The sequence below is a fragment of the Helianthus annuus genome, chromosome 15 (genome assembly GCF_002127325.2).
Source record: "Helianthus annuus cultivar XRQ/B chromosome 15, HanXRQr2.0-SUNRISE, whole genome shotgun sequence".
Taxonomy (NCBI): domain Eukaryota; kingdom Viridiplantae; phylum Streptophyta; class Magnoliopsida; order Asterales; family Asteraceae; genus Helianthus; species Helianthus annuus.
In genome coordinates this window covers 48321347-48393435 of record NC_035447.2, presented here as the reverse complement: position 1 = coordinate 48393435, position 72089 = coordinate 48321347, and the positions used below count along the sequence as shown (strand labels likewise).

Here is a 72089-nt window from a genome sequence, read left to right as displayed (position 1 = left end):
CAAGGGAGGTAGAGGAGTGGCTTGCCGACATATGAGGAGAACCGCACCCGAAGGGAGGAGTTCTACAAAGCCTTATCTAACCAAGACTAGTAGCTTCTTGGAAATTTTGCTAAATTAAAATAAAACATAGGGCTAGAACTCCATAAGTTTAATATTTATGTAATTTTTATCTTTATGTAATGTCTCTCTATGATTTGCAATGCTATGATGGTTTTTAAGATCGATGGTTGTTTTGAGAATAAAACACACTCATTGTGGTAATGGATGAAAAAGGGAACGAGAAAAATGGAACCATGCACGAAGAACAGAGCAACCCGACAAAAATCTCCATCACAGAAGGCTCAACACGGGCCGTGCCCAACCAACACGACCCCGTGCTGAGCCCCTGCAGAAAATCACCCAGTTCAGGTAACTGGACACGGGCCGTGTTCAGCGGACACGCCCCCGTGTCCAGGCTTCTGTTTCAATTCTGTAATTTTTGTTACTGGCACTTGACCACGGGGCCGTGCCCGGTGAACACGGGGCCGTGTCCAGGATGCCAGTAACATAAATCTTTGCTTTTTAACCCACTTTTATACATTCTAATCAACCAAAAACATTATTTTTGGACACATTGAGGACAATGTGTAATTTAAGTGTGGGGGGGGATGCTAAAACCTTGAAATTTTGCAAAATCCTAAACACAAGCCTTACACAAAACTCTATTGGAACCGCTAAACACCCCAAATTTTTTCAAAAACTTTTTCATTTTTTTATTTACTTGTCTTAATTTAAGTTGGGAATAACAAGTTCTAAAAAGGTTATATTTTTACAAGTTTACAACCGATAGCGTCGTGATAAAAAAAGGAACCAACATAAGAAAATTATGAAACGGTATAACAAGTCTAGTTTAAAATTCGATTATATATGCTTGGTCACATTAAAAACCCATTCCCACAAAAGTGAGTTTTGAGCCTTTATTGAGCATAAAAATACACATATTTAGATTAAATGCTCATTTTTCGTTTCTTGTGTGAATAGCCGCTCGGTCCTTACAAAACTAGAACTTGCCACGACGATACATTCCCGATCCTTACCAACTTAAACCCAAGTAAGTAAATGATGGAGGCATTAGGACTAACCATTTTTTCTTTCAAAACCATTATTTTTCATTTTTTTTACCTATCCAAAATCCCCCTAGATAGCCCCTTTGAGCCTAAACCTTTCATTTCATTACCCCAAAACCCTTTTTACCCACCAAAAACCTTTCTATTTATTTTTTTTAGTAACAAGTTCGCTTTTTCGTAAACTCACCTTTTTATGTGACGATTGAAAAAAAAAAATATTGATGATGAAGTCAAAAACAAACAAAAGCTACAAAAGCTTGTTTGAAGAAATACTTCAAAATAAAAAGTCACTAAAAATAAGGTACTTCACGAAAACCGACGCTTGTTACGATTTTCGCCCTTTTTACTAACCACTAACCAACCACCCACCTTTAAACCCAAGCCTTCACCCAAAAAGTCCTCTTGATATTTACAAAGGTAAAAAGTTAAAAAGGATGAGGATTGATTGCTTGGCAAGCCTATGGAAGACGTAAGTTCCGTGCCGCTCTCGAGTGATTCACTAAAATATACACATTCGGCCGAGTGTTGAGTGATCTCCCGTGAGGTATGTGAACTTGTATATAAATGGAATTTTAATAAGGCATGCTATGCCGAAATAAGTAGTTCATCTTATGAAACGTTCAAAATAAATCATAACGAATAGGATTGTAAATAAATAAAAATAAAACCTATAAAAACCTTGGATTCCCGACACTCTAGGACAAGCTAAAAAACTTCTCTTCTACCTATTCCATTTGGGAGTGTAAGCCACATTTAAAGAGTTTTGCTTGAGGACAAGCAAAAGTTCAAGTGTGGGGGTATTTGATGTGTGTAAAATGCAACATATAAATCACATCAATTAAGGCATAAAACTAACCCTTTTTAAGTACTAATGTTGGAAAAAGAGTGTTTTTGTCTTCCTTTTGTATTTTCAGGATGAAATGAGCTCAAAATCACAAAAGAAGCAAAAAGACAGCTAATTCTACCATAAATACAAGAAAAGGAACAAAAGTGGACTGCCCGGACCCTCAACGGCATCTCCCAAGGCAAAGGGGAAGAAACAGAGTTTGAACACGCCCCGTGTCCAGCGAACACGGGGGCGTGCCCAGGAAGCAGCAGAAAAGATAAACCAGTAGAAGCTTCCATTGCCCACCACGGGGCCGTGTCCAGCGAGCACGGGGGCGTGGTGAAAGTACAGCAGGCGCATTAATTGTAATTCGCAATTACAATTAATGAGGAAAGAGAGTGTCAGGCGGGCACGGGGCCGTGTCCAGCGGGCACGGGGCCGTGTCCAGCGGACACGGGGCCGTGTCCAGCCTTCTGTTCAGCCTATAAATAGAGGAGCTTGGCTTCATTCTCTCTCATCCCTTGGCACACCACCTCTCTCACACTTCATCCACCACCCACCACCACCATAACACCATCATCCACCACCATCATCCATTGTCCATCGTAGAGTGTGTGAGTCGTCTCGGGATCCAAGATTGATCGTAAGAGTTCTTGACAATCAAGGCCATGTTTGCCTAAGTCTCTTACATCACTTGGTGAAGACAAGTGTTTAGTATAATACTTTTTATTTTTAATCTTTTGCACTTTTTATTTGGTTTTGTATTAATGACTTTAATAACTAGTTACTTATGTTGAAGGTGATCTTTCCTTATCGTTTGTCCGTGGTGTCTTGGCATTATTTTACTGTCTATATAAAATAAAAGATTTTCACCATTCATATCTCCACGGTCTATATGGAGGTATGTTGGCTACCTGGTCGGGGGTTAAGGGAACGGTTTGGTAAGGGTCTTGCCCTTGTTCAGCGTTTAGAGGTCCTGCTTGGGACCTGGGTCAAATTTAGTAGGATCTCCTTCAATGCCCATAGGTATTGGATGGCGGGGATCCAAACTCTTTGACCCCCTCATAAGTTAACTACTATTAATACTATAACCCGGCTATTTAGGACTGTATCCCTGCTGACTCAGACTACTTAGCCGAGGGTAACGTCACCGCCAAAAGCGGGGCCTACCATAATTTGCATTAATAACTTAATTCATTATCTTTCAATAATCCGACCCTTTAGGATTGTATCCTTGCTGACTCAAACTACTGGGTTGAGGGTAACGTCGCCTTCAAAAGAGGGGCCTACTACAATAACTAAGATAATCTCTTAAACAAGTGCAAAAGTGCGAAAATAATCAAAGGTTATACTAATACACGTGTCGGATCCAAGTGATTCATCTTGTCTATCTGTTTTTATTTTATTTTATTTTTCAGCATTTAGTTAGTTTTTATTTTTCTTAGTTTAAAACATTTTTCTAACTTTTTGATTTGATTAGACGTTGAGGATAAACCGGTACTAAAAGCTCTTGTGTCCTTGGACGACCTCGGTATCTTACCAACACTATACTACGTCCACGATGGGTGCACTTGCCCATATGTGTGTTTAGTGTTAGTGAATATCGTGTTTTATAAATTTAAAACTTGGCTAAAAGTGTAAAAAGGGCTTAAATATACATCTAAAAACATATATACACTGACACGCATCAGATTTACTCCCCCTAAAATACAAAAAGTACGAGAAATTAAGAAAACACAAACAAATATTTACAAAAATGATTTTCTGATGTTGGATTAACTCATGTTTTACCTCGATGCTTTTTACCAAAACTAATTTTAATCAGAAATGATTTATCGAATTTTGGAAAAAAATCAGTAGGCATGTTGGTAATCGGTGTGGACCAAAACAACATTGACGAGTTTCACATTGGAACAATCACGTGTGAGGTGATATTCAAGATCAATGTGTCTGGCCAAAGAGTGTTGTACGAGATGTTAGTAATTCGCAAAACAGCTTAAATATCGACAAAGATAGGAGAGATAGAAATTTAAAGCCGTAATCCTGCATCTTCTTTGTGCATTGGCAGGAATCTGAGTGCTCTCCTAAACTGGATATCCACCCAGTGTGGATTTCAAAGGTCGATTTTGCAGCTACTTCAATGAACCGAGAATTCTCTTTACAGCAACAAGATGATAAACCTTTGGGTTTGGCTGGTAAGTCGCAAATGGAGCATGTGGGAAAGCTTGTACACATCATCATGGGACGGTCCATGCATTACGTCATCCACATGCTTTTACACCAGCAAAGGTCTTCGTCTTTCTCCTTTAGAAGTAGTGTGCGGTTGTTCAACCCATGCCAAGGTATCCGCACACCCGGTTGGTTTGATCAATAAACACATTTTCTTCAATCACACCGTGGAGAAATGCACACTGCACGTTCATCTTGTGGACTTTGAACTTCTTGTGGAAGAAAAATCCATGAATCTTCGAAAAGCTTCAGACGTGCTACAGGCGCGTACATTTCATTTGAATCTATCCTCTTGACCCGATCAAAACCTTCAATAATCAAATTTTGCCACATTTTTCAACTTGTCGAATTTTTCAACTTCATTCAACCGCATTCTTTCACCATCATTCCTTCATCGGAATTTTTGTCTTCTTTTCTTTTTCCCTTCTCTCCATCAATGGCAACAATATTCTCCTAGATGTAACAATATTTCGGAGCCTTACGTCGCCGATCTTGTGCATGGACGCTCCACTATCAACAATCCTAAGACTATCAATAGTTCCTCCTGGAACATCCTGCACACTCATTCAGAGATTAGTTGGAGAGGGGGACCCAAGCCTTCACAGACTTGGGTCGTCCGTCATCATCGAGAATTGTGACATCCATTTCCCGATGATTCGGAATTCATGTAGCTCCCCCTGAAACAGTTACTGGTTTTGGTTTCCAAATCTGTTTTTGTTTTTCATTTTTAACTTCTAACTTAACAGACTGTGTTTGGATAACCTCTGGTTTTAAATCCTTTTCAACTTCTTTTCTTTGTTTCTTTTTCTGTTTCATTTCTCGTTGTTTAACAAGACGAGGGTCCTGTTTTGGTGAAATAGATCTTTTATGGTAACAGTGAACACGGGGGGCATCAACTTTTGCCTTTCCCTTGGTGAGATATGGACAGTTTATGACAATGTGCCCATACTCACCGCATTCAAAACATGATCTCCGCTCAACAAACCTCGGAGTATCATAACTGTAGGAGCTTGACGATGAACTTCGTGATCTTGAGGTACTTGGTCCTACATCACAACAGTTTGTGTGCTATGTATAGTTGTTTTGACTGTTTCTTTTCAAAATTTTCTTTTGCATAACAAACTCTGTGTTGGATTTGTTTTCAAAAGATTCAATTTTATCCATCCCTCGGGATTTCGTGAAGTTCACCTTCTGAACCTTCTTCTTATTTTGGCTTTGTTTGCCTTTTCATTTTCCTTGGTGAACGTGACTTTGCTTTCGTTGATTGTTTTGCGGTTGCAATTTTTTATTCCCGTATTTCTTTCTAACTTCGGATTTTGGGATATGAGCACACTGAGTTACTACAACTCCTGGGCTCGACTTTCCCAAAAACTTCCTAGTAGAATCTTCAAAAACTTTATCAATCAAGGATTCATTGACATTCTTGATTGGAAAATCCTTATCTGAATATATTTTATCAGATCCAATCAAAGTGTAAAGCAAATTCACGCTTTCACAACTCTCAGACTCTTGCGCAGACATGGACTCAACCAGGACAGTCTTAGCAGGTTTTGTGGGAGGATCACATAGAATATGATTCTCAAGAGGTATGTCCTCTGCATCAGACTGTGCTGAGTTAGTATCTTCTGACTCATCATCTGAAGAATCAGCATCCTCAACAATGATTGGAGGATCCTGATTTTGTTCAGCAGTTGATACTTTTGTATCTGCTGACACATCCGAATCTGATGATACTTCCTTCTTGTAACCAAGTCCCGCTGCGAATTCCTCAACATCTAAATGAACAGATGGCTCAAATTGGGGTTTATCCTCCTCATCAGGCGTGGTGGTGTAATTGTGTCTTACAGGTGGAGGACACTTCTTATAGCCAATGCACGTGACATCATTCTTCTTCTTCTGTATGTCAATGATGTGATCCAGCACATATCTAGAGTTTGAGTAACTATCTAACCTAAGCTGGATCGCCTCATTTTCACACTTGACACAAGCCAACTCTTTTTGTGCTTCCTCGAGCCTAGTGATGTAATTGTTTATCGCAGTTAGTTTTCTTGAAACCATTTTTGTTAGCTCGGACTTATCTTCCTTTAATGTGTCAATTATCTTTTTAAATTCATTTTCATGATTTTTGTGAAACATATTGGCCTCTGTGCATTTTGAAAGATCCACGATCAAACTTTGATTGTGGATAAATGTCACGTCGTACTTGCTTTGCAAATCGTCATATTTGCTTTGCAAATCCGACAATTTGCTTTGCAAATCAGACAATTTAGCATTTAACTCAACACAATTATCACACCTATTAGAACTTGGTTTATCGACACATACCTGACTGGATTCGCTTTCAGATATTGACTCATTTGCCTCAGAATCAACAACCTCCCTCGACGATTCATATTCAGATCCATCCTCGCTTGAACTTGAACTTGTAACATCTTCAACTGAACTACTGCCATGTTCAGAACTGTCATCATTTCCCGATGACTCACCATCGCTAACATTCTTGACAATTTCAGCATAAAACGCCGTTCTTGTTTGACCACTGTTCTCCAACTGAACTGTCGGATCACAATCGACAGTAGACTTATCCCGTAGATTGACTTTTGATGGTGGAGGGTTATTTGACAGTGTGGGAGACTGAAGCCAAGATGGCACTGAACCCTTACTGGTATACATATTATCCCCAACTGGTTGTGGTGTTCCATACATATCGTTGCTTGAGACAAAAACCGTTTGTAGCTGAGCATGTTGAGCAGGTCTTGTAGCTGAGGCACCTGCTTGTGGTTCACCATACATATTTCTTGTAACAGTGCTAGTACCTCCACAATTTCCATAATACATCTTAGGATCAGATTTCCCACCATACATATCTGTTGCCTGATATGAAGATTTAGATCCTAAAGTGCTTGACCCCCAAAGGTGTGTACTCATGATGAATTATAAGTAACCAAATTAAAAAGGCAACTGTGAACCAAGAATGATGCTCAAGTATGATGCTACTGTGAAAGGACTAAGGACTAGGGACCACGAAAAATACAAGACCACGAATATCAAATGTTTTGTTGATTAATCTTCACGGAAAATCAGCCCAAAAAAAAAAATATCTCCATGAAAAATGAAGTCCAATTTACTGAAAAGGCTCAACGAAGAACCTATAAATTTTGTGAGGTTTAAATGGCCCAGGCCCAAATCACAACCTAGTCCACAAGATAATCTGGCCCACTAATGAGAATGAGATATTCGTTCCTTGTTTTGTGAAGCAAGTCCACGAACTAACATGGCCCACTAATGAATTTTGAGGAAGTTTTGTGAGGTAAGTTTTTGTGAAGCCCAAAAATCAAATAATTTGCCTGAGCCCGATTGTTTTGAAGTCCACTAACCAAGTCTTTCAACAGATCATTTTAAAATTAAAAAAATGCCCACGAAGAATAAAGGCTATATCTAATACCCACGAATAAATGATGTTTTCAAAATGATTTGTGGGACTTTCCTGGGAATGAGACAAACAAGAATGAGACAAAAACCATTTTTTTTTTTGTGAATGTCTTTTATGAGAGTGTGGATTTTTAGTTGACTTTAGTAGATGACAAACCAACAGAAAAGACAAAAGTTGGAAGTTTTTTGAGAATTGACAGGCTGTGAATTTCATAAGAAAGTAGATGAATAATATTTCCTTTTAAATAAGAATCTGTTTCCTGAATATGGAAAGGTAAAAGCAGGTTTTCCAGATCTGTTTGTCACTTCCGGTGACTTTTCCGGTGACTTTGTTCGCTGGAAAAAATGGTGATATAAGATTTTATCCTTAAAACTTAACATAAATCACGTTTTTGATTATCTCCACCATTTTTTAACAACTTTCAGCCAAAACATCAACAAATAACATCAAATTTTCGAGTTTTAATCCAGATTTTTATGAACCAGATCTGGGTTTCCAAGAAGAGCTCAAAACCCACTCGAAAATCACACTGGAAACTCGGTTTTCAACAAGAAATCGAGCCTTACGCTCTGATACCACTTGTAGGTCCCGATATGGATCGTCGGACTAAGATGATTTCTTGTTTCGGGTGCCGTAACGAGTGCGGAATCCTCGTTGCGACACAAACAGAACGAGAGAGTAAGCACAATAACAAGATTCAACAATTAACGGGTTCGTATATTAGATCGAGAAGAGTTTTGTTACAAGATGATACAAGAACAAGCACAAAGACAATCTCTCTCTCTCTCTACACTCTCTCTAAGCTCCTACCGGCTCTTTGGTGTGTTACTATCTTCTGTCTTCAGTCTGCATATATATAGGACCCATACGACGAAACATGCAGTCGACGAAACATCTCGACGGAACATCAAGGAGCCGACGAAAGTCTCTCTAGCTGACGACGAAAGCCCACTCCCGATCATTCATGAGTTTCGTCGACATTCATGCAAAGATTTCAAGACATGTGACATCATCATGACATCATTTTGTTGATGTCATGGTGATGTGGTGTCGGGAAACAGTTCGCGGCGCTTCGTGCTTCGCGTGTCGAACTCTGGGGCGCACGACGGAGGAATGTCGCGACGTCGGGCTTGAGCCGAACCTAACCGAGCCGAACCAAACCGAGTCGGACCGAACCGAGTCGCGTTCACATAATATGTATCAACAATAAGCCTAAAGGGATGTGCCTAGGGTGTGGGAATGAGCCCATTTGTATATACATATGTATGTATGTATGTATATGTGTGTGTGTTGGAGGACCGTCGCCACAGGCTTGAGGAGGACGATGAAGACGAGATGGACATTGACGGAGCTTAGTGGAATCCCGGGTGTGCACCCGTCCCCCCGAATGTTTCGGTTAGAAGTGTAAAATTTCCAATTTTTGGTCCGAAAATTTTAAAATTATAAGGGATCGCCCCCCCAATTATTTTGCCTAAATATTTATACAATATATAAATTGGGTCCCATTACTTCCCCCCCCCCCTCCCCCGGAACTTTTAGTCAAGCTCTGCCACTGGAGACGAGCCTGAGAGGGGCGGTGTAGCCGGCCCTAGCCGGAGCTCGCCGGCCTGGGGACGAGCCCCACACCATGGCCTTAGCAAGTGTAACGAATTGTCATGTCCTAACTCAACATTTAATATTGTCTCAAGTGTTTACTTATCCAATCACATCATTTATCCTTTTTCTTTATTATAGCCAGAACTTAGATTTGGTCTCATTTTCTTAGAAGTTATGCATATTGTCTCAACTGTTTACTTATCCAATCACATCATTATCCTTTTTTTTATTATAGCCAGAACTTAGAAATATTGTTACGTTTTAATAAAAAGGGTTACTGGATTTTAATAATTCTAAGTTTCACCAGTTGGCCGATAATAATCCCAACTTTAAAAATTCCCTCCAATAATCCCAACTTTTAAAACTTTGGCCGCCATTGATCCTTTTCAAACATATAAGAATTTGGTCTCCTCAATAGATTCAATTATACCTAAAGACTCCTTATTTGATTTAAGTGCACCTATGTTAGAAAAGGATCAATGGCGGCCAAACTTTTACAAGTTGGGATTATTGGAGGGGATTTTTAAAGTTGAGATTATTATCGGCCAACTGGTGAAACTTAGGATTATTAAAATCCAATAACCCTAATAAAAACTACTAATTGTACCCCGGGCTTCGCTGCGGGTGTGGCGTTGTAAACATAATGAACAATGCACGTTAAGGAAGACAAAGGGATAAACACGTAACGATGGTATAGACATAATAAAGCTATAGGTTGTTACATATACAAAGCCAATTAGTGAACCATTATGGTGGATAACAGTAAAGCCATTGAAGCAGCAAGTGTAATCTTAGTAATCTTAAATAAGTGAATACTAAGATTAAGGATGTTGATGCAATGTGTTTAGATGGATAGGCAGAACCCAAGGTAATCAAAACATATTTTATATTAACTAAAACTATTTCCAATTTTAATTTACAAACAATGCAAATTGAAGCAGCAACAACAGAGGCAATTGAATGTTTGGGTCTTTTAATTTCTTCTAAGTTGATATTGCCTCTTCCAATTTAGACAACACCTTCAACTTGAAGCATCAACCTATTAATCCTTCTGAATCCTTTCATCTCCAAGTTCGTCTTGTTCTCTTCAACACAAATCCTAATCCTCTAATCCTCTAATCAACTTGAACAAAGAAATAGTGACCACATATGAATCAAATAACATAATTGCCTCAAAGATCAAACTGAATCAAGGGTCAAGACTTACACAAAATACAAACCCACATCTTTCATGTTTACAAGTTGTAGCAAAGCCAGCAAGAATATACGAATATACCCTTAGGCCAAAAGCATAAGACCTTTCATGCTGGTTATTCATATTACAACATAAAGGCTCGGATGCAACCTATAGCGTTTGCTACGCCTATAAACGAAGTAGAAAATTTTAACAAATCATCTTTATAGTCAATTAGCCATTCTGGCAACCTTTAGCAGAATATTATATTATTTTATATAATACCACAAAAAGGCAAACATGAAAGATCTTATGCTCAACCAAACCATGGGAGAAGCATAACGTCAACCCCTATGATCCACTCATTACCTATAATATAATTTAAAATGTTTTAAAAAAACAGATAGGACTAAAGAGTAGAAAAGGAGTACAAAAAGTTATAGAAGTAATTGCCATAAGATGAAAGGGATGAATGTTTATTTTATTGTACTTTATAACTTACTGTAAATTAATATTTTAGTTTTTAACCTTTCATTTAGTGATTTTTCTAATTTTTGTGAACTAAATTACTGTAAATTAATATTTTAGTTTTTAACCATTCATTTATTGTTTTTTCTAGTTTTATATCTTATTTAATTTTTAATATTATTAAATAAGATTATATGTTTATTTACGTTTGGATTTATTAATTTTATTTGATCTTTCACTAATTTTTTTTTGTATCCGTCAACAAATTATATAATTTAGGAATATTTATAAATATCTCCATTTGGTTTTATCAATTTTTTTTTTGTATAGATTTTTTCCATCTTTTAACGACTATCGGATTTTAAGTTCTAATATTCCGGCCCCTTCTATTTAAGTGTTTAAGTTTTATATATATTTAAAAAAACTATTTTATAGGACTGGTAGGGGTCAGTATTTTATCTCGCCCAGAGTCCAAATTTTCTTTAAAATTTTCGGAGACAGCCTGTAATTGTTCAATGGAAACAAAAAAACGAATGTAAAAATAAATATATATTTGTGGCTGTTGCTACAAAATATTCGCGAATCAAGTAGATCCGGATTCCGGAATTAAGCACTAACATAGTAACTTATCAAAGTGACTTGGATCCAGTGTAGAAGCTGTCAACACGCAGAAACCCGTTAGGGTGTCCATTGGGCTTTCAAAGCCCAATTTTAAAGACGAAACCCCAATCATCTAAAACTCTTTTAAAGTCCAAAATGTCATGCAGGCCCAATTCAATTTTTGCAGCAACTTGTTGAGAACTTCTGAATTCCTATTACGTTAATCGAACTTTATCAACGCTCAACAAGACAAGAACCAACATTGAGTTTTAATTCAAATGTCATGCAAGGCCCAATTCAGCACTCAGATTCTTACAATGCATTCCAGTTGCGGATTTCTTTCTGATCGGCATACACCAAAAGTCTAAAAATTGTGTTGGGATTATAGTTTTTGGATGTGGATTGGTGATTCATGGTATGACAGTGAAGTTAGGTTTGACGTTGGGTGTGGGTTAAAATCAATGCTTTGGTTGCAATGTATGTGAAGTTTCGATTTATTAAGGATGCTGTTAAGCTGCTTGGTAAAATTCCTCAAAGAAAGTCACATGGATTTTCTTGATTTCCGGGTTCTCAGAAGACATATTTCTTTGTAGATGTCTGTTACTTGAAATGGCTTCTTTGATCACATTCTTCGACCTAACAATTCGGTTTTAGGTTCTTGTAAAGGCAACCAAGAGTCGATTGCACATGTTTATTTAGTTTCCTACTATGATAATGTTTATGTAGTGTCACATGCATAAGTTATGAAATTACGGCTCTAAGGGTTTTTGCTTATTTTGACTTGATTTGGGAAATACTATTAGAACAAAGTTGGAGTTAAAGAAACTTAAATCTGATTATTTGGGATTATACTTTGTTAAAGATGATTATAGTATATGATAAGGATGATGGTGATCATTTTCTTCTTATATGCACGTAATAAAAAGGATATAATTATTGAAACGTGATCACTTGGCAGGTTTATTGAGGAATTTGGGTAGAATAAAAAGGTATTTTTTCTCCCTTTGAGCTTCTGCATGAGATTACTAGCATGTTCTGTAATTTAGTATAGTTGCAGGATATTCTGTAATAAGACACTATGAATTGAAAGTTTTGGATTTACTGTGTGGACTGGAATCTATGTCAAATTGATGTTCAGGTTGGAAGGAAATTGCGGCATTGATTGAGACCGGAGCTTATGCTCACGAAGTTCGTCGGATTTTGAGGGCTGTTAGGCTGACAATTGCATTGAGGAGGAATTTGAAAGCTTCGGTGATTTCTTCGTTCCTCGGTTTCGCTCTTGCACCTGGATCGGAAGCGCACCAACGGCTATCTTCATATCTCCCAAAGGTTAGCTTTTCTTGTTTAATTTATTCTGTTATGAGCTTATAGGAAAACTGCACATGGGATGGGATTCCAAGTGTTAAGAATTACCTTACCTACGTGTGCTATGAAGACTTGAACTTCAGAGTGTACGCTGATGCATATGTGTAATGAAACTACGATCGAACTTCTAGCCAAAAAAAAACTGAGAAACGTATGAAGTTTAATTTAATGGAGCTACGGATAAACCTTTAGCCAAAAGATCAAACAAATGGATCGATCAGAAGAAACTATTAACATATGCACATTTAGAAATTCAGAGTTTCCGTAGGCATATTACCTTGTGATCTGTGAACATTGAGAGAGCTGTTAGTGCTTTGCTGCATGTATGGAAATCAGGGTTTTTGGAAGTAAGGGTCGGAGTGGGAGTTCCATGATGGAAAAGAAAGCCTTTGTCAATAGATTAGGATATGACGATGTATAATATTCACGGGTTTTTCGAAACCTTGATTTGAGTTCGGATCACGCCATTCTTTTTATAAAGAGTGTATGGTAGGTATTGATATCTTTTAACATTCTGTGAAGGATGATCAAAATGATATGGAAGTTGATACTGCATCGTCTGCTACTCAAACAACTGTGAAGCATTCCCCAGAGCTGGAGATCTACTGTTATTTGCTTGTGCTCATTTTCCTGATTGATTGACCAGAAAAAATATAATGAGGTCAGACTGTTTATTTCTTTATTTTATGCTTATTGTTGGCTATGGAACATTGCCCCTTTTTAAAGAACTTTTACACTTCATGTAGGCTAAGGCTTGTTCCTCAGCAAGCATCGCCCGTTTAAAGAATTTGAACAGGAGAACAGTTGATGTTCTGGCTTCCCGGCTCTACTTCTTTTACTCTCTTAGTTATGAACTCACTGACGAACTATCTGACATCAGGGGGTGTGTGCCGTGCTGTGCTTATTTAATGTTTATTGATGACTCAGTGAAAGAAATAGGACATGATCAGTTATTGTATGTTTGTTTGTTCACAGCAATCTTCTTGCTTTGCACCGGGTTGCTACGTTGCGTCATGATGAGTTGGGGCAGGTTTGTTTCTTGTATCTTGCGACTTTTAGGAATGCTTTTGGTTATTGTTGTTGTTGTTGTTTATTTTTGGATTTTTGGGACTGTGGTTTGCAGGAAACGCTTCTCAACCTGCTACTTCGCAATTATCTTCATTACAATTTGTATGATCAAGCTGAAAAGCTCAGGTCTAAGGCACCACGCTTTGAAGCTCATTCAAATCAGCAGGTGTTCTTTACAATGATACTCTTATAATTACTTTTTTTTGAATTTTTTAATGTGTTGTACCATTTACTATTCTTGATGAACCATGTGAGGTTAAATTGTGTTCTCTTTATTATTTGTTTCAGTTTTGCCGGTACTTGTTTTACCTTGGGAAGATTAGGACAATTCAGCTGGAGTACACTGATGCAAAAGAATCCCTTCTTCAAGCTGCTCGTAAAGCCCCTGTAGCCGCTCTTGGTTTTAGAGTTCAATGCAATAAGTGGGCTGTGATTGTGCGCTTACTTCTTGGAGAGATCCCGGAGCGAACCGTTTTTATGCAAAAAGGAATGGAGAAGGCCTTGAGACCATACTTTGAGCTCACAAACGTGAGTCTCTTTTCTCAACTTAAAATTATTGCATTAGATGTATCTTTTGATTTCTAGATTCTGCAACTTAAATTTGTTATAGGCCTGAAATTTTATTAATTGGTCAAATGTGGCTACCGGCTAAATGGGTTGGTGGGCTGACTAATGCGTCAAAAGGGGATTAAGTTGGAATGATCATTTTTTTTTTGTTCGGGATAGGGCATGTTAGGTTGACACAAACATTTTTTTGCAAGCAGTTTCATATATACCTTGAAAACTTGCATATTATTTACCCAACCTAAATAACTATTTATTACCCTACCCCCCCCCCCCCCCCCCAAAAAAAAAAAATTAAAACCCTTAGAATTTTATATTTACCCATTTCATCAAATACAAAGTATAATATGCCCTTACACTTCATGCTCTCAAACTAAATCTTCACATAAGATTAGGCTATAGGTTTAGGATCCTGTAAAAAAGATGAAATTTGTGAGAAGGATAAGATTGAACATGATGAGGACACATGCCATTATTTAATTTATTAAGATAAGGGCAATTAAGTAATTTAATAAAAAAACTAATTAAAGATAAAATTCAAAAACCCACATGCAAGTTTCCCCCGTCTTTTTTAAACGTAAATAACTTTTTATACGTAAGTTTTTTTTTTAAATTTACACCATAATAACGAGTGTTTTTTTTTATCTTTAATATGAGTATTATATTGCTATACTTATATAGAGAAAAAATTTACGTTTCGATCAGATTTTTAAGCATATGGTGTTTTGTCTATGCTGTTTTAATTGTATAGTGATTCAAGGCGTTGTGTTTTATAATAAAACACCATGAATGTATATAAGACACCATAATATTGCAAATACCATTGAATTCAGCAAATTACCATTTTCAATGTTATGGTGTCTTATATAATACATTCATGGTGTTTTATAAGGCACCATAACATTGCAAATACCATTGAATGTATTTGCAATTTTATGGAATCTTATATACGTTTATTGTGTTTTACTGTAAAACACAATGCCTTGAATCACTATACAATTAACACAACATAGACAAAACACACCATGGACTAAAATATCCGATCGGAACGTAATTTTTTCTCTATATAAATATAGCAATATGGTACTCATACTAAAGAGAAAAAAACTCGTTATTATGGTGTAATTTTTTTTTAAAAAAAGTTACGTATAAAAAGTTATTGACGTTTGAAAAAGAAGGGGGAACTTGCATGTGGGTTTTTGAATTTAAAAATGTTAAATTTACCATTATACCCTTAATATAGAAAATTAATTATTTTAATGGCAAACACCATTTACAATTTTGCCATTATAATCTCAACCATTAGATTATAGATCAAAGGGTGTAGATTCTTTCCTACACTTCTCACAAAACACACCCTTTTTACAATAACCTTACCCTTGGGGTATATGTCATAATTATGTAAATGGGTATAATTTGATATTATGTTTTTTTGTTGGGTAAATATGTCATATCATTCAAGGTTTTGAGAGGGATATTTGAAGTTATCTCTTATTTTTTTTGTTGGGTACAATTTTCATTCAACATCGTTTTGAAACTTAATGGGTAAGAGGCTTGCTGCTTGATTCAAAGGTGTCCTACTAGTGAACCAAACACACTTAATGCTGACTGATCAGAGGCATCCTCTCAATGGACTCATTAAGAGGCTACTAAACAACTCCTAAGTAAAACGATTTAGCGGTTGTTTGCAATAAAAATAGACCATGTGCCCCTTACAACCCATTTTCCTCAGCTAGTGTATGGTAACACACAGCCTGAATCAAACCAGTTGACAAGCATTTCTTTTATCAAAGAACATACATGGAAATTAACTTAAAATCGTGAACTCAAGCACACTTTCTTGATTTTCAGGCTGTTAGAATTGGAGATCTAGAGTTGTTCAAAAACGTAGCAGAGAAATTCGCCACCACTTTCAGCTCAGACCGGACCAACAACTTGATCGTGAGACTACGCCACAACGTCATAAGAACCGGGCTCCGCAACATCAGCATCTCATACTCCCGTATCTCTCTTACTGACGTGGCAAAGAAGCTGAGACTGGACTCACCAAACCCTGTGGCAGATGCCGAGAGCATCGTCTCAAAAGCAATCCGTGATGGTGCAATAGACGCGACACTAGATCATGCAAACGGTTGGATGGTGTCTAAAGAAACCGGTGACATTTATTCCACAAACGAGCCTCAACAAGCCTTCAATTCTAGGATCGCTTTCTGTCTAAATATGCATAATGAGGCAGTTCGTGCCCTTCGGTTCCCTCCCAACTCACATAAGGAAAAGGAGAGTGCTGAAAAGAGGAGAGAGAGACAACAACAAGAGCAAGAGCTTGCAAAACATATCGCTGAGGAAGATGATGATGATTTTTGATTGTTGCAATCATTAAGGTAATCGCTTCATCTTATTATCAAATTAATCACTGTTTGTTTCAATATGTTAAAATTACAATCTTGGATTTATAAAAAAGATCAGCCTGTTTTGTTGTGGATTTATAAAAAAGATCAGCCTGTTTTGTTGTGGATTCTTTAGGACTATGAATGTTAAAATGTTCTGGGATTTCATGTGTTTTTTTTTTCTAATTATGGCTATGACAACACCTAATTCTGGATAGATGATATCTTAGTTTTAAAAAGCGCCTAAGGCACACAAGGCGACCTTAGGTGCAACCGGCATCGCTTTTGGTAGGTAAATCAAGTGGTGTACGTAAAGCCCAGGTGACACGTGCTTTACAGTAAAAAAATCGGTATAAGGCGCATGTTTGAGGGGCGCTTTTCTTGTCGCGTCATCTTTTGAGCATTAGTTGTTGTACATTGGGCTTTTTAGGATGTACATGTTGGAAATTTATATATTAAATCATATGTAAAGCTTATTTATAGCTAAGTTTTGGGTGGGGATGTTAAACAGCTATGGAAAATATGGAAAACTTATATAGGCACCTTGTGCCTTGTGTGCGAAAAGCGGTGTGCTTTTGTATAGGCCTCGGTTTTAGACCATGTTATTTGAAATGATGATTCCTACTATACTACTTGCTTTAATCGAGCGTGGATGTGTGCTTTAGTGCTTTCATTTTGGTATAATCTGGAATACTATGCTATACTGTATAATGTTACAATGTGCATCGTGCTATACGTCATTTTCTAGTGATAGGTGTTTATACGTTATTTAACTTCTTAAAATTTGATAAATCAATTTATCATCGGTAAAGTATATACAACAAATGTAAAAGAAAAGCCCTTTTGTGGTTGTTGCTATAAAACCCCACAATCTTGTATATATCCAGACTTAAGCATGAATGTGTAGATGGTGACTCCAGTCGAAGTCATCTTGGCTGTGCTGTAGCGTCGCTGTTCATCTCCTTGATCCGAATTAGAAACTGTCAACTTACAAAACTCGGTAGAATGTCCATGGGGTTGAAGCATGCAAACAATCACATATACGACCATCGTAAGTATGTTAGTGTGTTTGGATACAAGTCGAAACATCACAACCCTTATGTTTGAACTATGTTGGTCTTGGCAACAGTACCGATTGGTTAGGGTTTAACTTAAGGGAAGGAATCGAAAACCGCTAAGAATAATATAAACAAGAGAGACGAGATTTTTTATATTTATTAATATGGGGTCTTAGTTATGTTTACCAAATTAGTGTTTGCATGCCTATTGATTTTAGAGTTAATGTTTAACAAAATGATGTTGTGTATAGGGGTGTTCTTCGGGTTTTAATCGGGTTTCAGGTTATTTAGATTTCTTGTTACTGGAATCCTATTCGTAATCTGACCCAAATAAGATTCAGGTTAATCGGTTTCGGGTATTCGGGTTGGGTTAATCGGTATACAAATTTTTAAATACAAGTTGCAATGCGTAATTTACAATCCAACTTAACATTATTATTATCAAGTGAAAAACACAAATCCAACTTAACATTATTATTATTAAGTGAAAAACACAAAATATCAAATAAAAATACCTCTAATATGATATTTTATTCAAACCCATGCACTATTAAAGATATATATTAACTAAATAAACGTCACTACAATAAGCACAAAACCAAACCGTATCAACCAATCGCATACACTAAAAAGAAAACGTCAAATCCTATCAACCAAACTGAATCTTTTTAGTCGCTCAAACAACCTAGGAAACAAAACATTATGTTCAAAACAAAAACAAAACATATGAGAAGAAATATAGACTTTTATAGTTATTATGTATGTATAAAATATAATTGATATTTTTTTATGTAATTCGGGTTAATCGGGTCAACCCGATTAACATTTTTTAACCCAATTACCGACCCGAATACTACCTTTGGGTTTCGGGTTCCATCTTGCTCGGGTTCGGGTTAATCTTGTAACACCATAATCGGGTTCGGGTTGGTTTTATTCGGGACAGTTTTCGAATTTCCGTAAAAAAAACACCCCTAATTGTGTATTGGTTTAAGAATTAAACAAATGTTTATATACTTGTTTTGTTAATTTGTTAATGGTAGAGGGGCTATCCTTGCTTATATGTAAATAATATAGATCTTTAGTATCAGTGGTAAAGCTTGAATAAAAAAATCAGGAGGGGCCAGACTCTCAAGATAAATTACACTACGAAGTGAAAAATCAAACCTCCCTGCCCCCATGGAACTCCAACCTTGTTTGGTATCAATAGAAAAGTCAACTGTGATTATCACTCTTACTCTTCAATCTAATAATCTTACAATAGGTTACAATTTAATAACGCTTTGAGCATGTGTTTTTTTTTTAGTTTTTGAAGCATTCAGTAATAAAAACTAAAGAAAAAAAATACAAGCTTATTCGACTTCTATCCAGCTGGTTTCCACTTTCCCCTTCAGTTGGGGCTTCTGTTTCCTCGGTTTGAATATTTTTGACGGTCAAAACCAAACGGACCAAAATTCAAAGTTGGCAAAACTGAATATTAAACACCCTGGAAGTCTGATGTAGCGTGTGTTATGATATCACGTTGATTCTGCGAATACCCGTGAACCGTGATGATCTTTCCCAAACCCCCAAAATTCAACCTAAGGGGCACATTGTAACAACCCGCACCTTCGTGCGTTGTTACTACTCGACACACTCGTTACGCCTAGCACCGGAGATTCGGATCATAATGAAATCATACCAGTTATATCGCTAAATCGAAGTATAATCGAATAACTACGCATATTCTATCGCTATTACAAACCTATTTTGCATAACACTCACGATGATGTCGAATAAGGGCCTAATCTACCCTTCTCGACGAGCGTGAGGTGTCAAAATGTAAGTAATCGACGCTAACGAGGGCTATCGGGTGAGTACTATGACTCTAACCGTCATGACGATGATGGCAATAGGAGTAAGTAGTGCCCCGGTAGTCATCGTGGCACATCACATCGAAGAACGCACTCGAAGGCACGCGTAATTCGATCACCGCACTGAGAATTGGATACATAAATACGTATATACGGCCCTTTTGTGATTAATAATAATAAATAATTTAATAATTATATAAATATATGAAAATATGGCTCAAACCGTCAAAATCGCACCAAAAACGGGATCAAAAGGCTTCCGAACGGATCAATTCGATCAGGCTAGTCCAATTGGTCAGACCGGCCCAATCAGATAGGCCAGTCCGATCGGATGGACCAGCCGATCGGATGGGCCAGTCCGATCGAATGGGCCAGCCGATCGACTGGGCCAACCGATCGACTGGGCCAGCCGATCGACTGGGCCAACCGATCGACTGGGCCAGCCGATCGACTGGGCCAACCGATCGACTGGGCCAGCCGATCGACTGGGCCAGCCGATCCAGTCACTGTTTTGCCTTCCTTTCTTCTTCCTTGCCTATAAATACCCCTCCATTCACTCCCAAACACTTGTGTTGCTGCTCCTAACCGACCAAGACGCTCCAGCCCTCAAATCTCTCGATTTCTTCCGATTCTTGTAAGTTTTCGGCTCAAATCTTGTACTTTCTTGATCCAAATGCAATCCTTCATGTTTCTATCTTTCGAATCTCAATTTTTAACCGTGAAATCAACGGATTTGGGGTGTTCTAAGGTGATGTCACCACAAAGTTCTTCAAAGGTGATGTCATCCCATGAAGAACAACTCAGATTCGGATGATTTACATACGATTTTTCATGAATCTCAACCAAATCAGTGTTTTCCTATTAAGATGGTCATGGATCTGAGATGTTCTGACTGATTTCATCACAAGTTCTTATGAACTTCAAAGTGTTGACCTCATATCATCAAGAACAACTTAGATCTAGGGCATTTCCTAAGTAAAATCAAGGTTTTTACATCAGATCTATACATAAAAATGGTAAAACCAGAACTTAGACCGACCTCCTGCACATTTCTTAGTGTCGTGTTGGTCTAGGATCTGATTTCTAGCAATAAAATGATCGATTTCGGGTTAAACACGGAAAAACCGACAAAAACGACCAAATCTGACGAACGGGGTGATTCCCGGCCGATGAAACAGGTCGGAATTGACGGGATTTCAGTTGCTTAACACCTCATCGTAACGTCTCGACCCAAAACGCCGAAGAACGCTCGAAAAATCTTCGAAAACAGCCGAACAGAATGGCCGATCGAGCGGCCCAATCGATCGAGCGGACCAATCGATCGAACAGCCCAATCGATCGACTGGACCAGTCGATCGAGTGGCCCAACCGATCGAGTGGCCCAATCGATCGAACAGGCCAATCGATCGAGTGGCCCATTCGATCGAACAGGCCAATCGATCGAGTGGCCCATTCGATCGAACGGCCCATTCGATCGATCAGGCCCGTCCGATCGATCAGGCCCGTCCGACCGACCAGGCCCATCCGACCGACCAGGCCCACTCGATCGAGTGGCCTGTTCGACTGGGCCAGCCCAATTTCACTATTTTGTCCGATTTTAACCCAATTTCGCCCGATTTCACGCAAATCGATACCGTTTAACGCATAGTAACCTATCACTCACGTAAATTATCTGAAATCAGGATATTCTCCGGCACCGGTTCCGCAAACCTAACCGAAAACGCGCTGTGAGTATACTTGACCCCTTTTATCGAATTTTGGGTGTAACATACGTTCCATAAAAACCGAACTTATCAAACGAATGATTCAATTTGACAATTTATCACTTGCGAATAACTGTTTGCATAGATATACGTGATGCTAGTTACATGTATGCTAGGACTTATACTCGTGACGTCCCACCAACAACTAGTATAGTACTATTTCGCCCGACGGGGTCTAGTTATGCCAGAGTCGAGCATCGAGGACTTAGCTGGTAGTATCAGTTTTGTGAGTATATATGTCGTGTATTACGTTTATGCATGTGGAAATTCGCAGCACTTTTAATCTATCACACTATCACATATCAAACCTGTATACTCGCCAATACTTTTGTATTGACAAAGTTTTAACGTATGTTGCAGGTTTAGCCGAAGTTTACATCAAATCAAGCTAGGAAGTCTAGAAACTCATCTAAATTATAGGTTGTCGGATTTGAATTGTTCGAGAGGACAAGAAATCTGTGATAACTTATGTGATTGTATTGTTTGTTAGTATGGGATGACAAATGTAATAAATATTATCGCAATATAGTTGTTATGGATTCTCTTGAGCAATCTGATTCGCCTAGTGCCGCGCCCCGATGATTCCGCCATCGGTTGGGGTGTGACAGATTGGTATCAGAGCCATAACTATAGGGAATTAGGCAAAGTTTGAGACTCGACCTAGTCCGGGTCGATGTCTTAGAAAAATTGACCTAGTCTATAGTCTAAGTACCTACAGGCCGACTCTTACGAACTCGTTAGGGTTTGTTTGGGCCAACTTGCTACCCTCGATCCAATTTGTTGAAAGTTACAACTATTGTGTGAACACCGCATACTACAGCTTCACACAAAGAGCCTTTCCTAAGGCTAGAATGTTACTTAGCCTTTCCTAAGGCCGACACAATACACATGCTTTCAAAACTACTCGTACAATAAAACCGAGTGATCTAGTCGAGACCAGGTGTGAAAACCAAGAACTCTCGATAAGGTCGCTCACTCAGCGTATCTTCCTAGCACGAGAACTCTTCGTCGAGCCAGGAGTGACATCCGCATCTCGACAAAAGGTCTCCATTTCAAAATTCTAGTGGAACTCTCGAATTTAATTCGATGAGCGCCACCACCAATGGGAACGAAGTTGTTAAGCCAGGGGTGAAACCCATACCTTAATCAACTGTTCCACTCTATAAAATGGTTTACAAAAGCTCTCACCAAGGACACGACCATAACAACGACTCAGGCTGCGCGAAGACTAGAGAGACGAATGTTAGGAGCTGCATCCCAGTGGAAGCGTGAGTCCTCTAGGTCAACGCGTATGCCCGAACCTGTTGGTTATAGTCGGGTTACTTGGGTAGTCAACGCCTAAACACCCAAGGCATTCCATCTAAATTTTACGTGTATGGTTTACGTCTATGAGTTTTCAAATTTAAGCTTTACGATTTACCGATTTCTCGATTTATCGAATTTACGAACCTCGATTTACAAAGCGCACAACCTGCACAGCCATCGCAATCTAAAACAAAGACCGAATGATCGCAACAAAACAAACGCCTAAGTACTCGAATCGCTTACGCTATTTCTCTTGTCACGTCCTCACAAATTCTGAATCAATATCTATGTATAACCTACAACTATATCTATATATGTATTAAATACAAAACGAATCAATTATGTGAGAGTTTAGGAACCTAGAATTTTCCTATGTGGCTCCTATGTGTTAAAATAAATTCTATAACAAGTTTTGATCGAATCAAATCGCATCAAAAGCTCAAAAAATCATTATGATCGAATCTCATTCCGAATCCTACTGTCTAGATGCCTTCCAACAACTCGATCTCAAGACGAGTAGCTAGGAGAAGAGCCCAACGACGCGCCGATAAGAGGATTGCCTCGATTGTGACCAAAGAAGTGGTCAAGCTCATTCCTCAAATTGTCGCGCAAGCGCACTCTCAAAGCCACTCTCGAGCCCCGGAAGACGTCAAGACGGAATCTGCATTCCTCTACAAACACTTCAAAGCCTGTGATCCGATGCCTTTCACAGGTGAAGGAGATGTTTCTCAATTACTCCAATGGTTCGATGCCATCGAGGTTACCCTTCGTCAGAGTGGGTGCCCCGAGGACCTTCAAACTACATGCGCCACCGGAGTATTTCAATCACGAGCACTCGATTGGTGGACCGCCGAACGCAACAAACGTGGGATCTCCGCAGCTTACGCCCTCTCATGGGGCGAGCTGAAGGAACTCATGAAGGAAGAATATTGTCCTCCTCACGAAGTCCAGAAGCTAGAGAACGAATTTTGGGAAATCAAGCAAACCGAAAGTGACAATGCGTGCTATACAGCAAGGTTCAAACAGCTTAGCATAATCTGCCCAAGTCAAGTCGACACTCCAAAGAAAGCTATCGCGAAGTATATTCGTGGCTTACCAGAGTGTGTGGGTGATTTTGTCGAAGCTGCAAAACCTACTACCATCGAAGAAGCCTACCGTCTAGCCGCAGAGCTCAACAGCAAACGAGTCGTGGACGGATCCTTCTCCAAGAAGCCTGTCACACGAGCTCATCAAGCAGTCATCATCAACTCATCCGACGATTCCTTTGGAGAATCGGTCGATGGTTCATCTGACCGCGCCTCGGAGGATTCTTCCAAGAATCGCTCCGACAATGCCTCCGTTAAATCGTCAGGCGAATCCGAAGACGACACTGCATCAACTCAAGAAGCCCAACCGAGCCGCAAACGAAGGACCGTGAGCCCAGACTCTTCAACAACTGGACTGCCACAACCCGAACCTCTCCGATCAGTCCCAGTTCAGTCACAACGCGCTTACAATGGATCTCATCCCCTGTGTTTCACATGCACGTATCATCACCCGCTAGAAGCAAAATGTCGCTATTGCGCAAATTGCAACTGGTATGGGCATTATACGTCGCAGTGCCGTACAGGACCGTGACCTGGAAGGAAGTCATCAGCAACCGCCGTCTCCGCAAGTATCCACAACAACGTTATTTTGATCCTAATGTTGTTGTAATAATCCGACTTATCGCTATCATTTCTGGAACTTATTTCATATATCATCGTGTGTGGATTCTATTTCTCTTACAATCGAGCACTATCTAGACGCTAGCACTATGTACTATATTATGTATTTTATCCCTATAACACTCTTAGAACGAGGTACGGTATACGTGCAAGGGACAACTAATCACGGGTGCACACGGGATTATCTTGGTCAGTGCACGGAGATCGTAGTGAAGTTCTAATGGTGCCATAACGTTTAAAAGCACGGTCAAGGCCGTGTCAACAAAGTGTGACACCAAAGCACGGGGCATAAGTAGTAGGGGTGACGCGGGGGTACGCTTTACCATACTACCGAAACTTCGTGAAGAAAGTGCCATGTGGAGTTGGACGTTATTAGACCTATTATACTATTATGGTTAATTTGACACTCTACCATTAATCACAAGGCGTAACAAAACTAAACCGCATCACTGCGAGGCTTCTCGTAAGTCCGCGTACACAAATTGCCACATCGATGAACTTAGGTAAGTTCACCCCGAAGAGCAATTGGAGCAACGCGAGACTGGTCGTAAAGTCTAGAACGCAACTTAATCGCAGTTTTGCCGGATCAATCTCGCAATCAAATCATTCGATAAGTGGCTCGAAATCGCAATCGCATCATGTGTTTGTCTAGAAATCTCTAACGCTAGTTGTTGTCAATTGTGTGAACTTCTATCAGCTGGTGTGGATCGTCTATTGTGGATTCGCTAGACGAGTATCGAGAATCACTCGCCGCCTTCCACTCTTAACGCGCCTCGCACCTAATCCACCAACTCGATACTCTTATCATGGTTCGCTATTACTTATCAATGCACGCATTCTACGTGTCATGTTAGCGCACAAGACCTCGCTTCACGAGACGAAACTAACAAGGTAGAAACATGGTGATGTTTTGACCATATTAGTTGACTTTGTGGAAAAAGGCCGTGTGGGCTAGCCTTAGTACTATTCGTGGTGTAATCAGTTCAATCAATCGTCTATCACTCGCAACGCAACAATCGTCGCTTATCAATCTGTTGAAATCTATTGTCTATCGATGTTCGAATGTTACTTGGAAGTCATCGCAGGTGGTGTAATGTTAGGGTGCATGACATTGCTTCACAAGATAAAACTAATATGGAAACATGGTGTTTGTCATATTAGCAAGTCTTGTGGAAACGTGCCATGCGAACTTCGTGTGGAATCAAATCGAAATCTCATTTACCCGAATCAAAATCGTGTCATTCGTTGCCCAACCAAGCATACCATATCAGCGTTGTGCGACCGGACTACTCGCACCCGCTGCCTACGCTTGGTTTGCATCCAACTTATTTCTATTCAAAACTCGGTCTAGCACCTCATCGCTAGGATCAAGGGAATCGAAATTCTATCTGTGTCTTATCGGCACGCATGACACTGCCTCATGAAACAGAGTTAATATGGGTAAAGCATGGTGGATACGCCGCTGGTACTTCCTATATATAAGTGTTTAACCATATTAACGAACTTTTGTAGGAAGGTGCCACGTGGGGCCCGATGTAAGTTATTTTTCCATAGTATTAAGGAAAACCTATTTTTATAAAATTTTTACTAAAACCGTTGGACAAATGAAATTCCTTACAACATGGAGAAAACATTGAATCAGTTTGGCTCCGTGCCCAATGAAAATTTCATAAGTCCAATTCTTTTCTTAAAAACCTTTGCAATGACCGACAGGAATCTTCCCGAGAACGAGGGTTCGGCAGTCGAGTTCCGCTCGAACCCACGTTGTAGGAAAGTTTTCTTAAAACTTATTTTGCCACCTGATTCTTTTAAAATGTAAAACTCAAAACCTGTTATCAAATAACAAAACCCTCCACATAGCGCTGGTGTGGACATCAAAACGGTCGACACCGCGCCATGAGGAGATTTTTCTTAATTAACTTCGGAAATTAATCGAGTATTGGTAAGATTAAAACGCTATAAAATTGCTTTTTGTATGTGTTATCACTTCTAAGTAATCGAATCGTATGCTCTCTCTATTTTCACTCGCCAAATCGTAATCGATCGCTCGTTATCTAGACGCTAATAATCTCTACTCTCAATCGCATCAACCCTTACGACCCTACTATTGGATTAATTTCGGGACGAAATTTCCTAAAGGAGGGGATACTGTAACAACCCGCACCTTCGTGCGTTGTTACTACTCGACACACTCGTTACGCCTAGCACCGGAGATTCGGATCATAATGAAATCATACCAGTTATATCGCTAAATCGAAGTATAATCGAATAACTACGCATATTCTATCGCTATTACAAACCTATTTTGCATAACACTCACGATGATGTCGAATAAGGGCCTAATCTACCCTTCTCGACGAGCGTGAGGTGTCAAAATGTAAGTAATCGACGCTAACGAGGGCTATCGGGTGAGTACTATGACTCTAACCGTCATGACGATGATGGCAATAGGAGTAAGTAGTGCCCCGGTAGTCATCGTGGCACATCACATCGAAGAACGCACTCGAAGGCACGCGTAATTCGATCACCGCACTGAGAATTGGATACATAAATACGTATATACGGCCCTTTTGTGATTAATAATAATAAATAATTTAATAATTATATAAATATATGAAAATATGGCTCAAACCGTCAAAATCGCACCAAAAACGGGATCAAAAGGCTTCCGAACGGATCAATTCGATCAGGCTAGTCCAATTGGTCAGACCGGCCCAATCAGATAGGCCAGTCCGATCGGATGGACCAGCCGATCGGATGGGCCAGTCGATCCAGTCACTGTTTTGCCTTCCTTTCTTCTTCCTTGCCTATAAATACCCCTCCATTCACTCCCAAACACTTGTGTTGCTGCTCCTAACCGACCAAGACGCTCCAGCCCTCAAATCTCTCGATTTCTTCCGATTCTTGTAAGTTTTCGGCTCAAATCTTGTACTTTCTTGATCCAAATGCAATCCTTCATGTTTCTATCTTTCGAATCTCAATTTTTAACCGTGAAATCAACGGATTTGGGGTGTTCTAAGGTGATGTCACCACAAAGTTCTTCAAAGGTGATGTCATCCCATGAAGAACAACTCAGATTCGGATGATTTACATACGATTTTTCATGAATCTCAACCAAATCAGTGTTTTCCTATTAAGATGGTCATGGATCTGAGATGTTCTGACTGATTTCATCACAAGTTCTTATGAACTTCAAAGTGTTGACCTCATATCATCAAGAACAACTTAGATCTAGGGCATTTCCTAAGTAAAATCAAGGTTTTTACATCAGATCTATACATAAAAATGGTAAAACCAGAACTTAGACCGACCTCCTGCACATTTCTTAGTGTCGTGTTGGTCTAGGATCTGATTTCTAGCAATAAAATGATCGATTTCGGGTTAAACACGGAAAAACCGACAAAAACGACCAAATCTGACGAACGGGGTGATTCCCGGCCGATGAAACAGGTCGGAATTGACGGGATTTCAGTTGCTTAACACCTCATCGTAACGTCTCGACCCAAAACGCCGAAGAACGCTCGAAAAATCTTCGAAAACAGCCGAACAGAATGGCCGATCGAGCGGCCCAATCGATCGAGCGGACCAATCGATCGAACAGCCCAATCGATCGACTGGACCAGTCGATCGAGTGGCCCAACCGATCGAGTGGCCCAATCGATCGAACAGGCCAATCGATCGAGTGGCCCATTCGATCGAACAGGCCAATCGATCGAGTGGCCCATTCGATCGAACGGCCCATTCGATCGATCAGGCCCGTCCGATCGATCAGGCCCGTCCGACCGACCAGGCCCATCCGACCGACCAGGCCCACTCGATCGAGTGGCCTGTTCGACTGGGCCAGCCCAATTTCACTATTTTGTCCGATTTTAACCCAATTTCGCCCGATTTCACGCAAATCGATACCGTTTAACGCATAGTAACCTATCACTCACGTAAATTATCTGAAATCAGGATATTCTCCGGCACCGGTTCCGCAAACCTAACCGAAAACGCGCTGTGAGTATACTTGACCCCTTTTATCGAATTTTGGGTGTAACATACGTTCCATAAAAACCGAACTTATCAAACGAATGATTCAATTTGACAATTTATCACTTGCGAATAACTGTTTGCATAGATATACGTGATGCTAGTTACATGTATGCTAGGACTTATACTCGTGACGTCCCACCAACAACTAGTATAGTACTATTTCGCCCGACGGGGTCTAGTTATGCCAGAGTCGAGCATCGAGGACTTAGCTGGTAGTATCAGTTTTGTGAGTATATATGTCGTGTATTACGTTTATGCATGTGGAAATTCGCAGCACTTTTAATCTATCACACTATCACATATCAAACCTGTATACTCGCCAATACTTTTGTATTGACAAAGTTTTAACGTATGTTGCAGGTTTAGCCGAAGTTTACATCAAATCAAGCTAGGAAGTCTAGAAACTCATCTAAATTATAGGTTGTCGGATTTGAATTGTTCGAGAGGACAAGAAATCTGTGATAACTTATGTGATTGTATTGTTTGTTAGTATGGGATGACAAATGTAATAAATATTATCGCAATATAGTTGTTATGGATTCTCTTGAGCAATCTGATTCGCCTAGTGCCGCGCCCCGATGATTCCGCCATCGGTTGGGGTGTGACACACATAATTTGAAGTGAAAATTGAGTACATTCAAAATTGATGTCTGACCATCCAACTTACAAGAGAAACATATAAATAATGACAGAAATTCGAAATGGGCCACAAAAAGGCCATGGGCCAAACACAAGCCGAAAAACAAAATGCCTAAAACACCGAAAAAAACATAAAAAGATAAATAACTGATAGAAATAAGCGTTTTTTGGCCCGGACGCCTAAAACGGACCCCCGTAGCCCAAGTTAGAGCCATTTTAATGCCCGCTCCTCCACACTTGGACCCGCATCAAAGTCGAACCAAACCGAATCAAACAATCTGCAAATTGAACCAAACTTGTAAAACCCTAAATCAAACCTGCCAAGGCAAAGCTTATATGTTTATTGACAATCTATCCTAGATATTGGCGTTTAATTATTTAAAATTAAAGGGTTAAAAACTAATGCTCTTTGAAATTAAATGTTCATTGTTCAATATTATTTTGAAGGCTAACAAAGACAATTATATACATTTAGACATTTAAATTACTTTATACAAGTAGAATTTACCTTACAAAGCCTTGTACATTAAACATATGATATGATCTTCACGTTCTAGAATTTATGCCCATGCAGAAAATTTACGCCCCTGCATAAAATTGATGGAAAGAAGACGGTGAAAATTTAGATGGTGTTGTAACGCTTAACATATAACAAACTACATTTTGTTTTCCTATCACAGTTTCTTTCCATTTCGATTCAATATTTTTCTGTGATGTGGCTGAAAATGGTCATTTATAAAAATTGGTGTTTTTACGTTTACACAAAGAAAAATTAATATAATTATCTTATAATATATGAACCCTTTTAATATAATTAAAAAACGGAAGAATATGTAATTATGTTTGTACATACCTCTTCTAGTTTGGCCTCTATAAAGGAGTTGACATCTGTTCTTACATCACATATCCCAAAATCTGTATCTATTACTTTTAGCTGAGGGGTAGACACGTGTCCCTTGGTGAAAATTGTAATTGATCGGCAGTTTTTGATTTCTAAAGTATCCAAAGCTGACAATAAAAAAGCCCCCTTCCCTAAGCAAAATCCCTTGAGACTTGGAAGATAATCTAGCTTTAAGGAGTTTAGACGAGGTAAGATAATCTCATTTACTTTGGCATCCCATTCTTCTTCTTCTTCCTTCACAATTACCTCTATACTCCTGCATTCTCTTATACTTAGGTCTTGGAGTTGCACTAGACTACCAACCATGGAACATGTAAAAACATGTTCTAAGTTCGCACACCATTCAATAGAGAGAGTTGTTAGGTTTGGAAACTCCAGTTCCATCCATTGGTTGCTCTTCCATAAATACTTTAGATCCTCTACCCATTCTAACTTCACTTGTGTTAGGTTTGGAATTGGAACAAGCGTTTTTGATTCACTTGAACCACTCCCTTCCACTGCTACTACTTCAAATACCTCTTCTAGCCTATCACATCCTTTTCCTATAGTAATCTGTTGAAGCTTTACAAGTTGTGGCAGCGCATGAGATGGAATAATAGTCCTTCCAACATCTCTCTTCTCTATATTAATTTCTATCAGATTATGAAAGGATAAAGGCATCCCTATTGAAGATGTTGGGAATGTGGTCTACAACAATAAAAAAAAACACCAAGGCGTTTGTTATAGGTTAGATCCTTGCAAAGAGTCTGAAACAAGAAATTAATGCTTGCTTCTATCACTAATTCAACATATTTAATGCAGTTGATGGAAATCAATTAAGACATCGTAACTGATAACCATTTTAAACAAAAAGGTTTGCGTACCTGAAAGTTAAAGCCACTTTCAAGACTATGTTTGCCAAAGCTTGTGTGTATGTACTTGAGCTTTGGAGTTTCCAACTGACCAGATGTAAATGCCACCCATTGAGGGCAATCATTGATCATAACATTCACCAAAGAGGGACATCGGAAGTCATTCATTCCCAAGAAGAAACTCTTGAGCTTTGGTAGACGGTCAAGTTCAAGCGTCTCCAGATTAGGAAACACCACAACTTCTTCTTCTTCTGATGACGTTTTGTTTCCTTCTTTTACAATCACTTGTATTGTCTCGCATTTTTTTACTTTCAACTGTTTGAGATGACTGAGAGTTTTAAGAGTGGAGAATGTGAATATATGTGGAAGAAGGTCACACCCATAGATAACCACAGTTTTTAAGTTGGTGAGTTGAGGGACAGCTACAGTGGTACTGTTTTGTAGAGGTAGACTTGTTGGTGAAGTACCAACACCACTTCCTTCAAATACCCCCATCATCCTACTGCAATTTTCAATTTCCAGCTCTTGAAGCCTTTTCATTTGTCTTGCTGCATACCATGGAATTAGACTTGACAATGCATCACACCTGCTTATGTATAGCTTTGTGGGGTATTGGCACAAGGACCAATAAGAGCCGGTTACTTGAGCACTCTGCAATGAATCACAAATCATATTTATTATTATAATGTTCTTATATATGATCACTTTCTTTTCAATCTCAACAAAACAGCAACCAATTTCTCCCCACTCTTTCTTAGATACAAATACTACTTACTTATTTTCATTTTAGTATCTCCTTTCACAATACGTTTGATTCGTTTAATCAAGACATACCAAAGCATTTTATTATGATACCTGGAGGTGATCATGAATGGTATTAGTAACACTAGAAGAAATTTTGTTGCTCCTACTCCAACTATTCTTTTCATCATCGATACACTTTAGACATGGGAGATTTCGAAGCTCCAGGGTGTCCAAATGAGGAAAGAATGTGGTGTCTTGATAAGAAGATGCTGATGTAGATGTTGTAATTTCATCATCTCTTCTCGAAATAACTTCTTCCATACCATCACAACCATAAATATACACACTCTTTAAGTTGGATAAATATTTTGCCATAAGAGGAGACAACAAGTACTTTATTTTGGCACACCATTCCAAGTATATGTGTGTGAGGTTTTGGAATGGAAATTGCAAAGGTGGATGATGACGAATTAAGAATCTATTCGAATTGCACTTCCACACATGACTCATCTTCTTTAAAGACCGTAGGCGTATGCTTTGAAGGTAGGGAAGTAGTAGTGGCGGTTGAATTGTTGCTAATTGTCTACTACTTGTTGGACTATCCATATCAAACACCACCTCCTCCACCCTTTCATCTCCCAATAAATCAAGATGTTGAAGGTGATGACATGTGCGGAGAAGATAAGATGGGTATGTGACATCTGGAATGTAATCATCAACTTCTGGTATGACATTAATCTGCATGTAACATTAAATGTAATTAACATTTTAATTTCTTCATTTAACACAGTAAATATACTATAACATCAACAAGAATCAAATTGGAAACAATGGAGAAGGCTCCTAATTTAAACATATTAGTCACAATAATCTGCACGAAAAAAAAATATAATGTAATTAACGATTTAATCTCTTCAGTTTATACACACCCATACAAGAAACACTAGCGAATGTTCTCACAAATAACAAATCTTCAGATTTGGTTCTTATTAAAATAAATCATTTTCAATTTAATGGTGATAACAATTTATACCACGGCATGGAACGTTTTTGAGTTCTTTTATATCCCATGTACATGGTAAGTGAAAAACATATTTTAACAGAGGCATATTCGTGTTCGTTCATTTACTTTAACCGAACAAGAACACGAACATTTAATGAGCATATTTTTTGTTCGTGTTCATTTATTAAAGAAAATGAGCATGTTCGTGTTCATTTATGTTTGTTCGTTTAAAACATAAACGAACAGTTCACGAACGTAAAGAAACATAAACAAACTTAAAAGAACATAATTTAACAAACAATAAGCAACACAAATGAACATAATTTACTAAACATAAATGAACATCAAGTAAATTTTTATAAAAATTAGTGATTAATCACAATAAGTTTCATTGGAAACCCCATTTTCATTACAAGAATGCCCAATTAAGATAAATTCCATTGGAAACCCTATTTTTATTACTAGAAAGCCCAATTACCAATTAGTTATATTTATATAAGTAGTTAGAAAGTTTCTTTTATGTTTAATGTTTATAAAAAATACAACTACTTATGTATTTAAATTGAAACGAACAGAAATAAATGAACGAGCATAAACATAGGTATATAAACGAACATAAATGAACACAATTGAACGAACATAAACGGACGTTCACGAACTTAAATGAACAAACAAAATATGTGTTCATGTTCGTTCATTTAATTAATTAAATGAACAAAAAATTGCATTCATGTTCGTTTGTTTATTTAATTTAATTAAATAAACGAACATAAATTAACTTATCGCCGAACAAGTTTACAAACCGTTTACGAACGTTCGGTTCGTTTCCAGGACTAAGAATAACTTAAAACATAATTTAACTTTATTTTTGACATCATATAAACCATTTATGTTAGTTTTATCTGATAAAAATTGAAAGTTGGCGTACCTCGTGATTACTCTCAATCATTTTATTCGTTCTTTCTCTTTCTTCCAAAGCACCACTATTATGGGCCGAATGGTAAAAGGTAAGTGCCCCCAAATCAAAATTGGTTGTGGTAGGTGTGAATATATCTTTAAAGTTGGCACAACCTTCTATGTCAATGGTTTGTACTTCTTTAAAGCTGTTGACGAGGGTATGAGATTCATTTACGCCTTCAAACCTCCACAACTCTTTTAGCTTGCTTAATCCATTCCCTTCAACCTTTCTTAATCTGCTACTACTGTGTTTCCCCATTTCACAAACACTTTCGAAGTCGATGTTGAATAACACTTCAATGGAACCACACATGTAAACTACAACCTCTTCTAACTGATTCAATAATGGAAATGGATTTCTTGGAAAAAGATTTGTAAGCCTATCACATCCTCTCACTCTAACTTGTCTCAGCAGCGTGGAAACTTCATCTTTCTCACAAGTAGATTTTTGAAACGGCCATATTTGCTTCAACTTCTTCATCTTAGAAATATCTAATTTCTCCAACTTAGGAGTCACATCCTAAACAATAATTAAACCATGTCAGAACGGTAAATAGCATATAACATTAAATTGTAGTAAATTATTTATAGCTTTGGATATTATTAAGATAATGTATGTATGTATGTACCTCTTTGTTGAATAATGATTGCATTGGAGAAGTAGAAGTAGTATCTGGATAAATGCTTGTGAAGTTGGGAAGGCCATCAAGTCTTAGCTCTGTCATTTCTGGTAATTGGATAACATTGTCACACAAACTTACCATCTCTGGTAGATTCTCCAAAGACATAAACTTCAACTTCTTTAATGTTACTACTCCAACTCCACTATTCCTACCAATAAGTGCTTTCAAAACAGGGCACTCGGAAATTGTCAGCCGCTCAAGCTGCTTCAAACCATTTGCCACATCAACTGTAAAGAGGTATGCCAATTCTTCACACTTTGAAATATGAAGGAATCTTAACTGGGAAAATTTTTTATCCAATGAAACATCTTGAAGATGCATCATATACTTCACTTGTAATCGAAGTTCCTCTGTTCTTTCAAATAGGTCCCTCATATTGCATTCTTTAAGCTCGTTGCACTCAACAACAAGATTTAGTGTGTTTCTGAATGAATATTTTTCATTGTTTTTCAACTCACAACCTATAGATATCCTGAACCTTTCAAGGTTCTTAAAGGACATATTTTTCAGGTTAGGCTTATTCACAATGAACTCTGTCTCTAAAGCAAAAAGACCATGTGAAAGCTTCTCTAATTCGTCACAATTGGCAAGTGTAAACTTAACAGGGCTACCTTTTAAAGCTCTCATATAAAGCTCTTCAAGACTGTCCTTCAAGTCTTGTAATACACCTTCATCAATATTAAGGTCCACACATCCACTCAAATCTAACAACTTTAGCTTTTTCAGCTTCCCAATCGCTGATGGCAACTTTGTTATGTTACACTCAACAAGGCTCAGTGTTTCCAAGTTGCAAAGATTTCCAAGAGAAGAGATATCACCCGTCAACGAGCATGAACGGAGACATAGTGTTCGAAGTTTGGTTGAGTGTTCGAATGTCTTCGGAAGCACAGGAATACCCATATTCTCATAAGACACAACCTCAAGTTTTTTCATTATTTTGGCCATGTCTTCTGGAAACTTAGAGAGCTCATACCCATCCATTAAAATCAAAAGTGAGAGGCTTGTGTAGTTAATGTCTGAAGGAAATCCAGACATACCTGCCCACTTTAATAGAATTCTTTCATAAGGGTTTTTTGCAAGGCGCTTCGCTGATATGTTGTCGAGGTTGGCAATTGAAGCTTGTTTGACTTTTGAAAAATTACTTAAAACAAAAGCACGCACAAGATCATGCATTTTGACACACCCGTTCTCATCACTTTTGGTCAGCAAGTTTGCACGTATGAGATTCTCAACACAAATCTCCATATCGCTTCTCGTTGTTGCGAAAGTCTCGTCATCTTTAAAAATACTTAATCCCCATCCGTACCTTAACAAGTCCTCTGTACGAATATTGAAATCATCTGGAAATAAGCCACTAAGAAGAAAAATTGCTTTATCCTCGTCCTTTTCCAGATTTTCATAGCTCATCTTAAATATGCTATTTGTGATGCTTTTGAGGTCTTCAAGATCATCTCTCTCTAAACGCCGAAGTGCCTTTTCCCATGCCTTGACTATTTTGCCGCGAAGAGTTATGGCAATTGTCACTATGGCAATCGGCAGCCCACTGCATTTCTTCACAATAGCTTCTCCTGTTCTTTGACGTTTGTCATCATCACCACCCGAAGGAAATGGTCCCAGAGTTTCAAAAAACAAAGTTGTTGCTTCTGTGTCACTTAAAACACGTACTCTAAAAACAACTTGAACCCTCATATTATGGCAAACATCTTCAAATCGTGATGTAAACAACAACTTGAACCCATTTGGTAGAGGACTTAGTCCAACTTTAGTGAGATCGACTTTCTTCCAAATATCATCCATTATTACCAAATTCTTCTTTTGGCCTTGTTGTGACTTCGCCTCAAACATCTTACGAAGACGATCAGCCCTCGCATCTACAGTTGTTTCATCTAAACGCTCACCACTGTATTCTGCAATAGCTTGTTGAAGAGATTTTAGGTCGTTGTTTTCCCCAATAACCACCTTCACGACCCAATCGAATGTTCCTGAATCTTCCACAGCCTTCTTTAGCTGTTCCATCATTGTGGTCTTGCCGACACCAGCCATCCCACATAAAGCAATCATCTTTTGGGACTCGTTATTTGATTGAAGGGCTTGCAGTGCATCATTGAATACGGAAACTCTGGACTCGAAGTTGTTTTGGGTACCCATAGGAACCGGTGCAGAGGTGGATGACCCAATAGGAGTAGAACGAACCTCAGCAAGAGGTATTTTTTCATGAGTAAACACGATGTTGGATTTTTGATTTTCGAGATCTTTTATCTCCTCGAGAATACCATAAGCCTGTTTTCCTACTTTGTATCTCTTTGTCACGTTGAAGCATCCGGTTGCTTCTATTAAATTACGTTTTTCATTTAAATTTTCAACTTCTTTCAGCCATGGCTCCGCATGAGCAGGTACTACTTCTGTGTGTACAACTGCCTTGTCCTTTTCATCTTGAACTTCTTTCCTTGTGACTTCTAGTTGATCCATTTTCTTGATCATATCCTTAACATACTTTGTTGAGGATACCAAGAAACCCAAGTGTTTCTTAACAGGGACCAACAAAGATTCAACAATAGGACCGATAATTGGACTAACAAAATCCATTTTCCAACACTGCAGTTTAATAAGCACAATAAAAAATTATCAGTAATAACATGCATGAAGTGCAATTACCAAAAGCAGAAGTTACTCGTGTATTCATGACTCCATTAATTTACATATTCTTTTTCATTATATAAAACTTTAATTTAAGATAGATGGTTACCGTCTAAAATGTTGCCTCGCATAATGGTAACAAGACAAATTATTTGGATTTTATATCTCTATACTAATAAATAAAAATGGGAGTACAATTGGCTCATTTCTAGAATATCCACTTAGTATTCTGCTACTTGTCAACTCCATATTTTTTCACTCTTTTTTATTATTTACGGTAAAAAGCTAGAAATCTATTTTTTATATATTTCTCATTAGTAAACTAATACATCGATATTTATAGTATCTTTTATGTTTTTGTTACAGTTATTAGTAACATGTATGACATTATTTAAAGAAGATCACCATAAAATCAAGTATTTTATTTTCTTTAATTTGAGTATAATCTTGCGTACATTAAAAATAACACACAAAAGTTGATGCGTTGTGCGAATAACATGTGTAATAATCATATAAGTTTAGTAATAATTTGTATAAGTTACTTAATTATGTGTTCGTGAACAAGCTCATTTCCGTGAACAAACACGAAAATAAAATCTCGTTCGGTAAGTGTTCATGAACACATTTATTTCCTTAGCGAACGAACACGAACAAGGCCTCGTTCATGTTTGTTCGATTCGTTTACAACCCTAATCCTGAGACCTAAACATATGTAAAAAAATGAAAAGGAAAATGGATCTCATTTCAACATGTGGTTGGTAAAACGTGACGTCTTGAAAAAGTCATGAAGAAGTTACGTTATTATATACAAAAGACAAGTTATTCGAACAAAATTTACCTCAAAGCGTATATAAAGATAAAAACGACAACCACACATTATAGCATGTCGGTTTAAACGTAGACGAGATACACGTCGCAATGGTGTTTTTAGAGATGAGCCGACCGATTTTAAAACAGAAAGCTTTAAAAAAGTTTAAAGCAATCGGTCGGTTTTAGAAACAATGTTACGAAAATTCACATCGAGACATAGGTAAAACAACTCGTGTGAATCATTAATATTAAAAAAACGAAACCCACAAAAAAATCCTGTAACATAAAGTTTGTTAAAAACTCAAAATAGCAACTTTTTTAAAGTTTTTACTGCATTTTGGTGTGTCCATGGTTGTTCGAATAGGCTAGGTTTAGCCTTGTGCTAAAGCAGTGGGTTAAAGGAATGAATCATGTCCAATCGCTAGGGTATGTTAGCGATGGGATGCCCATTCGCTAAATGGGTTAGCGATTGAGTCGGTCGCTAACATGTTGTTAGCGATTGAGCTCAATCGCATGATACCATCTAGGGATTGAGTGAGTCATAAATCATGAAACTCAATACACAGACATGAGGGTTTGAGCGATTGAGAATGTGTGTGAGACTTTGAGAGGAGAGCACATATGTGAGTTTCAGATGATTAACAATTTCTTTGCCGATGAGATATGTTACCCACCACTACCAAAAAAAAACGCTGCCCACCAACAACAACGACAGATCTCCACTAACAGATTAGCTTGGCCTTTGATTCGAGGTTTGTTAATCGCTGCCACCAAATCCTTTTTAATGGAACTATTCATTTGCAGTGGCGAAAGATTCGAGTGATATATATGAAGATTTTAGGGCTTCGATGGTAGATAAAATATTCTGTAGTGGTGAAGAAAAACGATGGTGGTCGGTAACCAGCTCGACTTTCCGGCACCTGAAAATTGCTGGTTTAGATTTGATTTCATTTTGTTCGACGACTTTACCTGAGTCTGATTTTCCAGCAACCTGCAAATTTGGGAGGAAAATAGGGGTTTGCTTGCTACAGCATTAGATCTGAGGGAGATCTAGGGAGCATTGAGGAATCTAGAATGAGGATGTAGTGAATCGAAAGAGGAGGAAATCTAGGAAGCATTGGTGGCCGTTCACCGATGATGATTCAGGTTTCCGTCTCCTTGCACAGGAAAGAGAGAGGGGGCGTTTGGGATTGAGATAACGAAGTTAAGCAAGGGTGTTCCAAAATGACGAAATTACTCCTTACATGAGGGGCATGTGAGGAGAGCTAACATAAAAGTTAACTGTTGTTAATTGTAGGGACGAGACATGTTAAAATTTTAAACGTCATACCCTTGGACTTTAAAAGTTTTTAAAATGGATGAAACCTGATTTTTGAACCAAACCAGACAATTTGTTAATGAAGTCTTAATAATTTGTTAATTACAAAGTTTGGTTTTTGTAATAAAAATAAATTATCATGTTGTTACAAAATTTGTTAATGAAGTCTCAATAAATTTAACCCTAAAACTCCGTAAATGTATAAATGATAAATAATATTAGTCAATTTTACTGTAAGTTTCGTAAAATCTATTTGATACCAAACTAAACAAAACATTCAAATATAATTAATTCAAATAAATAATATTATAAATAAGAAGGAGCTTAAACTAAATTATCCAAAAGATATTAAACTAATAATATTTAGTAGATTGGTTGTCTATAATATAAGATATTAAACTAAATAATATTTACTAGGATGGTTATCTATAATTAATTAGAAGATATTAAACTAAAATAATAGAGATGGTCTAATATGATAACAAGTGTTCCTAAAGTAGTTTCTTTTATTATATAGTAAAGATACCATATATTTTGCAAATGTGTTTTATAAAATATAAAAATAAAGAATATGACTTGTGCTGTAATCATATTATCAAACATATTATAACAATTACACGTGACATCCAATATTTAATAGGAGAGAAAGGCGAGAATTTTAATTTTTGGATGACCTACAAAGTGAGGAAGTCAACAATTGGGATTCATTATCAGAAACTAATTACGGGGTGATCGATTGAAAATCGTTGCCGGAAGTGGGGGACGGGGTGTTTTCCAAGGAAGCTGGGATGGAAGCAGGTAATAAAAATTTGAGAAAGGATTTTACTGGTTTTGACGACGGAAACCTGTCGTCGGAAGATGGGGACGGGGTCGACGGAGGTAACTCGGAGTTCACGGGGACGGGGGCTCATGAGAGGTTTCCAGATTTTTCTCCGGAAGTTCAAGGTGTCGGATATGGTAAGTCTCCGGCGGGATATGATGGCGTCGAGGAAGGGTCTCCGGCCAGCAATGATGTCATCGAGGAAGATAAGCAGTTGAGGGACTTCAATGGTTTTAGTATCTCAAAAAAATCAAATGGTTTTTGGAAACAGAAGAAAGTATGGAGACGTTGGGGAATATGGGTTTTTCGAGGATATTGGAAGTCAACCAAGGAGAGTATTTTGAGGTGTACGGAGGATAAGGTTAGCGGCGATGTATGGTCTTGCTTTAAACATAACTGTTTTACTGTAAACCTAAAAAACATTGGGCTTAGTAAAGGTTTCAAGAAAAACAGAGAGCCCAATAATAAAAAAATTATTGTGGAGGAGGATGGTGGGCTTGTTAGGCCCAGAAAAAGGATGAGACAAAATGACTCGTTCGAATTAAATGAAACAATTGGTATTCAGGAGGATAGCGACTACAGTAAAGAACAAGAGGATTGCGACGTACCAAATATGGGAAATGAAGGAGATTATGAAAATTGTCAGGATAAATCTAGTGGTAGCAGGAAGGAAACAACGGACGAGATGGTAGAAGATTTAAACTTGCAGCCAAACGAGGAGGAGGAGGATAATATAAATTTGGAGATGCACGTTACATCCGTTATGGGGGGCATAGTGGGAGTTGACCTTCAGAACCATGAGCCTTTAATAAGAGAAGTGATTAGGGAAGAAGGAATTCAAAAAGAAGATACATGAATTTTCTTTCTTTAAACATTAGAGGTTTAGGAGAGGGGCAAAAAACAAAGGAGGATTGATAAAAAATTTGAAACGTGAGAATGGTATGATTTCATCGCTTTACAAGAGATACAGTTTAGTGACGTTTCAGGTATCGAATTCGAGAAATTTTGGGGAGTTGACAATTTCGAGATGGATCACGTGCCGACAGTCGATAGATCTGGAGGGGTCGTTAGCATGTGGGACCCTAACGTGTTCAACGTACACGATTCAATAAAACATCCTAATTTTTTATTATCTTGGGGACCTTAAAGGGGAGCAATATAGCTATTAATGTTATTAACGTGTACGCTCCGCAAAAAGTCCCTTAGAAAAGGTCCTTTGGGATGACATTGGGGTGGGGGATGGGTTGTTACCCGGGGTAGTGAGTGATTTACTATAAATGTCAAATCTCTTTGTCTCTATTGCTTTTTATACCTTCCAGACCTTTTCATCACATCACCTCCCAAAATGAAATCCCTTGTCTCATCTAACTCTCAAACTTGTTCACCACCATCATCTTCAAAAACAATCAAATCTGAAAAGAGTTGGTTCGTCGGTGGCAGAAGTCGATGGTGGGAGGTGGTTGGTGGGAGTTGTGCAGTGGCGGCATTTAGAGGCGGCTCAAGGTGGAGACGAAGAGGGAACCACCACATACGGCGGCAACAGTGCTGTGGTGGTGGTCTTCCCTCATATCCTCTGATCCCCCTCCCACCTCAAAAAACCCACACACTCCTAATGTGCAGCCGCACCCCTTCCCCCCTGTACCCCCTCCTTCTCCGGCGACAAGACCGGCGGAGCCAGCAACGACTCCGGCAACTGTCGATGATCTCTTTTTCTGGTGTTCGGGTGGTGTTGAATGGCGGAGATGAGGAGGGTCATGGGGTAGCGATTGCGACGTCGGTGGGAAGAACCACCGTTGCATTCTTTTGATCTGGGTATGCTTTTGATTTGGGGTCTTGTGGAAATATGCATTCTTTTGATTTTTTTGCTAGGTTTTCTTTTGATTTTGGGTCTTGTGAAAATATGCATACTTTAAATGAAATTTGTTTCTGATGGTTGCAATTACACAAATGGCTTTAATGAAATTTAATTTTCGGTCTTGTGATACTGACGGTTGCATTCTTAAAATGAAATTTGATTTTTGGGTCTTGTGATACTGATGGTTTCATTCTTTGAATGAAATTTGATTTTGGGTTTGTGATACTAATGGTGCCCGGGGTTTGGTGGCGATGGTCCCGGTGGTGCCGGTGGTCTTTTGTTCCATCCCGGCAGTGCTGGTGGTCTTTTTGTTCCATCTTGGCATTAGCCCCATGGTGAATTCTGGATTGATTATACCTTTTGTTTTTTGTACATTGATTTTTTGTGTTGAAAATAAAGATACGGGGTGGTGCCCCGTGGTGCCGATGGTGCCTGTTGGTGTCGGTGGTCCCTGTAGCGCCGGGGGTGCACATGGTTTGACTGATTATACGATTTACAGGTGGTATTTATTTCTGTTGTTCGATCGAAAAGTTGTCGAATTTGTTGAGTTTGTCTGCTACTTTTTAGTGGATCGGGGAGTGAGTTTTTGTGTCGCTTTGGCAATGATAGTACAAAACAATTTTTTTCTGACAATTGATGACGATGGCGTGACAAGGACGACGGATGGTAGGTTTTTGAACCTGCAACCCCACTTTGCAGCCTTAATTATTGGAAACTTTGAGCCAAACCCCGTTTATTTTTCAAGATCCACACATTGTTTTTATTTTTTGTTGTTGGGATATATATATATATATATATAGGGGGAAGATCATGCGAGAACCACCTCTTATTGTGAGAACCGCGAGAATCAATATGAACACACCAAAAATGCCTAAAAATAGCGATTTGAGCATAAAAATATAAAAAAAATTTAGATTTTTTTGATTTTTTTAGGTTTTTTGTGGGTTTAGTTTTTAGCATTTTAGCTTTGGGGGTTTGGGGGGGGGGGGGGTTTAGGTTTTTGGGGGTTGGGGGAGGGGGATTTAGGTTTTTGGAGGGGGGTTAGTTTTTTTTTTTTTTTTTGGGGGGGGGGGGGGTGGGGGTTTAGGTTTTTTTTTTTTTTTTTTTTTTTTTGGGGGGGGTGGGGGTTAGGTTTTTTTTAGGTTTTTTAGCTATTTTAGGTTGTGTTTACATTGGTTCTCAAGGTTCTCACAATAAGGGTGGTTCTCGCATGAGCCCCTCCCTATATATATATATATATATACATATATATATACATACATATATATATATACATATATATATATATAGGGAGAAGATCATGCGAGAACCACCTCTTATTGTGAGAACCGCGAGAACCAATGTGAACACACCAAAAATGCCTAAAAATAGCTAAAAATCACACAAAAAAAATTTTTTTGATTTTTTTAATATTTTTTAGGTTAAAATCGCTACTTTTCGAAGCAAAAAAAAAAAAATTTTAATTTTTTAAAAAAAAAAAAAAAAATTTTTTTTTTTTGCTTCAAAAAGTAGCGATTTTAACCTAAAAAATATTAAAAAATCAAAAAAAATTTTTTAGATTTTTTTTTGATTTTTTTAGATTTTTTTAGATTTTTTTAGATATTTTTTAGATTTTTTTAGGTTTTTTGGGGTTTAGTTTTTAGCATTTTAGCTTGGGGGGGGGGGGTTAGGTTTTTGGGGGGTGGGGGAGGGGGGTTTAGGTTTTTGGGGGGGGGGGGGTGGGGGTTAGGTTTTTTTTAGTTTTTTTTAGGTTTTTTTAGCTTGGGGGGGGGGGTTAGGTTTTTTTTTTGGGGGGGGGGGGTTAGGTTTGGGGGGGGGGTTAGGTTTTTTTTGGGTGGGGGGGGGGGTGTGGGGGTTTAGGTTTTTGGGGGGGGGGGGGTGGGGGTTAGGTTTTTTTTAGGTTTTTTAGCTATTTTAGGTTGTGTTCACATTGGTTCTCAAGGTTCTCACAATAAGGGTGGTTCTCGCATGAGCTCCTCCCTATATATATATACATATATATATGTATATATATATATTTTCTCAGTCAATGATGATACACTCACTGAGTCGTGATTTCTGGGTGAGTTCGTTTGTTAAGATTCTCAAATTTCGTAAACCCGAAATCGGGGTCGGGGGCGTAAAAAGATGTTCGGCGTAAAAAAAATTTGTTTTTTGTAAAAAAAATATAAAGAAGTCTTTTCTAAAAATTTTTTTGTAAAAAAAGAAGTTTTCGTAAAAAAGTTTAAACCCGAACAAAAATTTTTCGTAAAAAGGTTTTCGTAGAAAAAAGTTTTCCGTAATAAAAAGTTTTTTTTTAAAAGAATTTGCTTTGTAAAAACAATTTTTCGTAAAAAAATTGTTTCGTAAAAAAAAAGTCTTTCGTAAAAAAAAAAGTCTTTCGTAAAAAAAGTTTTTCGTAGAAAAAAGTTTTTTTGTATAAAAAGTTTTCCGTAAAAAAGGTTTTTCGTAAAAAAAATTGTCCGTAAAGAAAGTTTTTTCGTAAAAAAATTGTCCGTAAAGAAAGTTTTTTTGGGGCGTTAAAAATGGTGGGTTAAAAAAACGGGGCGTTAAAAATGGTGGGTTAAAAAAACGGGGCGTAAAAAATGGCGGGTTAATAAAACGGGACGTAAAAAATGGCTCGTAAAATCGTTTTTTTGTAAAAAAATCTTGATTTTTTTTTGTAAAAGAATCTGATTTTAAAATGTTTTTAATAAAAAGTCTGATTTTAATAATAAACAATTAATATAATAAGATAAAAACAATAAATACAATAAGACAAAAAGAAACAAATTTATTAAACTACCATTTTAAAATTAAAATATTAAAAACATAATAAGATAAAAATAATTTAATATTAGTTTTAGTTACTTTTATCTATAAATCTCCAAGATCCAATGGTTAGAAAATGGTTATCACAGTTTTCGCAGCTGAAGTTGGTTTTCATTTTAAACATCCCTGTATACAATAATAACTTTCCCACATACATAGGAGGGAGTTTACATAAAGACTTCTATTTGAGAATATGCATAATGAAGATAAAGTGGTTTACAATTAATTTATATTCATTTTTATTATTGTTTTTAGTTTTGTTGATATTCCTTTTCAACGTTTTATAGTTATAAATATTTATATATATAATATCTAAGACGTCATCCGGTTCGATCGGTTAAACTAGCATGCCAATAAGACGTCTGCTTTATTGTCCGATTTGGTTATGAAAACCTTGATATTCTTATCATTGGATCTTGTTGTCTTGTAAAATTCATCTGATTATGGATCTTGTGTATTATACTATTAGTGTCTTAACTCATTTGTAGTTTGTAGTTAATTAATATAGACAAGCAAGGAAATAATAGATGAGGTTGAAAGTTACGCAAGATCATATGCTTATCATCAATGGCATTGAATGATTGACATAATCTCGCTAGTAGAATCGAGGGTATAGCCTCTACCAATTTATACAAATAAATATAATTTATCTAACAAAGATCAACACAAAGAAAACTTAATTCATATACCTAATAGCAGATAGCAATATTTGTGAATTACCAAGTAAATGAATCTATACATAAAAGAGAGTACCTTTGTTACGTAGTTCGATCCTCTGATTCTTGTTTAGTTTTGTGAAGAAAAAAATATGAAGTATGGAGGAGAAGATGGGAATACAAGTCCAAGTTATATAGAAGAATGGTGGTTATTGTAAGCTGTAGCTTTAAAATTTCCCCAATATTAAATTATATTTCTCATTATTAAATACAAATAATTTTAGTTTCTCAGATCTCACAGCTATAGCAGATCGATGAGAAAGTCAACCCATTATTTAAATTTGAGTTAATTACACATATGGTCATGTGGTTTGTAAAATTGAATGTTTAATCCTTAACCTTTTAAAAACACTAGTAATCGCTACTGTTTAGTCAACTGTAACATCCTAACATAAATAAGCAGAAACCAGTTTCAAGATTTGAAGTTAGAACATATACATTTTCCCCTTAATTTTATTTCTTCTTTTTTTTTTTTACAAAATATTACAATAATGGCATAGTGTGACAGATCTTCTTAAGGTATCTTTTTTTTTTCGAATTTATGTATATCCGTCAAGAACTGGTAGGGTTTAATTTAGTTAGGTTAAATCGAAGGGGAGGGGAAGGTTTTGGATGTCGCGCATGTAGTCCCAAATGAGACCGGGTGATCCTTGTATTCAGAATGATTCTGCTGATCTCTGTAGTTGTAGCTCTACCATTTTTATTTGTTTCTTTGTGGTTTGTCAGTTTGGGCCTAGAAGTTGGTGATGATGAAAGATGATGAAGTTGGGGATTTGGTGAAGGATGAATGTATTCAAAGAATGGTTCTCAGGTTGAAAAGCTATTAATTGGGTGTAAAATTATAGATATGATATGAGAGGAAGAAGATTGGAAGTTTGATGGGATAATTGAAATGACATTAATGTCCTCGTATGCAAGCCTTGTTGATTGTATAAAAAGATCAAATAAGAAACGCGATGTGTAGTCTGTGAAGAATCTGTGGAGTCTTGCGATCATCTGTTTGCGTCGTGTAGGATTGTGCAGGCGATTTGGGAAGAAATTTTCAAATGGTGCCGAATTTCTACACAGTTCTTCTTTTGCGCGAAGGATGTGCTTGATTACCACTCATTGTCATGGTTCTAGAAGATGGCAAAAGGTCGTGTATTCGGTTGTCCAAATGGCGATATGGTGTATTTGGCATGCACGTAATGAGGCATTTTTCAATAATAAAAGGGTGGCCGTGGCGAACGTCGTGAATAAAAGGGTGGCCGTATCGCTTACCTAGGAGAATTGGTGCATGTTTGATTTACTTAGTATGAATGTGTAAAATCTTTTTGGTGGATGTAATATTTGGTTAACTGATGTTAACATGTGATTTATATAATAAATATCTTTTGTTGGCCATTCAAAAAAAAAAAAAAAAAAAGAAAGAAAGAAACGCGATGTACGCGTGCATCATTCTACACAACAGGATTTTAGAGGATGAAGGCCGGGAAATAGTTGAATATTATCCCGAAGAGACCGAATCAAATAATGAAGACATTAGTGACGAACAGAGAACGCAAATGTGACAACCCTCACCAAACCAGGTATCCGTACGATTAATTTATATTTAATTACTGCTTAATTACTGTGCTTACTTACAGTTGTAAATAAACTTCTACATGATTTCTGGAATATATATAACCATGCCTCATACTATCTTTGCTGTTACTCTATTATTTACATACCGAACTTTAGTAACAACCTTGATGCACAAAAGCACAGTAGCACAATGAACGGATAACCCATTTAACACGCTGATATAGCTAGCACCAGGCAGACACTGCCTCTAAGGCCTGTATGAGCCAGAGATAGTTTACTACACCTGTGGAAAGTGTAGGGAAGTGAGGATTGTAGAACTGCGTCACTAGGTGATAATTATAGTGACCGGATGTGCCTAAAGCGTACTTTAAGTACAAAATTCAGCACTTTAAATAAAATTCAGCATTAAGCTACCTAATAAAGTGCCAAAACATGAGGAAAATATTACTAGACACTTTTCAAAGTGTCGGGAATAAATTGTGTCACCAAAAATAATAATAACGACACTCTAAAGCCTTGTTAAGCACTTTAACGGATCACTATCCAACCGAACAACCGGACTTTATCCGGAACATAAAAATATTGTCATCAACATTGTTTTTCTTTTTCTGAGCCAGTTAGGGTCCCTGAACACCCTAACACCCGCTAAAATGCATAACATACTAGTAAGTGGTTTAACCTCCTAATCACCTAACTAATACTTAACACTTAGTTGGAATTGAACCAGGAGACCCCCCCCCCCCCCTAACCGAACTCGTCCCCAAGGGGACACCCTTGTCCTTTATTTGATTTTTATAATCTTGTTGTCTAATATCAAGTAGACATGAGATCCTTTGGTTAAACTTGAAAGAAATGTCTATAAGTAACTAACCTAAACCCACCATATCATTTCACCACACAACTCAACAACACAATTCTTTCTCCCTCTCTTGCCCATTTCGGCCGAGAACCACCCACCATCCATCCATCATTTTCGATTTCCATCTTCCCATTCCATCTATCTACAAGTGTTAAGGATCTCATACGAGGAAGCTCGGTGCATTCGGATTGTGAAGGACCTCACCACATTGCTTTTATCCACCCGATTTCCGACTAGTTTCTTCCCTAGCCTTGAGCTAGTAGTAAGTGACTTTAAACACACTCTTGATCTATTCTAAAGTGGTTAAAATGAACTTTGTCAGTTAAGATTCATGAACTTACAAGATGACATGTTAAAAGTTTACAAAAGTGTTAAATGATTTGGATAAAAGCTATGAAGTTGTGTAAAACTTGTGAGACTTGTTTTGTGGTGATTATTTAGTGCCGATCTATGTTGTGGTAGCTCGGATCATCATCTAACCCGGATTAGTCATGTTCATAGATCATGGCTTAGAGTATGTTAAAGTATGAAAAAGGGTTAAATGATGAAACTCTACTACACATTAGACATGAACTTGTGTAAAATCAATTTTCTTAAGAAATAGTGTTCTAAACTAGTAGATCTACGGATCTACAAGTGGTATTTTCAAAGGACCAATCGTCAAACGAAAACATACTTTTAAAACCGAATCTTTCATGAACAAGAGTGATTTTGTAAACACACAAGTGCATAAACACTTGTGTAACACAAAGTTTCGACAAAAGAACTACTTTCGTAAATATTGACAAGAAGTTGTAAAGACGAAACTTCTTTAAAAACATGATTTTCAAGAAACCAAATTGATCTATACGAAGATCCCCTAAAAATAATGGAAAGATTACTACATATTTTGGATAAACCACAAGTTCATGTATTTTCGCGATTTATATATTTTTTTGACTAGTTTGATGGTTTGGATATTGTTGTTGTTGAAAGAGAAAATTTTTGATTTGGATTTTAAAAGAAAATGATACGCTTGAAAACGTGGCCACCTCCAGTTACAGGGGAAACTCTGGCGAATTTTTTTCAAAAACCTAACACTTGAAAAATATTTTCACCACAAGTGTTATAAATATATTTCCAACTTGTTTTCAAAATATAAATTTCGCCACGATTTTATTTACAAAATTTCTAAGTGCCGGAGGTGGGATTTTCACAAAATAAAACTGGATAAATATATATTTGATATATATATATATTTTTCATAACAACGCTTGTGTAGATTATTTTTTATGATTACTTTGTGAACTACACAAATATTATTTTTAGGGTAAAAATAATATTACCAAATGTTAACAATTCCAAAATAATACGAACGCCTTCACAATAATTATTTAAGTTACACCGGTAATTATTATTACCACCCGAACAGTTCAATGTAACTTACGTATTTTCAGAAAACACTCATAAATGTAGGATATTATTTTGGAAAAATATATGGATTAAAATATAATATTTTTGGGAAAAATATTTATATTTTGGAGTTAGAAATAAAATATATTTTAAGTGAGACTTAATAATATATTTCGAATTTTACGAACGCACATGTATTAAAGCCCCCATCCTTGAGAAGGAATATATTTACCAAATACTTACTAAGTGTAATTACGGAATAGTTGTCTAACTATTTCCCAAAGACATTAAACCTTAAACTAAGGCACGACCGTCCGTCTAATAGAAGTTAGTACGTGCAGGTCGTCGCACAGCAGATTGATCAGGAGATTTTCTTGATAGAGACGCACCACTGTGAGTTCATGTCCCCTTTTTCTCTTAACTGTTTTCAGTTTTCTAAACCGCGGGGGTGAAATACATGTTACTATGATTACAAGTGCTTTTTGCATGGTATGAATAGCGTAAGGAGGGTTATTATTTAGATCATGTGAGTGGGTAGGCGGAAACTTGAGGCCATTAATCCTCATAGTAGGACCGAGGGACTGTAGCAGTAGATCTATCTGGGTGTAGCAAGCCCAGCCCCAGGCCCAGCGTAACGGACCTCGGGGTGACTTTGTACCCAACGCAAAATATGCTAGGTTTGAGTCTTCCTACTTGCACTTCACACATATCAATGGCCTTGCAAACCATTGGTGATCTCTTTTTCCTTATTTGCTACATACCAGGATTTTATACTTACAAAGGTTTTACTTACTCACTACACATGAACTTGCTCAACAATTTTTGTTGATTTTTCCAACTTACATGTATTTCAGGTAATTAAGGATCTCGCATGGTATGCTACGTTTTCACACTGCATAAGAGAAATAAGGTCATCCAAGTTTAGGGGTCGTGGCTCTTGCCTGGACGAGCCACCGCTCTTAAACTACGTCTGCCTTATGTTTGTGGTTATGAATTCTGAACAATGTTTTTATGTTATTAGGTTGTAATCTCCGTTGCATGTGTCGGTACTTTAAAACAATGTTGTGGTACTTTTACTTTGAAACTTAAATCAATGGATGATCTTGCATGGTTTTATTTTCATATAGCTTTGTTATGATTAAGCTATGGTATTAAGAAGTCACGACAAATTAACCACGCTTCCGCAAAGCCAGGGTGTGACAGCTTGGTATCAGAGCTTTGATTGTAACCCCCGTCAAAATTGACCCGTTTCAAAATCCGACCCGTTTTAGAAAGACGGATCCTAGCCGTTGAAACCTTGAGAATATATTCTAATTTACAACTCTCGAACAATTCCAATCAAGAGATTACCCTAATCCGTTCAAAAATCGGGAATTCGTACGTTAAATCAGTAAAATACCCAAAATTTGGGTTAAATCAAATAATTATAATATATATTATTATTTAATAAATAAATTAACACTTTAATTAATTAAATAAATTAATATTTTTTTTATTAACTAAATAAATAAATAATTATAAAAGCTTGGTTCATAGTTAATAAGGTTAAACTAACTTGGTTAGTTAAAAACCTTAAAAGGAATTAAGTTAAACCTTTAGAATGTTTATTTGTTTTCAAAGAAAAGCACCAACTGAGTTAGAAAACTCAGTTAGTTACAGTTAGGTCAGTTAAAAAAAGGGGATCCTTCTTTAAAGGATCGACCCTTATAAGACTAGAACCCGCGCCTCTCACACCAAACACACACGCATTAACCACACGGCTGGGAATGCCACATCCAAACGATTTTGGAAACATATTAATTTTATACACTTTTTCCTTTCTTCCACTTCTTTCAAACAAGTTTACCGCCCAAACAGTTGACTTCCTTCTTCAAAATAAACGAGTTTCCATAACAGTGATTCAATCACCGTAATATCCTGTCAATCACACGATCATTTCCTAAACCCACGAATTCATTTCTTAATTCGGTTCAATCATAGATTGTTTCCGAATTCGTGTTGGCCTATAAATACCGTGTCCCTCCTCACCAAATTCACACCTTCATCATCATCTCGACACCTTCACATCACCTCAACCATCTCGACATCACCCCCCCCCCCCACTGTCGCTACTCGCCGGAAAGAGGAACCGTCGCCGGAGCTCGCCGGAGAAGACGGTGATACCGGTAACCCCTCCGACCTTCTTTTTCGTTCTTCCTGTGTTCTTTTATTTCTGTTATTATTACTATTATTATTATTATTATTGTTTTATATTATTATAATGATATAAAAGAAAAATTATATGTTAAAATCAGTATTATTATGTAAATTCAATACTTTCAAATAATATTATCAGATTAAAAAAAATAATAATTCTTAACATTCTAGATTATCCTCTGAACTAACATTATTCTTATAATCAGTTTTATTATTATTACTAGTAATCATCAGAATTATTACTCTTATTATTTTTCTGAATCATCATTATTTTATCTAAATTAATATTATTATTATTATTTTTATTTTCAGAATTATTATTCCAATTATTAATCAAAATTATTATTATTATTATTATTATTATTATTATTATTATTTTGTTACTATTATTATTATTGTTATCATATTTAACCAGTAATAATATTATTATGATAAATTCAGTGTTTTATTAATAATAATAATCAGATTTATCAGTATTATTTTATTTATTTATATTAATCAGGAAAAATTATTAAAACCAGAATTGTTATTATTTTAAATATATATTCTAAATTATTATCAAATCTATTGTTATTAATTAGATTTATTATTATTATTAACCTATAATAATCCGAATTATTAATTTATAATTATTAAAATTATCGGAAATATTACATATAACATATATAAGATTAGTATTATTAAATATATACATTTAATTACAATATGTATAAAACAGAAATATCGTTAATAATATTATCAGATTTATTATTTCCAAATCATTATGTTAATTAGAATTATTATCATATGGATAATAATAACAAAATTATTAATGTTAACATTAATTGCTACAAATATTAAATTATAATGTTAATATTATCCTTAACATTATTTCAGAAATAATAATTAACATTATTATTATTATTATTATTATTATTATTACCACCCTTTTAGATACTACTATAAATTCCACTAATTTTATCATTTCCATATCTATTTAATTCACCAACATTAATTAACGAATTCTCAAACACAATAGGGTAATCTCTTGCAACAATCGGATCAAATCCACTCTCGTATTCTTTACCAAGAAACGCAACGCAAACTAAGGTGAGTATACATGACCCATTTTCTATTTTCCACTTTTGGGTGCAATATGTATTCTATATCAAACATCACAATCACATCAAACATTTTACGCACACTCTATCCTTGCCCTATGTGACACATTTTAATCATGTTAGACATGTTATGCTACCAGTCATGACTATGTGTTCATTAACTTCGTACAAGCCTCCCCTAACAATGGTAGCGCTATAGGTTGAGAAACGCCCCTCCCGTTATATTAACGGGTATTGTTAGGTTAAACTATGTTAAAACCACCCATACTCTTTTGGGTAGGCACGTTAATTGCGTTAAACTTTGGTTTGGACACGTAGAGTAACATCGTTTCGAGTATACTGTCAATATGATATTGTATTTCACATTTGGATATGAGCAACATTTTAAACACGTATTATGCTATGTATGAAAACTTGTATACTCGCCAACATGCTTTTGTTGATTTTATTTTAATACATATTGCAGGTTGAATGATCAAGAAAAAAAGAATCAAGCTAGGATGGACATTAGAAACCCACTTAGCATTTGATTTATTGTTGAATGTTATGTTTATTTATTTGGAACTATGTACCCCACTTTACAATTTATGAAATGAATTTAATATTTATTGTCACAATAGTGTTATGTTGTTTTGAGCAATTTGTTTGTCTCATCCCGATGTTTCCGCCATCGGTTGGGGTGTGACACTGATCATAGCGAACTAGGATTCCTTCTCGAGTCTAGACTATGATCACTAGGGCTCTCACGAAAACATTTTTACACTGCATACCACTTAAGTCCAGATCCAAAACGTTTTTATAAACAAATGTTGAGCACATTTTATTTATTATTTATAGGCTCAGTCTGGGAGGCTGAGGCACGGTCTGGGAGGCCGAGGCTCGGTCTGGGAGACCGAGGTAGTTGTCTAGTGGGACTAGGAAGAGCAGTCTGGGAGTCTGGGAGAATTGGCTAGTGGGACTAGGAAGAGCAGTCTGAGAGGCTGGGAGAATTGGCTAGTGGGACTAGGAAGAGCAGTCTGGGAGGCTGGGAGGCTAGTGGGACTAGGAAGAGCAGTCTGGGAGGCTGGGAGGCTAGTGGGACTAGGAGAACTATTTGATTGCTTAATTGGTGACTAATGTGTTTATCTAATTGTATGATTGACTATTTGTGCATATTTGTGTTTATGATACAGACACCATGGATTCATCAGGCACTGGTGAGTCGGACACTACAGACCCCATGCCCCTAATATCAGACGACATAGCCCCATCAAAACACGAGGTGTATAACTCAGCTACTACCAACACGGACAATGACGACTTCCAGCCATTTGCGCTGCCCGATGTCGTGGATGAGCCTGCTGATAGCCCTATCGCTGGAGATTCGCCGTTCGCGGTGATCCCTGCCCCTGTACCCCTTGCCGCTTACCCTATTGTTGATATGCCCCTTGACGTAGGCGCTGACGACGACTTGTTAATGAGGACCCACTCGAGGATGATATGGAGGGCGAGGCCCTTATTGCTGCCGGTGATCTCCTACATCTCGCTGATGCTCCTGCGGAGGAGGCACCCATCCATTCACCTGTCCCAGATTCCTTTGAGTTAGCATCTGCACCTTCACATGCGCAGGGAGTGCAGAATCATTCGCACAACCCGGACCCTGTTATGGCATCATACACTGCACCTGCCCCTGCCCCTAGCTTTGAGCTTGATCATGACATTGAGTTTATCCAACTAGATCAGCCCGTGGTGGATCCCGTAGCCCCTGTGACCCAATGTTTGCTGACCCCGCAGATTCTTGAGAAGAAGCCTTACGATCCGGAGCCTGCAGTGGCCCCCGAGCCAGTAGTTGCTCCAGACCCCGTATTCGAGTATGACCCTATTCATGCTGATGTACCCGCTGTTGATCCTTTGATTGATGATGTACCTATCGATGATCATCCTATTGTTGCTCTACTGTTGGAGGATGAGCATGCTGTTGATGCCCATGTTGATGCCCCTCACATTGCTGATATTCCTGCGGATCCTGTTATTGCCCCTTTTCCTGACCCTGTGCCTGTACAGTTCGATCATGCGCCTTTTGCGACCCATGTTGATCCTCGATACGCGCACACCCGAAATGGGTAGATAAATGATGACAATGGTTACCCACCTTTCGAGTTTGCTGTGACACTCTCTTGTGGCTCCTGTTTCAGCCCCTGTTTCGGTTCCTATGCATGCACCCTTGTTCCCACACTCACCACTGATGCTCACCACACCGTTACATGACCCGGAGCCTGCACTTGAGCCAGCTACTACACCATTTGGGTCGGCTTGATGTTGCGCCTGCTGAACCTACACCTATACGTGGTCACGATCCTGTTTCTTTTTAGTCTGTCAGACGTTGCACCCCTTATACCTACCTACATCAGGCAACCCCCCTCATTTGTGGAAAGGTTCGTTTTCCCTTGTGCAAATCGACGTCCGTTGCGCCCGCGCCTAGTAGGGATGCTCCAGGCCGCACCACTTGCTACATTCACCTCTACAACGCTCCATAAGCCGATTTGATGGTCCCTATAAATGCACTATGCTAACTATAAACCCTTACCATTTCTCGCATTGTGAAAAACACACACAGGATAAGTTGCTCCTGTAACATCAACTGCAGTTGAGGATATGAGTCGCGGAACGTTGAAGCTTGAGCTGACACCACAAAGGGCAACGTCAAATGCAAAACATTACATAACCAAAAACATGAGTTAAGTGTCTACATCACAAGACAGCGTATTGTCTGAAAATTTTAAGTAAAACACCACGTTCTCCACCAGCATGCCTTGATCCACCACATACATCAGGATCCCTTTTATGCTCTTGACCTCTGATACTTCACCGTCCCCAGGATTTTTGATGATCGTTCCTTTTACCATTAAGCGGCAAATCAGTTGACTACTTTGAGGAATATACAAGCTCGCGGAGGAATTCAAGCATGTCGACAGTTTACTTTTCTTTCCTCCCCCACCTTAGTCACCAGAAATGTTGGTGTCTGGATAACGCAGATTGCGTTATGATTGGGTAGAGACCCCAAGATTGTGGAAATTTGTGAAGACCACGTCTGACTACGTAATTTAGATATGCGGATATACTTGTTGGGCAAGGGTAGGGAGACCCGGTGACCCTGATAATGTGATACATTTTGTAAGGCAATGAAGTTGTAGACGGAAAACGATGGGAGCCAATTGTCATTAAGCATGCACCAAAACATTGTGGCCAATAACCAACGAAAGCACAGTCGCCATGTCATTGCTAAATGCGATCAGTAACGCTTATGTGCGTACTAAAATTTTAATACTACATGTTTACTTGCTATACTCTCATTAAACGAAACCCTCAAATTACGCACGAATGTTATAATTTTGATGCAATGTGCTTACCTGTTTAATGAAAACCTAATCATAAGACGTGATACCAATATAACAGGAATGTGCTATGACTGAGAAACACGTGTTTGTTTGTTATACTTTCGGTAAACATGATTCCAATTACTTACTTGATGAATTGCGTGATGTGTAATATGATAACTTAAATATGTGCGATACATGTGTTCCAAACAACTATTTACGCTCCTTGAATAGAAGAGACCTAACTAACATGAACTTCTTCCTAGAAGATGTCGCATCAAGAGATCACCCGACTGACTGAGGCGGAATGGTTAGCGCACGCCTCTCAAGTCAGAGCTCGGCACGAGGTTCTTCGCTACAAACATGGCGAAGGTCCCTCAGGGAGAAACCTACCTAACGGTAATGTTTAAGTCACCTAAGACACATTACGACACGTTTGGAAAGTCCCCAAAGTGCCTTGCTAATACCTTTTGTGATGATGAATTCTTGAATACAGGTTGTACCTACCAGCATTTTCTAGAATGCAAACCCCTGAATTTCGGTGGCACGGAAGGTGCCATAGCTTTTGTAAAATGGGCTGAGAATGTGGATGCCGTTGTGCGAATGAGTGGTTGCACGCCAGAGCAGCAGGTCCCGTACGTATCCGGATTGCTACAAGATGGAGCTCTGTTATGGTGGGACCGTAAGGTTCGAGAATTGGGCGAGGTTGTAGCATATGCGATGTCATGGAGCGAGCTGAAAGAAATAATGCGGAAGGAGTATTGTTCTCAGAAGGATATCCAAGGGCTGGAACTAGAGTTCTGGGAGCTACAGAAGGAAGGTCCAGATGTGGTGAAGCACGTGCGAAGGCTTTACGATTTGTCGCGAGTCGTTCCGTACCTAGTGGAACCCAAGTTGAAGAGAATGGAGCAATCCATTTGGGAACTGACACCTCAAGCCTTGAGCTTGATGATGGTATCAACGCCACCATCACCCGTGATTGCCCATGTGATAGGACTGGAGCTCACTAAGGAAGCATTTAGATTGGTGAAACTTTCAATCCCGGACGAGAAGAAGGAAACACCAGTGGAGACATCTGGGAAGAACAAAAGAAAGCTCGGTGAATTTCAGGGAGGTGATCAGGCAAATGAAAAGAATAAGGCCACAAAGGGAAAGATGTACCTGGGTAATCTACCTAAGTGCGAGAAATACCAGCGCCATCATAACGGGCGATGCGGTAATAGTAAGTGTGACAACTACGGTAAAAAGGGACACATCAGGGAGACGTGTTGGCAGGAGACGAAAAGAGGAAAGGAAGAAAGGGAAGGTTATAACTGCGGTAGTATGGGGCACCTTGGGAAGGATTGCCCAAGGGAGATTAACCAAGACCATGAAGGAGCATCCAACACCGGAGCTAGTGAAGCATGCCAGGATCCAGATATGGTCGCTGGTACGTTCTTTATCAACCCAAAATTTTGCATCCACGTTATTCGATAACAGTGCCGACCATAGCCCCGCATCTCATGAATTTAGGAATCTTCTTAGTTAGTAAAGAGTAAGTTAGACGACCCACTCTTAATGAGGCTGGTTAATAAACGACTTCGACGTAGTAACTAGGATGAACCCGCGGTCGAGCAACCAAGCGGAGAATCGTTATCCGCATCCCGGAGTCGAACGACGAAGCAATCGTGACTAATGAGGCAAGATACGCCTCTACAAACTACAAATTGCTTGAAGGCATGGAGGATGTTGCGTAAAGAGTATGTTGTTTTATGGCCATGTCGGGGGCAGGAGGAGCTGAAGAACTAAGCCCGAAGATCTTCTTATTACAAGGAAATGCCCTAAGGTCTTCCCCGAGGATTTGCCAGAATGTTCTCTCCCACGGCTAATCCCGTTCACACCAGATAAATTCCCGGCGTTGCACCTGCAGTCAATACCCCTCAATGACTTACATCTTCGAGAATGCAAGGATTGACAGTGAAGTTTCAGAAGTCGATGGAGAAGGAAGATAACAGACCAAAATCACCTGTTGGGTAACCCCGTTTCTGCTCGCCGAAAAGAAGGACGGAGATTTTCAAGTAAGCGTCAGCTACCAAGAGCCGAACGAGCTAACCCGCCAGAGTTAGTGACTCTTGCTAAAAATTTGCGGACCCCTTACATAACTGACGTTGAGGACCCAACTACTACTACACGACTGATCGACGATCAAACATCGTTAGCGGAGAAATTCAGGGAGTATACCAGGATGAAATTGTGGGACAATGATTGTGCTTAGACATAAACAAAATGCTGCTTCCTACACAATGTATAAACCAGATCCACACGAGATGCGGAATCCAGAGAAACTAGAAGCCTTACATCTAGGAACCATATCTGTCAACTCAATCAAACATCATTAACTTGACCAACTTGTCATTGCAGTTAACGAACCATAAAGTACTTAAATTTTCTTCCGTTGAAGTCTTCACTTTCACTTCTAACAAGTAGAAATTTGCATTTCTACTCCCCTCAAGTAGTTGCATCACGTTGTTTTCCTTCGCTGAGAGCGAACACACGTTTGCTTCGTATATTTGGTCACTTCTTCGTTTTGGTAAGAACGCATCGCTTCATTACTTGAAAACCTATATATAACCCATGCACCATTTGCTACGCATGCGGTTTCGTTTCAAATAAACGCTTCATAAATGTTCAGATATTATGTCGTCAAATCTAATTACCAGTTTGTGATTCGAATGACCTACATTTTTGTCACTGTTAACTCTTTTGTTGTCAAGTCAACACACTTTTTGAAACTACCTTCTTTCAAGTTACATGTTTGCTATCATGTCAAGATTTCCTTGTTGATATGCACGATTATTGTTTGGTTACGTTGAAACTAGGTTCAACTGCTGGAACTTATCCAGTTCACATGTTTGATTTGAGACACCATATGATGTATTGAGAGCATCATGTTCTAATACTTTGGCACAGATTCTTTTGTCTTAAGTTGTAGTAGACTCATTTGGTCTATGACTCCACTAAAACGTTGATAGATTTCGATGCCTTACAGTGATACTTTCACAGAATTGAAGCTTGCGCTTATCTGACTACTCACTTCGTACACGGATTTAATTGATTATTTGACACTTGCGTGCTGAGTCAAAGGTACATAAATTCATTTCATATCATGGTGTACTTCCTAATGATTCTTTCGTTATCAGTCAAATGCCTTGCAGTACTTAGTTTCATCTTCCGGCCTGTTTCGGTACACCTTCATCTGGTTTCAAACTCGGTGATTTTGTTCAGTCACCGCTATTTCGAATCTTGTCGTTGTGATACCTTGTGGTGTCATTACAAACTTGTAGCTTGCGCTAATCATAGTCAACTGTTTCACACAAAACTGCATATTCTTTTGTTCGACCCGCCATTTAAACATTTCCGATGCAACTACAAATCAAGGTAAGAATACATCAGATTCGCTTGTATTCACTCGGCGTAATCTCGCAATTCGAAATTTACTACACACTAAACTTTACCATTCACCTACCCGGGAGTTGACAGATCAATACGCCGTTTCATTTAAGTTGTTAATTTTTGAATTTATATAGCGAGCGCTCTGTTTCGTGAAAACTCGCTTGGAAACTGCGATCGATCGCTTGAGGACCTTATTAGTTGGAGCTCCTCTCTTGTGGACCCCCTGCTAGCTGGAATACTTTAGGCTATACGTCAAATACATTTTGTACTTCTGACATCTACTGCTATGAGCACCCACCTTCTTAACCCTAGGGTACGGGTTGTTATATATTCTTGGACTCACCAAGTGTGAGTAAGGTTTGATTCGGTTTGATGATTATCTACCTCGATGTTATTTATCTATATACATGTGTGACGTAACCATAAGGAGTTAAGGTAGTACAAATTTCGGGGACGAAATTTCTTTAACGGGGGGAGAATGTGACAACCCTCACCAAACCAGGTATCCGTACGATTAATTTATATTTAATTACTGCTTAATTATTGTGCTTACTTACAGTTGTAAATAAACTTCTATATGATTTCTGGAATATATATAACCATGCCTCATACTATCTTTGCTGTTACTCTATTATTTACATACCGAACTTTAGTAACAACCTTGATGCACAAAAGCACAGTAGCACAATGAACGGATAACCCATTTAACACGCTGATATAGCTAGCACCAGGCAGACACTGCCTCTAAGGCCTGTATGAGCCAGAGATAGTTTACTACACCTGTGGAAAGTGTAGGGAAGTGAGGATTGTAGAACTGCGTCACTAGGTGATAATTATAGTGACCGGATGTGCCTAAAACGTACTTTAAGTACAAAATTCAGCACTTTAAATAAAATTCAGCATTAAGCTACCTAGTAAAGTGCCAAAACATGAGGAAAATATTACTAGACACTTTCCAAAGTGTCGGGAATAAATTGTGTCACCAAAAATAATAATAACGACACTCTAAAGCCTTGTTAAGCACTTTAACGGATCACTATCCAACCGAACAATCGGACTTTATCCGGAACATAAAAATATTGTCATCAACATTGTTTTTCTTTTTCTGAGCCAGTTAGGGTCCCTGAACACCCTAACACCCGCTAAAATGCATAACATACTAGTAAGTGGTTTAACCTCCTAATCACCTAACTAATACTTAACACTTAGTTGGAATTGAACTAGGAGACCCCCCCCCCCCTAACCGAACTCGTCCCCAAGGGGACACCCTTGTCCTTTATTTGATTTTTATAATCTTGTTGTCTAATATCAAGTAGACATGATATCCTTTGGTTAAACTTGAAAGAAATGTCTATAAGTAACTAACCTAAACCCACCATATCATTTCACCACACAACTCAACAACACAATTCTCTCTCCCTCTCTTGCCCATTTCGGCCGAGAACCACCCACCATCCATCCATCATTTTCGATTTCCATCTTCCCATTCCATCTATGTTGTGCCGATCTATGTTGTGGTAGCTCGGATCATCATCTAACCCGGATTAGTCATGTTCATAGATCATGGCTTAGAGTATGTTAAAGTATGAAAAAGGGTTAAATGATGAAACTCTACTACACATTAGACATGAACTTGTGTAAAATCAATTTTCTTAAGAAATAGTGTTCTAAACTAGTAGATCTACGGATCTACAAGTGGTATTTTCAAAGGACCAATCGTCAAACGAAAACATACTTTTAAAACCGAATCTTTCATGAACAAGAGTGATTTTGTAAACACACAAGTGCGTAAACACTTGTGTAACACAAAGTTTCGACAAAAGAACTACTTTCGTAAATATTGACAAGAAGTTGTAAAGACGAAACTTCTTTAAAAACAAGATTTTCAAGAAACCAAATTGATCTATACGAAGATCCCCTAAAAATAATGGAAAGATTACTACATATTTTGGATAAACCACAAGTTCATGTATTTTCGCGATTTATATATTTTTTTGACTAGTTTGATGGTTTGGATATTGTTGTTGTTGAAAGAGAAAATTTTTGATTTGGATTTTAAAAGAAAATGACACGCTTGAAAGCGTGGCCACCTCTAGTTACAGGGGAAACTCTGGCGAAATTTTTCCAAAAACCTAACACTTGAAAAATATTTTCACCACAAGTGTTATAAATATATTTCCAACTTGTTTTCAAAATATAAATTTCGCCACGATTTTATTTACAAAATTTCTAAGTGCCGGAGGTGGAATTTTCACAAAATAAAACTGGATAAATATATATTTGATATATATATATTTTTCGTAACAACGCTTGTGTAGATTTTTTTTTATGATTACTTTGTGAACTACACAAATATTATTTTTAGGGTAAAAATAATATTACCAAATGTTAACAATTCCAAAATAATACGAACGCCTTCACAATAATTATTTAAGTTACACCGGTAATTATTATTACCACCCGAACAGTTCAATGTAACTTACGTATTTTCAGAAAACACAATAAATGTAGGATATTATTTTGGAAAAATATATGGATTAAAATATAATATTTTTGGGAAAAATATTTATATTTTGGAGTTAGAAATAAAATATATTTTAAGTGAGACTTAATAATATATTTCGAATTTTACGAACGCACATGTATTAAAGCCCCCATCCTTGGGAAGGAATATATTTACCAAATACTTACTAAGTGTAATTACGGAATAGTTGTCAGCTAACTATTTCCCAAAGACATTAAACCTTAAACTAAGGCACGACCGTCCGTCTAATAGAAGTTAGTACGTGCAGGTCGTCGCACAGCAGATTGATCAGGAGATTTTCTTGATAGAGACGCACCACTGTGAGTTCATGTCCCCCTTTTCTCTTAACTGTTTTCAGTTTTCTAAACCGCGGGGGTGAAATACATGTTACTATGATTACAAGTGCTTTTTGCATTGTATGAATAGCGTAAGGAGGGTTATTATTTAGATCATGTGAGTGGGTAGGCGGAAACTTGAGGCCATTAATCCTCATAGTAGGACCGAGGGACAGTAGCGGTAGATCTATCTGGGTGTAGCGAGCCCAGCCCCAGGCCCAGCGTAACGGACCTCGGGGTGACTTTGTACCCAACGCAAAATATGCTAGGTTTGAGTCTTCCTACTTGCACTTCACACATATCAATGGCCTTGCAAACCATTGGTGATCTCTTTTTCCTTATTTGCTACATACCAGGATTTTATACTTACAAAGGTTTTACTTGCTCACTACACATGAACTTGCTCAACAATTTTTGTTGATTTTTCCAACTTACATGTATTTCAGGTAATTAAGGATCTGGCATGGTATGCTACGTTTTCACGCTGCATAAGAGAAATAAGGTCATCCAAGTTTAGGGGTCGTGGCTCTTGCCTGGACGAGCCACCGCTCTTAAACTACGTCTGCCTTATGTTTGTGGTTATGAATTCTGAACAATGTTTTTATGTTCTTAGGTTGTAATCTCCGTTGCATGTGTCGGTACTTTAAAACAATGTTGTGGTACTTTTACTTTGAAACTTAAATCAATGGATGATCTTGCATGGTTTTATTTTCATATAGCTTTGTTATGATTAAGCTATGGTATTAAGAAGTCACGCCAAATTAACCATGCTTCCGCAAAGCCAGGGTGTGACAGCAAAACCAAAATCTAATCGAGTCACGACAAATAAATGCAAATCTTCGAGCTAATTTGGTAGAACATATTTCAACACTTCCTAGACTTGACAACATTGAAGATGAAGATCAAGATGATTGATTTTTTTTTTGATGTAATGTATTTTTTTTGTAGTTATTTAATATTAATTAAATAGGTATTTTTAAAATTAATATATTAAATTATATGATTAAAATAAAAAAGGTGCCAACCCGCCTCCCCAGTCTAATTCTTAAAAGGACTAATGGAGCCCACAAGTGTTACGTGTGAAACAGACACACAATAAAAATCTAATCGAGTCACGACAAATAAATGCAAATCTTCGAGCTGATTTGGTAGAACATATTTCAACATTTCCTAGATTTGACAACAATGAAGATGAATATCAAGTTGATTGATTTTTTTTTTTTTGTGATGTAACGTATTTTTTGTAGTTATTTAATATTAATTAAATAGGTATTTTTAAAATTAATATATTATATTATATGATTAAAATAAAAAAAAGGTGCCACCCAACCCCCCCCCCCCTCCCGGTCTAATTCTTAAAAGGATGTTAGCCTCCACTAATTGTTTTTTAATATACACATAACTAGGTTATAACCCCGTGTAATACACGGGTTGAATAAATAAATTTTATATACTAAATAATAAAACAATATATCTTTAAAAACCTCATTTATTGCACGGGTTGAATAAATATAATTTTATATATTAAATATAAAAGGTTAAGAACCATATTATACGGGTTAAATAAATGTAATTTTATATATACCAAATAAAAAAGTTATATCTTTAAAACCACGTGTATTACACGGGTTGAATAAATGTAATTCTGTATATCAAATAATAAAAAATTACATCTTTAAAAATATGTGCATTACACGGTTTGAATAAATGTAATTTTCTGTACTAAATAAAAAAATATATCCTTAAAACCCCCGTGTATTGTACACATTGAATAAATCTAATTTTATATATCAAATAATAAAAAGTTATATCTTAAAAAACCTCATGTATTACATGGGCCGAGTAAATGTAATTTTCTGTAGAGAAAATACAAATATTAAATATATTAATACAAAGTTTGGTTTTCGTGATAAAAATAGATTATTCTGTTGTTGCAAAATTTGTTAAAAAAGTCTCAATAAATTTAACCCTTTATTTAAAACTCCGTAAATGTATAAATAATAAATAATAAATAATATTAGTTAATTTTATAAGTTTCATAAAATCTATTTGATACCAAAGTAAACAAAATGTTTAAATATAATTAATTCAAATAAATAATATTATAAATGAGAAGGAGATTAAACTAAATAATAATTATCCATAAGATATTAAACTAATAATATTTAGTAGGAGCGTTATTTATAATTAATTAGAAAAGATTAAACTAAAATAACAATTATCTATAAGAGATGGTCTAATATGATGACAAGTGTCCCGAAAGTGGTTTCTTTTATTATATAGTTAGATTAGATTAGATTAGATTAGATGTAATAGATGAGAAAATTACGGGTCAAATCATTATTAAATAACTAATTATATCCACCTTAACTAATTGCATGTTAGATATACGACTTTGCCAATTAATTATACGTTAATTATTACATTTAGGAAATATTTTCTCTATTAAAAACAAAACAGAAAATCTTTCAATAATATTTAATATTGGGTTGAAATTTTGATCTCTCTTTTATTAATTACAGAGATTGAAATGCTATTAGAAAACCACATATAACACTAGGGATAAGATCGGTACTCTACCGGATTCCTTTAGAAAACTGCATATAACAATAGGGTTGAGATCGGTACTGTATAGATACTGATATCGAAATTGAGGAAAAGCGGGGACCGAATACCGTATCACATAAAATCGGTTCGGGACCGGTATCAGTTTTTCAGTACTTTACCGCATTGGTACCGCTTTGGTGTTTTCTATTATTTTACCTAATCTCTATAACCGATGGATACGAACCATTCTATTACATATAAGTTTAAATATATATACTATATAATAAAAGAAACCTGATTTTGGACACGTGTCATTTATTGAAGATGTCTACATTTGTAATTTCCTACCTTTTCAAATATAATAGATAATAATTGAATTAAAATTATAGAAAATTTGAGAAAATAAATATTTAATTTTTTTTAATAAGGTTCATAAAAATCGATAGAAAATAAATATTTAAAAAAATAACTAAATTAATTTAATTAAAAACTTAATAGGATCGAGAAAAATAATTAAAAGTTAAATTAAAAAAATCTATTGTAAAGTTGATTAGTTGTTATTTTTAGAAAATTACAAAAATAGTTTAGTAAAACACATAGCAAAGTTGGAAACTATAAATATCTGAAATATAGCTAAACTTTAATTAAATTATAAACATAGCAAAATTTGAAGAAAAATCAAGAAAATTAGTATGAAAAATACTAAAAAATAACAAAAATATTTGTTTGAATAAATGTTTAAAAAAGAATTTAATAAGCATCATAGTCAACCAAAGTCAATATTAGTTTGTTCAGAGACAAACTTGGCCATTTTTTGGCAATGGGTGTTTTTGTGACTGCATTAGCTAAAGTATGTGATGGATATGGTTTGGTCATCAATCGTCATGTAGGACTATTATTGAATTGCTATATCACATCATCCCTTTGCCTCATCCACCATGGTTGGCATGGATTAAACCATGACAACCATGGGCCTCCTTTCTTTTTTCAATATTTTCTTTTCTTTTTTCACAAAAATAAAATAAAATAAGAGAATAGTGGTTTGGGTCATGACCACACCCTTAGGGTAGTGGTTTTGAATGATGGAATAAAAGTGAGTGACGTGGCGCTGATGTGAAGGGTCATGGAGACCATGAAAGTCATGACCACACCCTATAGCCTTAGAACGAGTATGACATGAGCCCATGGGTGTTTGGGGGTGTTCTTGCATTAGAGGAAAAATCCATGAATGTAATATTCTTGTTTCGAAAATCTACAACATACTTTATCAACAAAGGGTTAGGATTGATAATACACTTTATATCTCTCATGTATAATTTATATTTATAGTATATAATAAAAGAAACCACTTTGCGGACGCATGTCGCTTTATGAGGTGGTCTTAAATAAAATTTGTAGAACAAATTTTGATGATAAAGATAAAGATAAGTGATAACCAAATATTAATTATTAAAATTAAAAGATTTTGATGATAATAATAAGGATAACTGATAACCATATATTAATTAATAAAATTAAAAACTATATATGAACGTTTTTATTATTTATAAAGATAAAGATAGTTTTAATTTTTTATATAAAAGTTTATAATCTTTATCTTTATTTACTATCTAATAACCGACGGGTAATGAACCTGATGACGAACCGGACTCAATTAAGAATTATTTCCAAATTCCAATCAATCACAAGTAGTTCAAAAGGAGCAAAAAAAATATTTGTTGTTAATTCCTCTACCACTACTCTACTAATCTAATCAAATATGAAAGTAAAACTATAACATCGTACATGAAAATTAAAAAAAAAATTAACATTTTTTTCTTTTAACGTTTTCTTTTACTTTTTCCGCTTATTAATAACTATTTAAGTTAAAATTTCATCGATTTAACCATGCGTAATACTTAAGTTTCTAACCTATTAATAAATAAATAAAAAATAAAGTAAAATGTTAACTTGTGTATTACATAATTTCTAACCTAATAATAAATAAATAAATAAAAAATAAAGTAAAATGTTATAATACATCAAAGTTCGATTTTTTAAAAAACATATCTTGACGACCATATGTGTTAGCCAATTATATTATATTTAATCAACTCGTGTAATACACGTTTTTATTCAACCCATGCAATACACGTTTTTAAGGATGTAACTTTTTTATAAAGTTATATTTATTCAACCCGTGTAATACACGGGGTTATAACCTAGTTATCATAATAGTAAATGCGATGAACAACTTAAAAGAAAAATCATGGAGAATGGAGATAAGATATCAATTTGGAATTCAAATCTAAATGGAAAATAACAATGTAACGAAAAATTTATAATGAATGAGTGCAACAATTATATGTTTAGTTTACAAAAATAATAAACAAATAAATTGATTGTAAACAATGTTCAACTAAACAAATATTTAACTGATTTACAAGAAAAAAAATACATCACCCAAATTAATCACATAGCTGCAAAAAACCTCTTGGAATTCGTTAGTAAAATTCGGTACTAATATCATTATTTACCGATACCAAAATTCGAAAAATCTAATGTCAATACCGATACGTTTATGATTAGTACGGTACTGATAAAGTACCGATACGATACCAATATTTCGATAAAAATCTCATCCCTATATAACACACTATAGTTTTCCAACTAAGTATCACACGCAATAGTATTCCCTCAAAATTTTGAACATATCAGCTTTGAAACCCAACAGAAAAACAAAAAAAATAAAAAGTAAAAATAAAATGCAATTATCTATTGGTATAGCAAAAGATAACTGGACCGGAGAAAAAGAGTTTTACCGACCAATTGTCGAGGACCACCGATAAGTTTAATCTTTGTTGTTGTCGAAGAGAACTATTTTTTCGAAGAATGTTTTCGCGGCCAATATAACATCTAAAAAATCCAATTTATACAAACGTATTAATTAAATAAACAACTAAATGAGATGTTGATGACTATTAAAAGCTAAAAGATTTACATGGATTAATTTAATAAAACTTTTTTTTTTCAATAAATAATAGGGTTAAATTAAATTGGAAATGTCTTTCCCACTTCATGCCTCCTATAAAGCCCACATGAGTGGTGCTAGGGTATTATCATGTCGCTTCATGCCCCTATAATGCTCATTACTTATGGTCTAACAAAAATAGATAAAGGTTAAGTGATTTGCATTATCCAAGGTTTAGAGTAAAAATAATAAATTAAATATTATTTCAGTCCTTGTGCGCCTCCGGCTATTCTAGCTGCGGCGCGACAGGCTCAGCTTGAGGCTCTGGGTCTAGCTCAGCCTCAAGATCGGGCTCAGAATCAGGCTTAGCCTCCGCCTCTGCCTCCGTCGCATTCGCCTCCGGCTGATCACGTCACTGACGACGAGACCCCGCCACCTCCGCACCCGTCGCAGTACCCACAACACGTCTATACTGACCTGCCTCCTGCTGCGCAGGCGGTGGCTCGGGACTTCAATCGGCGCATCCGACGTTCTGAGCGATACCAGATGTGGATCATAGAGACGCTCATGGAGCTCCGGGCTCACGCGGGATTGCCGCCCCATCCACTGCCACCGTCCCCACCGCTAGAGGATCAGTAGCTTTAGTTTTTATTTTATATTAGACATTCACGTTAGACGACAGTTATAAATCAACTTTAAATTGTATATGTTTTATAAAAATAAAACAAAAATCTATAACTTTTCAACAAAAAAACACAACCAAACAACAAACCAACACTCCACTTTTTCCATCAAAACCCCATTTTTTTCACCAAAAAACAAATAGACACACTTAAGCGCGGCGTTTTGGCCAAAGCCAGCACTTAGGTACAAGGTCAATAGAAAAGGTCTAACAGACTCAGACCTTGTCTGTTGACTTTATATCTAAACGTTACGCTTCAGTGTGTGTAAAAAGCCAATAGACATGTATAAATAGCCAACGCCAAAGATTATGAGGTGTGAAGAAGAAACTTAAGGGGAATACGAAGCCCAACTTATAAAAAAGCGTATTTGTTGGAGTCATCGGACCTTTAACTCTCAAAAGTCTTTTTCATATCATTTTTTAAAGTCTTTTTTATATACAAATGATGTTCATTTTCTTGTAGCTGACACGGAACCTAAGTTCAAACCTTTTTAATTAACTATAAAATATTTATTAAAACTACGTTTCACCTAACCCTTGTATTTATTAAAAACTACATTTCACCAAACCCTTGTAAGTTGTAATTATAATAGGATATACATCAGCCTCCAATAATTGCATTTCAGGTATAAAAAAATATAAGGCTAGAAGGTATGGTGATGGTCCTTCAAGGGAGGATGAGCCGCCACGTAGTCGCCACGTCATAGTCCTCCCAAGGATGGTCCATCCCATAAAACTAGAGGGTATGGAGGATGGTCCTAGATGATCCTACCCCACCACTTTTATGTTTTTTTTAATCTTCTACTTTTTTTTTAACATTTAACAAATAAACCAACAAAATATTTTCATTAATATTAAAAAACATTACATAAACTTAAAAAAAACATAAACTTAAAAAAACTTAATATATTAAAATAAGCTACTAGTCTTCGTCTTCCATGTCGTCGTCGGGTTCGTTTTGAGCGTTCTTCCAAATGTACTCCACCAAGTCCGCTTGTAGGTTATGATGTGTGTACTCGTTACGTAGAGCGAACATGTTCAAATCTTGTTGTTCCCCACTAACTGGAACAGAATTTCCAGTGGACGCGTTTTCGTCGTACTCGCATATCGCTCTACCTTCGTCTTCAATGATCATGTTATGAAGGATGATACAAGCGTACATAATGTGTCGTAACCTCTTTGGTGTAGCCGAACATGCTGGATGTTCAATGATTTGGATTTTTTTTTGTAGAACACCAAAAGCCCGTTCAATATCTTTTCTCGCACCCTCTTGATACTTCGCAATTTTTTTCTTTTTTCATCTGTTGGGTGCGGAATAGTTTTAACGATTGTCGAGTACGTTGGGTATATTCCATCGGCTAGGTAGTAACCTCGCCTGTATTCCACCCCCGAAACCGTAAAACTTGTGTCTGGATCTGTACCCGCCACTACATCCTCAAATATCTGTGACTGGTATATGATGTTAAGGTCATTGAGCGAACCAGGTAGACCAAAAAGAGCATGCCAGATCCAGAGATCCTGTGACGCAACAGACTCTAGAATAATAGTCGGATGTCCATGATCTCCCTTAGTATACTGACCTTGCCAGACAACTGGGCAATTCTGCCACGGCCAGTGCATGCAATCAATGCTCCCGAGCATTCCTGAGAAACCATGTCTCTGTTCGTGTACTTCATATAATTTTTGAACGTCGTTTGCGTTCGGTTTCCGCAGGTATCTTTTGCTATACAATTTGACAACCCATTCGCAAAACTTGTGCAAACATAGACGTGCGGTTCTTTTAGACATCCTTATATACTCGTCTAATGCATAGGGTGCATAACCGTATGCCAATTGGCGAATGACCGACGTACATTTTTGTAAATTACTGAAACCCCTTTGCCCCCTAGCGTCGTTTCGCAGTGTAAAAAATGGATCAGACTGGGCCATGTCGCCTGCGATACGTAAAAAAAATGGACGACTCATGCGGAACCGACGTCGAAAAATCTCGGCTGGGTACACGGGTTCGTTGGCAAAATAATCGGCTACTAGTTTATCGTGGGCGGCTATAAATGTAAAACGAAACATAAATGAAATTAATTATAAATTACATTTTCAAATCTATATAAAACTTAAGGAAAAAATAGTAAAGTACCTTCTTGGTCTCGGTTTAATTTTGCTCGTCTAGTTAGGCGTTGGGACGACGCTTCATCACCCGCCATGAAGACCTGATCCGCGTTCATAATCATGTTGTGCATAATTGCATCATCTTCCGAAGATGATGAATACCACGTAGACGAAGAAGATGAAGAAATTGAAGAAATGGAAGAAATGGAAGAAGGTGAAGCCATGATAATTTTTTAGAGAGATATGGGATGGTAGTGGGTAAAAATTGGTATAAAAATTGATGAGTTTTTATAAAAAGGGAAGAGGGGTTATAAAATGTGTGAGAGATATGAGATTGTAGTGGGTGAAAAGTTGTGAAAAATGGTGTAAGAGAGGTGAGTATTTATAAAAGTGGGAGTGAAATGGGTATTTTTTTTTAAAATAACCGTTGCCTTTTTGAATTAAATGAGAATTTAATTTTTTTAAACGGCTACATTTGACTGGGGCCCACTGTCACGGCCCCCGTGCCCGGTTTGACCCGGTCCAGGAGCCGCGGGACAGAAAACCCGTGGTATTCATGTTTACAGCGGAAGTCTTATCAGGATCGTTTTAAACTTGAAAATGCCCGAGTATTATTTATTTATAATTCGGGATAAACCCCGTAATTTACAGTGGAGGAATTTCATAATTCCTCTATTTTACAAACATGTTTATTTATTTATTCGAGCCACTACTTTAAGCTTCGGAGTGCTCCTGAGCACTTGTACTTTGATTCAAAGTAGATCGCCTGAAACATGTTGTAAAAATATTTTATCAGCGGGGAAATACTGAGTGAATCATTCATTTTAAATAAAATGACACGTTGTTATAATTTACAGTATTAAGGGAGATTACAATGTTTCTATCAACCAATTACCCCAAATTGGTATTTGTCACTCGACTCGTTTCTGTGACTATGGTCATATCACCCATTGGCTAACTCGTTGTCCAATGGTGAAGATTATCAAGTAATGTATACAAAACCCCACATACCGGCAGTAATTGACGATTACATAAACTTAATCCCTGTAATTATAACTTTAAAACTAATCATGATTTGAAAGCAAATTTGGTAAAAAGAAAATGACTCACATTGCAAGTTTAGATGGGCAGTGTTTAGCCTACTGATAAGCCGAATAACCTAGTTTAAACAATAATGCACACGAACCAGGTTAGTAACTAATACAGCATTTACGATAACTCACGAGATACAACCCTCACAACGAATGACAAAGTGCGACACTTAAATATCCAGCGGATTCGCAACGAATAACAGAGCATAGCCCGGATTTGGGCAATACCCAAATATCCTGTCGGAATCACGACGAATAACAAAGTATAACCCTAATGCGGGCAGCACTTAAACATCCATTGGATAGTTTCAATCGATCGGATATTTAATCGTAGCAGCGATCGAGTTATTACCCGGTATCGTAGCAGCGCCTCGCTATATGAAAATATATTTTTTTGACAGTAGAACTTCGTTTACAAAAGATTTCGTCGACACCAGAAGACTGCCTGGGACCTAAGCTATTTATAGGTGAAATTAAGGTCTGTCGCGACCCGCGTAAAACCTTAGCAACACCTTACGCGGCCCGCGTGACCGCCTAATCTAGGCGTAGGCTTGCTGGGTCATGGGCTAGGCTTGCCAGGTGGATTATACGTGGCCCAAATGGGTATCCGGTTATATTAGAGTTTGACGCGGCCCGCGTAAGGAATAGCTTAACCTTACGCGGCCCGCCTAAAACCCA

General features: G+C 37.2%; 1 protein-coding gene and 1 pseudogene across 2 annotated transcripts; one reads left to right on the top strand and one right to left on the bottom strand.

Moving 5' to 3' along the window:
* The first annotated feature begins 12462 nt into the window (after nt 1-12462).
* LOC110913640 lies at nt 12463-16915 on the top strand (annotated as a pseudogene).
* A 12232-nt stretch (nt 16916-29147) lies between these two features.
* On the bottom strand, nt 29148-45364 carry LOC110911509 (disease resistance protein At4g27190). 2 transcript variants are annotated; one of them, XM_022156137.2, is made up of 8 exons: nt 45316-45364; nt 34258-36906; nt 33600-34148; nt 31780-32406; nt 30937-31575; nt 30026-30760; nt 29681-29759; nt 29148-29450 (listed from the first exon to the last, which is right to left on the bottom strand). In XM_022156137.2, exons 2-7 carry the CDS (start codon nt 36895-36897, stop codon nt 29733-29735), a joined length of 5217 nt encoding a protein of 1738 aa, XP_022011829.1. In that variant the 5' UTR covers nt 36898-36906; nt 45316-45364; the 3' UTR covers nt 29148-29450; nt 29681-29732. The 2 variants fall into 2 exon arrangements, with proteins under 2 accessions (XP_022011829.1, XP_035840454.1); XM_035984561.1 differs by lacking the exon at nt 45316-45364 and adding an exon at nt 38728-39013.
* Between the last annotated feature and the right edge of the window lie 26725 nt (nt 45365-72089).

What these genes read in the sequence shown, in the direction of transcription:
- LOC110911509 (XM_022156137.2), bottom strand. Translation starts at nt 36,897, where the DNA reads ATGGATTTTGTTAGTCCAATTATCGGTCCTATTGTTGAATCTTTGTTG. An exon ending in AATCATTATTCAACAAAGAG is followed by an intron (nt 34,149 to 34,257) that starts GTACATACATAC and finishes ATTATTGTTTAG; the next exon opens with GATGTGACTCCTAAGTTGGA. An exon ending in AAAGTGGCTTTAACTTTCAG is followed by an intron (nt 30,761 to 30,936) that starts GTACGCAAACCT and finishes TTATTGTTGTAG; the next exon opens with ACCACATTCCCAACATCTTC.